At 43.4% G+C, this 71805-nt stretch overlaps 5 protein-coding genes across 5 annotated transcripts in view; 3 read left to right on the top strand and 2 right to left on the bottom strand.

Annotated features, from left to right (window-relative positions):
* Positions 1 to 4277, top strand: part of LOC310786032 (serine/threonine-protein kinase NIM1) — a gene marked incomplete at both ends in the record, with an annotated part of 4884 nt that extends 607 nt beyond the window's left edge. Inside the window, 3 exons of the mRNA XM_083647217.1 lie at positions 1467 to 1820; positions 3032 to 3300; positions 3522 to 4277. Of these exons, the coding sequence (XP_083503343.1) occupies positions 1467 to 1820; positions 3032 to 3300; positions 3522 to 4277 (1379 nt within the window). The remainder of the gene's footprint in view (positions 1 to 1466; positions 1821 to 3031; positions 3301 to 3521) is intronic.
* Positions 4278 to 16233: 11956 nt separating this feature from the next.
* On the bottom strand, positions 16234 to 19188 carry ccl25b (chemokine (C-C motif) ligand 25b). Its single transcript, XM_083647040.1, has 4 exons — positions 19033 to 19188; positions 17413 to 17530; positions 16999 to 17113; positions 16234 to 16761 (listed from the first exon to the last, which is right to left on the bottom strand). The coding sequence occupies exons 1-3, from the start codon at positions 19094 to 19096 to the stop codon at positions 16999 to 17001; spliced, it is 297 nt and encodes a 98-aa protein (XP_083503166.1). The 5' UTR covers positions 19097 to 19188; the 3' UTR covers positions 16234 to 16761.
* Positions 19189 to 25553: 6365 nt separating this feature from the next.
* On the top strand, positions 25554 to 42530 carry LOC310786704 (glutamate--cysteine ligase regulatory subunit-like). The gene is made up of 7 exons (XM_083647978.1): positions 25554 to 25834; positions 34497 to 34559; positions 35894 to 35981; positions 36484 to 36540; positions 36735 to 36937; positions 38935 to 39049; positions 39495 to 42530. Exons 1-7 carry the CDS (start codon positions 25697 to 25699, stop codon positions 39662 to 39664), a joined length of 834 nt encoding a protein of 277 aa, XP_083504104.1. The 5' UTR covers positions 25554 to 25696; the 3' UTR covers positions 39665 to 42530.
* Positions 42531 to 44609: 2079 nt separating this feature from the next.
* dnttip2 (deoxynucleotidyltransferase, terminal, interacting protein 2) lies at positions 44610 to 53984 on the top strand (the record flags this gene model as incomplete). The annotated part of the gene is made up of 7 exons (XM_083647560.1): positions 44610 to 44684; positions 46836 to 49528; positions 50276 to 50414; positions 50643 to 50738; positions 51595 to 51759; positions 51899 to 52008; positions 52772 to 53984. 7 exons carry the CDS (start codon positions 44610 to 44612, stop codon positions 52866 to 52868), a joined length of 3375 nt encoding a protein of 1124 aa, XP_083503686.1. The 3' UTR covers positions 52869 to 53984.
* Positions 53985 to 62880: 8896 nt separating this feature from the next.
* Positions 62881 to 71805, bottom strand: part of LOC310786033 (spermatogenesis-associated protein 6-like) — a gene marked incomplete at its 3' end in the record, with an annotated part of 15952 nt that continues 7027 nt past the window's right edge. The window contains exons 7-11 of the mRNA XM_083647218.1: positions 71597 to 71805; positions 69687 to 69804; positions 68909 to 68949; positions 67183 to 67328; positions 62881 to 63019 (exon numbers count right to left, since the gene is read on the bottom strand). The exon at positions 71597 to 71805 is cut by the window's right edge and continues 265 nt beyond it. Of these exons, the coding sequence (XP_083503344.1) occupies positions 62881 to 63019; positions 67183 to 67328; positions 68909 to 68949; positions 69687 to 69804; positions 71597 to 71805 (653 nt within the window). The remainder of the gene's footprint in view (positions 63020 to 67182; positions 67329 to 68908; positions 68950 to 69686; positions 69805 to 71596) is intronic.

Raw genomic sequence — 71805 nt, forward strand, 5'->3', positions numbered from 1 at the left:
ATGATATTAGTAGCTACATTCTGTTAATAGGATTGCCAGAGGCAGGTGAGCTCTGAAGCTCCATCACATGTTTGATCACAGTCATGTCACAGTCAGCTAGCTAGTAACCTGAAGAAGAGACATGAAGGAGCCACAGTTACCAGGTAAATCTGAAATCTATCTGTTTCAAAACTGGCATTGATTGGGCAATAACTGTTATTCAGGAGTCTTTGACACAGATTGACAATTAATGGCACAATTTGTTCTTTATTCTTTTATTTCTGCCTAGTTATGGGGGAGTAGGCTAGATTGTCACTTTGTGCTGTTTTGTAGTAGACTAGAGTGTGTAGAAAATATTGTTAATATTTCCATATAGCCTACAATGTGATGTTCTGTTTAGTCAGTAAAATGCTGTGTGGCTCATTGTGATTTTTCTTGTGCATCAGATGGAAAGATAATTTATATATTAAAAAAGAGGAAGCAGTCAGGCAGAGAGGTTTTAAATGCCACAGACATGTAATTTGAGTTAATTATTATATCAAATGTGATGTAAGCATCTAAGCCCACTGTATTACTTCCAAGTTCTATCAATTGTTGAATTTATTGAATTGACACCTGACAGTCTTAAAAAAAAAAAAAAAAAGGAGGCTGCAATTATATTTGTGTACCGCATCTTTAACACTATAGGTTATTCCAGTCAGCTCAGCATATCCTCCTCCACTCAGTACAGATTGAAAATAGCCTTGTGCATTCAGAACTAGCCCACTAATACTGTGTCTATAAGCAGTGCAGTAATCCTAGCTGACACCTGGGTGACACTGCTGGCAGAAGATCTGCAACTTTCATTAGTCTGCACAGGTCTATCATGGGCTAAATTGACTGTTAAACTCTGTGACGCATGATAAAATGCAGGTTAACGTTAGGTCCACGTTAGGTCTGTAGACTCTACAGTAAAGGAAGCCATATGGAGATTAATGGAGGGCAAGCTGCATTACCACTGTCCCATAGAGGGAACAGTCACTCTAGCTAGTCTGCACATTTAGCTCTAGCCTAGTTCATCATGAGTAGGCTACTGTTGCAGTAAGTCAACAATCCAATGCTAAACACATAACGATAACACAAAGGTTTCTGGCTGACATGAAAGTGATGTCAACAGTGCATATTAGGGCAGTGGTTCTCAAAGTAGGGTGTGTGGACCCCCAGAGGTCCTTGAAGGGGTTCCAGGGGGTCCCCAGCAAAAAGGGTCATCATTTATTTTCACTAGAATTCCAACTACAACAATGACAGAATGTATGACTATCTTGGATTTCATACATTGTCTGTAATAAAACATTTAAAAGTGTGATGACCCTCCCACTCTCCTGGCCCTGTCTTGCATATACTATATGAACAGGAAACAGCACTTTTACCCTGATGTCTGAGTGAATTTTCTATATTGTGCAATCTGCTTTTGAAATCTTGAATTGTTTCGTGCACTTTTTCTTAAGCCATCAAGACAAGACTATGGTTAAAGCACAGAGAGAGCAAAAAGCCCAAAGCTGAGGCTCCTCTGGTGGACAAGACAGTCAAACATCTGCCTCCTGTTGGTGGCCAGGCCGTCCCACAGCTGAGCGAGTCAGAGAGGATGAGACAGTCGCCCAGCCGGGCCATCCCACAGCTGAGCGAGGCAGAGAGGATGAGACAAACGCCGTTCCAGAGGGTGGTCTACGACATGGCCCATAACCAGCGGGTGGTCAGTGAGCTGATGCTGGGCCGGAGGATGGGCTTCTATGAGCTGCGGGGGGAGATTGGGGAGGGCAACTTCTCTCACGTCAGGCTGGGCATCCACGCCTTGACGAAAGGTGAGGACCAGGGATGATGGGTGTGTTGTGGCAGCAGCAGGGTTGGGGCCGTAACAGTTCATGAATTGACTTTCGAATGAATAGATTCCAATTCAGTTCCTGGAGTTGGAATTGGAATTGGAATGTCACCCAGCTCTAAGAAAACGCTACGAATTGGAATTGATTCGGAATGACTTTGAATTCAATTAAGTTCCCCTTGTAAGAGAGGTCATCTTGAGTTGCTGATATGAACATTAGGAATGAAATAAAAGACAGTTAAACAAATCAAATTCACGTAATCACACATATCTAATCTATGTATTACAATGATTACTATGCATCAAATACCACATGAAAGGTTCTTCTAACATTTTATGATATTGAGTATTCATATAGCCTAACACTATGTAATCTCATCATAGCATAGCCTGAATTAAACTTCCTGAAATTCCAATTCAATTCCAATTCGGTTTCGGTCATTGCCCCCTAATTCCAATTCCTCAGTTGAATTGGAATTGATGAGTTCATTCATGAATTGACCCTCCTGGTGTTTATATTGGTTTTGTTTTCATTCATTCTCTCACCCATTCATTCATTTTTCCTATCTTTCTTTAAACGTTTCCATGTGAAACTGATTCACCCTGTGTGGTTCACCCTGTCTGTGTCTCTCTGTCTAATCTATTGAGACATACTGACCACTCCTGGCTGCCCAGAGTTGAGTCTTTCCTGCTAAGCTTGGTTGAGGTGAATAATAACAGTCATTGGACATGATGTGATCGCCCTGGATCCTCCACACCCTCTGCTGAGAATCCATGCCATCTTTTGCACGATCTCCTCTTTAATTTCTGTTGAGTGTTGTTGCCTTTAGGGGAATGGCACATGGCAGAGAGAGCATTTTGTGTGTGTGTGTGTGTGTGTGTGTGTGTGTGTGTGTGTGTGTGTGTGTGTGTGTGTGTGTGTGTGTGTGTGTGTGTGTGTGTGCGTGCGTGCGTCTGCGTGCGTGTGCGTGTGCGTGTGTGTGTGTGTGCATGTGCACTGTATGTGCATTCATGTTTGCAAGGGGAATATCCTTAGCTACATTTTTGTCATACCTTAAATAATGCTCCAATTAGATTAGACCAGTTGCCATGTGTAATTGCTTCCTGCCTTCCCCTCGTTATTTGACCTTTAACCCTTTCCAGAGCCCCTCCATCCTCCTGACATCTGACCCCCCCCTCCCTCTCCTGTTTCAGAGAGAGTAGCTGTCAAAGTCATGGACAAGCAGCGTCTGGACAAGAAGGGCCGCTCCCTGTACTCATCAGAGATCAGCTGCATGGAGAAGCTGTGCCACCCCAACGTGGTACGGCTGTATGAGGTGATGGAGACCTCCAAGAAGCTGTATCTGGTGATGGAGTATGGCAGCGGGGGAGACCTGTTCTCTCGTATCACCACCAGGGGGAAGCTGAGCGACCTGGAAGGCAAGCTGATCTTTGCACAGGTCGTCTCTGCTGTTAAACACATGGTGAGATCCCATCGACTATGAGTACTGTGCCACATGGATATCCTCATTTCCACCAATAAAAGGCTTATGCAGGGCTGATTGTGGGTTCATGTTATTGACTTGACCTTGTCATCAAGCAGTTATGAATATGTGCACTGTGCAGGCTCTAACAGTTCTTTCCTCAAACAATCCTTAACTTTGTTACCTAGTAAATAATGATAAATAATTTTGTGCTATTTCAGCATGAGACTAACATCATCCACCGAGACCTAAAGGCAGAGAACATCTTCTACACCACCAGCCACTGCATCAAGGTGGGTGACTTCGGCTTCGGCAGAGAGAGCGGCCCCACTGAGGTCCTCACCAACTTCTGCGGCTCGCCGCCGTACGCTGCGCCGGAGCTCTTCGCGGAAAAGGGCTACATCGGGCGCTACTCGGACATCTGGGCGCTGGGCGTCCTGCTGCACTTCATGGTGACGCGCACCTTGCCTTTTCACGCCGAGAACCTGGGGCGGCTGAAGCGCTGCATCCTGCAAGGGGCCTACAGTGTCCCCGCCTACGTGCCCCAGCAGTGCCAGGAGGTCATTAAGGGCATGCTGCGCCCCGTGCCTGCTGACCGCTCCTCGCTCAACCAGATCATGACCGCCGGCTGGCTGAAGGGGCTGGAGTACCCGCGCCCGCACCCCGCGTTGCCCCTCGCCCCGGCCCACCTCGCCCAGGCCTCCCAGGCTCTGTGTGTGGAGGAGCGAGAAGTGAAGAGTTTGCTGTCGGACCTGGGTATCACGTCGGCCCATTTGCAGAACAACCCTTGCGCAGACTGTAGGAGCCCACTGACGGGCGTGTACCGCATCCTCCTGCACCGGGTCCAAAAGAGGCGGTCGGTGGAGGCGGTCGGTTACTCGGCGGTTCTCCCTGACGAGTACGGCGCCCCGAAGAACTGGACTACAGCGGCAGCTATGGACAAGCACGACCCCTCTGCTGTCTGCACTATACTATAGAGCAGTGGTTCCCAACCTTTTTTGTATTATGTACCCCTTGAGCTGTTTTGCCATGCTGTTAGTACCCCCTCACTCATGCATGTACTTTGTAACGCAAGGAAACTGTGGCTGTGGTGGATCTGTGGCTGCACGAGTAGCCTAAATCCATACAAAATATATCTGTCGCTGAACGGCCATTGTTTGGGCGTGGCCTCTTTTTCCTTTTGTCAGTGAGCTTCCCTAAACCTGAATCTGGAGTGACAACAACTGGACGTTTGAGCCATTTATCTGTGGTCGATGCTACTGTAGCTAGTTGATTTGCGCAGTTTGACATGTGTGAACGTGACCTCTTCACAGAGGAGCCTAGTGTAAGTTGACACCTGCCAGAAATAAATTGTAATCCCCAATCTTTCCAAGTACCCCCTACAAGCTGCTCAAGTACCCCTACAAGCTGCTCAAGTACCCCTAGGGGTACACGTGCCCCTGGTTGGGAAACACTGCTATAGAGTACCGCAGGGATGACCAATTTTTGTAGGCTTAACCAGAAATCGCCGCCGTTTTGGTTTGTCATTGGAAAAGTCTATGGGGTTTTAGAATGGGGATTTCACTTGAATGCATCAAATAAGGTCTGTGGTTGAAATGCACGTTGAAAATGCTGCATAGCGCCATCCAGTGGTGAAAAGAAAGAGTTCACAGTGTGTTGGACAATGTGGATCTGGCAGGTCGGGAGGTTGATGTCAGAGTTGGAGGCGTTCCCTCCTCTTCCCGTTGTGTCCTACTCTGTCACAGCTTACACACTATACTAGGCCGGGCACATCTCTCTTCTTAACTAATTAGCTGTGGCTTTCTGTGCTGATTACATCACCAGCTATCCTCAGTATAGGCTACACTGGGCTTAGTGACGCAAAACATGAATTAATCATGATATGGCTATATATGAGCATCTTCCAATCCGTCTTAGTCATAAGATAATGCTGCAGTCACCCGAGCTAGCTGGCCACCGGTAATCCTGGTAAGAGAGACGAGAGACTGCTGGATCACAAAGAGGTGAAACAGGAGACAATGGAAAAATGTCACCTGGGAGTTAAGGAATTAGACATAACTAAATTAGGACCATAGCCTGATGGTTTGATCAATGATCGCTTGATCTAGTGATTTCTGGATTAAAGGAACACGCCAACATTTTTGGGAGATTTGCCTATTCTGTCTTCTTCCCGATAAGACGAGAAGAGAAGAATTCTAGTAGAAAAATAGAGGGTGTTAGTTAGCTTAGCACAATGAATGGTAGTCAATGGTGTAGCCTACCCCCATTAACATTCTGAGCAAAAACATTAAAAAGGGGAAAAAGGGTGAAAAAACATAAAATGCTTCCATACTGCTCACCTGGCGTAATCCAAGTCTCCACAAGCCATGAGATGCCAAGTTGACTTGAAAAGATAAATGTACACCCTGTTTTTAGCTGAAATGTGCACTGCAGGTCACATGCAGTAACTGCACCACCTGCAGGCCACAGTAACAGCACCACCTGCCACCACGCATTCTTTGAATTAAAATAGACAGCTGCAATCTGTTCCACACATGAAGATGAATGGATGAATGTAGGGAATGGCGAACAGACAGACCATGAGCTGCTCATATACGTTCACATTCACCAGCTGCTGCAAGCTAAAGAGCAATGAACATATAGGACCATGCAGCTCTGTTAATATACAGTCCATGGTTAAAACCCTGTATGCCTATGCCTTAATTTAAAGCTCCCCTAAAGTCATGTTTCAAATATGTGTAAAATACTCTACTTTGAATAATAATTTGTGTCTGATGGTTTTTCCCACACACACAAAAACGTTAAATTATCTTGTTAAAATCCTTAAAATGACTTCTCCTCCTACCCCTCATTTAAAAATCCAAAGCAACCAATTAAGGTTATCTAGAACATAACCAATCACAGCATACAACACAGGCTTTCAACACATTTTTACTTGTAACAAAGTGACGAGAAGGGTTCCTGACCGATCTGCAGTATATGATGGGTTGTGAGTGAGAATGTGATGGGGCTGCTGAAACTGCTGAATACTGGACAGTGATTGGCTCCAGGATTCGTGATGTCACGATTCGAATCTTGCTTGTTGAAAACGGCCTTTTCGGTGAGCTCAGGGAAATGTCCACTTTCAGCAGACGATTGTGGAAAGTCTTCTAGTGTCAAACTCTGCACAGACATCATTCTGCACAGTGAAGCTCAGACATCCAACCATAGGAACAAGAAGAAAAACAGATTTTTGACTTTAGGGGGTCTTTAATATCAATGTTAATTAAAAAAAGGGTAACACTTCATAATACTGTAACACAAAAAATGGGTAGTTACTGAGGAACGAGTAAGGAACGAGTAGTTCTTGGCTCAAACACTTAGTAAAAAAAACACTTTTTTTGGTAGGGTTTACATATCGCACTTCCGGTGGGCGTGGCCTAACCAAAGTAGGCTAGAACTGTAGCCACGCCCCCAAGGAGTTCGAATGTGAAAAAATAGGCTCCGCCCCCTTTCCCTGGCTTCCGGCGGGGGTGGGTGGAGCCAAAAAAGGTAACTCCGCCCCTGAAGGTCGTAGAGCCTCGGGGGCGTGGTTTTAGTGGGGTACCTCGATCTCCTAAGTGGGGTAGGGTACTTTACTAAAGTGGGAGGAGCTACACTTTTTTAATTTGCATACTTGAATAAATTCGTCTTCACTAGTAAAGTAAGCAGGAAGTAATGGTATATTCTTTAGGAACAACTCAGGAAGATGTACTGCTTCACTTGAGGGGGCACAAACATGGGAACTAATGGTAAAGTAAGCAGGAAGTAATGGTGTATTCCTTAGTAACTACTCAGTAAGATGTACTGCTTCACTTGAGGGGGCACAAACATGGGAACTAATGGTAAAGTAAGCAGGAAGTAATGGTGTATCCCTTAGTAACTACTCAGTAAGATGTACTGCTTCACTTGAGGGGGCACAAACATGGGAACTAATGGTAAAGTAAGCAGGAAGTAATGGTGTATCCCTTAGTAACAACTCAGGAAGATGTACTGCTTTACTTGAGGGGGCACAAACATGTTAAGTAATGGTAAAGTAAGCAGGAAGTAATGGTGTATTCCTTAGTAACTACTCAGTAAGATGTACTGCTTCACTTGAGGGGGCACAAACATGGGAACTAATGGTAAAGTAAGCAGGAAGTAATGATGCACTAACATGGTAAGTAATGGTAAGGTAATCATGAAGTAACGATGAGTACTCATGAACAACTGGTAAGTATTTGGTGGAGTCATGCTCACGAACATGGTAACTAATAGTCAGTTCTTAAGGAACTACCTGTTCATGAACTAGTGAAATATTAAAAAAAAAAATTTTAGGGAAGTAATCATTACTTACTGGTTCGTTAACATGGTAACTAATGGTCAGTTCTTTAGTAACTACCATGGGAACTAATGGTCAGTTCTTAAGTAACTACCATTAAGGATCTTTAAGGAACTACCCATTAACTATTAATGAACTAGTGAATGAAAACATATAAAAAAAAAAAAAATTAGGGAAGTAATCATTACTTACTGGTTCGTTAACATGGTAACTAATGGTCAGTTCTTAAGTAACTACCATTAAGGAACTACCTATCAACTACTCATTAACTAATCATTAACTATTCATGAACTAATGGTTCGTTCCTTACTCGTTCCTCAGTAACTACCCATTTTTTGTGTTACAGTATTATGAAGTGTTACCAAAAAAAGTAACACTACCTGTCAATACTATGTGTATTTTATGAGTGTAATGTCTGATTGTCACAATTATGTCTTATCTGAAGCATTGTTTTAAATTTTGTTAATTTAAATTAAAGTAATGGGTAAGGCCAAATAATTCAAAACAAAATGTTTTCAAACTAGCTTTTGAACTACTTTCTCTCAAAACATCTAATTGGGTCTTCTTGCTTCCAGCAGGAGGCAGGGCATGACAGGATATTATCGTTTCATTCTGCTCCAATCAACAGCCAGCATTTAACAGGCTACAAGGGATTTTCCACTGAGTGCTGAATTAATTTAAGATGTGTTGCTTCACTAAGTGGATTAACAATCACCCCTGGGAAGATAAGGAAAACATATATTTTAAATTATTTTCCCATCACTAGCACACCAAATACCAACCTCTAACCATGTGTTTTCATTTTGATGTTTACTATGTCCCTTTATGGTAAAAACTTGCTTTAATTAAACAATATTATATCTTTCAACATTTTATGTGAACAGACAATCATTTCAAGACCTTACAGATAACCATGGTTTTTTTCCTTGGATTGACAATTTCCTGTGTCCTGTTTTGTTCCAGTTAATCTTTGAGAGCCTGGGGGGATTTGGGGGTCTCTGCATGCTCTTCACAGTTGAAGTGAAACATGACACCCCATGTTTGGAAAGATTTTGGGGGGTATCTACATTATCTGGTCACAAACCAGTCAAGCTTTTACGCAGATGGGTTTTCTCTTGGTCCTTTGACTGTTGAACCCCTGAACCAAACAGTTTTGCAACAAGTCACCCCAGGCTAAAGGCATTTTTCACATAATCTGGAGGTTTACAGTTAGGCTACATGTATAAACCTCAGATGTTATGATTATGAAACACGTCATGAGTTCTTTTGAGGCCATTGCACTTTGTGATTGATTTCACGAGCGTGGGTTAGTTAGACTATAAAAACAGTGGTTCTGTCTATAATGCTCCTTAAATCTCGCTCGACAACAATGAATTCCCCTCAAGGACCAAACGGTCTCTGTGATCCCAGATGTCACTCCACACCAATAAGTTAACTACTTTACTTTACTTTGCCTTTTGGCGCCACTTTCCGCCAGTTCCTGCACGCACCTGCTGCATTTTTGATCTGTGAATGGCATTTTAATGAGATGTAGATTTTGCAATACTGTGCCGAACCCCCAGCCGTGCCTGCTCCCTGTTCGAACAAGACTGTGCATTATAGTGTGTGGGCTGCGGGCAGGAACAGCGAGAGGGAGAAGAAACCCTTATCTCACAGCTGCCATTTGTGTCAAAGTGAATGGAGATTGGAAGGGAAAGAGCTTGATGTGTAGGAGGCCAGAGTGAATATTTAACCTTGAGGCCATCCTTCTGTCATCTTCTGCTGTCCCACAGTGATGGATCACCGCCAGGCAGCCAATCAGAACTTTGTTTATGGAAGAAAAAAGAAGCATGCCTTCAGCGAATACCACAATGCAGAGAGAAAGTTAAGAGAAACTTAAAGGGATAGTTCACATTTTTTTTAAGTCTAGCCCTATTTGCTACTTATCAATGATGATGTTGATCAGTAGAGTTCTTTCTCAGCACAATCCACTCTGTTCCTCATAGTAGCTCTGGAAAGTTGGGCACCAACGAATGCAAGGTCAATGGGGTCACACTCCTGTGTACAAGCTGGTGTGTGTGTGTGTGTGTGTGTGTGTGTGTGGTGTGTGGGTGTGTGTGTGTGTGTGTGCGTGCGTGCGTGCGTGCGTGTGTGCGTGTGTGTGTGTGTGTGTGTGTGTGTGTGTGTGTGTGTGTGTGTGTGTGCACTGTGTGTGGATGACATTTTATTCAGCCTCGGTCAGCTTATACCTACAGGACCGTGTGACCCCGTTGACCTTGCATTTGTTTTTGCCCAACTTTACAGAGAGGAACAGCATGGATTGTGCTGAGGAAGCACTCTACCAATCAAGATAATCGTTGGTAAGCAGCAAATTGGACTAGTCTTTAAAAAATTATCCCTATAAAAATCCTTAAATCTATACAACTGGAGTTGGTCCCCAGGCGCCGCACGGTGGCTGCCCACTGCCCCTAGTTCTAGGAAGGTTCCTAGTAGAGGATGGGTCAAATGAAATGAAGATGATGAATTTCCCCACGGGGATAAATAAAGGATAACTTAACTTAAGTTAAACCCTTAACTTAACTACACGATTACACGGTTGATTTCTGCTTGACTTGAAGGTTTTACATCGTTTTAATATCTGCAGGACATTTGATTTGGACTTGAGCAAGAATGCATAACATCACAAACCTTTAAGCCCATTGTGTAGGGGGGGGTGGGCCATTCAGCTTTATGGCAGCATCCCCCTATCCACCTTATTTCTAGCTGCCATGATGCCTGATGGGCGCTTCTTCCGCTTCCAGTGTAATAGACTGTTTTACAGTCTATGGTTTTAACTTGACAAAAAAAATGTCTATGAGGATTTTACAGCAGAGCCATTCTGCTCTACAGCCGTGTCGTTCGGGTGCTGGGATAACGTAATGCATTGTGGGTATAGTCGGCTACTGTGGCTAATGCTAGCGGCGAGCGTAATAGTTACTTTACATGGCAGTAAAATTAACGCCACTGAATGACCAAATTGATTTAACTTTTAACCATTTCAAGTAACACTGTTTCCATACGGACCCCCAGTGTTGGTTAGTTGTTTATAACGTGACTATATTTATAACTTTTATAACGTACTACAGTTTCCGGTTTATAATTCGGGTCTGCAGCCGAGTATAACAAAGGAAATGGCAAGCTGCAACAATAAGTCACGTTAAACCGGACCTTGTACCCACAATTGTTTTTTACAGTGGGGCATTCAAAAATAAGGTGGATAGCCACTCCCCCTAGCTACCCCTCCAATCCCGACTCTCTACCACCTTCCTATCCCTAGCTCTTCCCTCGTCCCCCCCCTTCCTTGTCCCTCCCATGTCCCCTGAGCCACTCCACCTATATACTCAGTACCCACCCCTCTCCCATGTCCCCTGAGCCACTCCACCTATATACTCAGTACCCACCCCTCTCCCATGTCCCCTGAGCCACTCCACCTACATACTCAGTACCCACCCCTCTCCCATGTCCCCTGAGCCACTCCACCTATATACTCAGTACCCACCCCTCTCCCATGTCCCCTGAGCCACTCCACCTATATACTCAGTACCCACCCCTCTCCCATGTCCCCTGAGCCACTCCACCTATATACTCAGTACCCACCCCTCTCCCATGTCCCCTGAGCCACTCCCCCTATATACTCAGTACCCACCCCTCTCCCATGTCCCCTGAGCCACTCCCCCTATATACTCAGTACCCACCCCTCTCCCATGTCCCCTGAGCCACTCCACCTATATACTCAGTACCCACCCCTCTCCCATGTCCCCTGAGCCACTCCACCTATATACTCAGTACCCACCCCTCTCCCATGTCCCCTGAGCCACTCCACCTATATACTCAGTACCCACCCCTCTCCCATGTCCCCTGAGCCACTCCACCTATATACTCAGTACCCACCCCTCTCCCATGTCCCCTGAGCCACTCCACCTATATACTCAGTACCCACCCCTCCAATCCCAAATCTCTGCCACCCTCCTATCCCTATCTACAGCCCCTATTCCCTAGCCTCACTAAACATCCATGAGTGACTGATTGACTGACTGACTGAGTGAGTGAGTGACTGATGGCTTCTTCACCACCTTGGACAGCGCCGTTTGTTGTGTGGGGTGTGAAAATGGACTGCTGTGTGTGTGTGTGTGTGTGTGTGTGTGTGTGTGTGTGTGTGTGTGTGTGTGTGTGTGTGTGTGTGTGTGTGTGTGTGTGTGTGTGTGAGTATGAGTGAGTGAGTGAAAGTATTGCACCACGTAATGAGCAGTGAAGTCTCTCTCGCACGCACTCTCTCTCTAGTAACCGAAACTTAAAAAAAGTAACCGACACTCATATTTGATGGTTTTCGTTTCGTTCTGTTTCGTTTAGCTTGCGCTGCCTGTCATTGAGGTAAATCACGCTAGTAGGGCGGGGGTTGTGCAGGTACGGATGCCTAGCTGGCCATTTTTGAGTTGTGCTTTTCAAATACAGAGTAATGTTAAAATACAGAAAGTTAACTCTTTATTTTAATGGTAATTTGCACCCGCGAGCCCCCCGCCAATTTCCCACCCTGGACCCCGGCGGGGCCTGCTGGCCCAGCACCATGGGAAAAAGGCAGTTATTGCAACAGATCTTGCTGTTTTAAAAACTAAACTAATTCTCAAACATTGCTTCACATTCCCATGACAGTAAAACTTTCATAGAGATCATGGCCTTTCTTCATCATTGCCTCCCAATAGCTCCCCTATTATCACGAAGAGGTGAGATGTCTGGGCCAAAAAACAAGTTGATATGTGTCTTTAAGTGCGTTTGGCAGAGCGAGAGAAGTCTTCAGCTCTGGATGAATGACAAATCTACAGTACGTGGTGTTCCGGTCATAAAATATGCCTTTGTCGAGATGGATGAGATTAACGATTAACCACATTGCTTTATAGACAATTTCCTTTTCAAATAAACGAGATTAGATAGAGATAGCTGTTTTAAGGAGAAAACCCAAATTGCAACCAGAAGATGATTGTCTTTTTTTTAAATCGAGAAGGTACAGCGAAGAGCAACCAAATTGATTCCAGGGCTGGATGAGAAATCATACGAAGAGAGGTTAAGATACTTACAATTACCAACTCTAGTATACAGGAGACATAGAGGCGACATGATCGAGGTATACAAACTTGTTCATAAAATATATGATTTCACAGCCGAGCCTATTATCCATTTTTGGAAAAATAAATATGTGTTAAGAGGGAATTCCCTGAAGCTATTTCCAACAAACTGTCGCTCTGAAAGGAGGAAAAACTTTTTTACAGTTCGTGCTGTAAGAGAATGGAATGAACTTCCAGACGAGGTGGTGCAGGCCCCTTCAGTTAACACGTTCAAAAATAGATTAGATAAACATTGGTTAACAAAGGATTTCTTGTATAACTATAGGGCAGGCTGTTGATTCTATTATGAGACCACGTATTTGGCTCTGGTACTTGTTTTAATGTATGTTATATGTTGTTGTGTTGTATTGTTTTTTAAATGTATATTACAACGTGACTTCTTTTTATTTTTGTACTGAGTGTGAGTCTGGTGTAGAGGACTATAGTCCTGTACCAGAAATTTTCAATAAACTTCAATAAACTTCAATAAACTTTTTTTACACAGTCACTGTGAATAGTTCAGGTGAAGTGATACCAAATGTAATAAAAACACTTGATGGATAGCAACACACTGTCTTATGGTCTGTCAATGACTGTAATCTGGGACTTGTTTTGGTTCTGCACTTTATTGTACAGTAGGTCTTGGCTCATTTTGGTTTAAGCTTTGTTCTCCAAAAGACTTAACATGTTTTCATTCCGGCCGTGTAAGATATCACCCACAGGCACACCGAGGGGTGAAGCAAAGGTCAAGTTACACCTTGGGAGGCACAAGTTAGGTTTAGGCATTGGGGAGGGGTTCTCTTGGGGTTAGGCACAGGAGGATGGATAGGGGTTAGGGCCGAGGAGACCCTAAGCCTAACCCATAACCATGGAGGAGATATTTTCACCTTGGAAGACCAGCTCCAGCCTCCAATCCCGAAGTGTAACTTGGCCTTTGCCTGACCCCGACCAGGTGCGTCCGTATTCGTTCCATAATACGCCCGAGTTGCGACGGTTTAATTAATGGGGCGTCCCTGGTCATATCATATTTAATTAACGGGGCGTCACTGGTCATATCATACTTAATTAACCTGGGCATATCACCTGGGCAATCATATTAACGGGGCGTCCCTGGGCATATCATATTAATGGGGCGTCCCTGGTCATATCATATTAACGGGGCGTCCCTGGTCATATCATATTAACGGGGCGTCCCTGGGCATATCCTATTAACGGGGCGTCCCTGGTCATGTCATATTAACGGAGCATCCCTGGTCATATCATATTAACGGGGGAACCCTGGTCATATCATATTAACGGGGCGTCCCTGGGCATATCATATTAACGGGGGAACCCTGGTCATATCATATTAACGGAGCATCCCTGGGCATATCATATTAACGGAGCATCCCTGGTCATATCATATTAACGGAGCATCCCTGGTCATATCATATTAACGGAGCATCCCTGGTCATATCATATTAACAGGGGAACCCTGGTCATATCATATTAACGGGGGAACCCTGGTCATATCATATTAATGGGGTGTCCCTGGGCATATCATATTAACGGGGGAACCCTGGTCATATCATATTAACGGAGCATCCCTGGGCATATCATATTAACGGGGGAACCCTGGTCATGTCATATTAACAGGGGAACCCTGGTCATATCATATTAACGGGGGAACCCTGGTCATGTCATATTAACAGGGGAACCCTGGTCATATCATATTAACAGGGGAACCCTGGTCATATCATATTAACGGGGCGTCCCTGGGCATATCATATTAACGGGGCGTCCCTGGTCATATCATATTAACGGGGCAGAGAGCAGGGAAAGGGAGGAGGTGAGGAGGGAACGGGGAATGTGGGGGAGGAGAGAGCAGGGAAAGGGAGGAGGTGAGGACGGAGCAGGGGAAGGGGGGTGAGAGTGAGAAGACAAAGGCGGTAGAAGACTTCCCTGTTCCTCAGACCATCAAGGAGCTTCAAAGGTTCCTTGCGATGGCAGAATGGTAACATCGCTTTGTGCCTGCGGATTCTCCCAGCTGACTGAACCACTCAATGCCCTTAAATGGAAAGGAGCCAAGTTCATTTGGACTTCCCCATGTCAGGCAGCCTTTGAAGACCTGAAACACCATCTGATCTCTTCACCAATCCTTGACCATCCTGACTTCAACCTCCCATTCATCGTCTACACACCGATGCCAGTGATGTTGGTTTGGGCGCGTCTTGGCTCAACAGACTGGGCTGGGTAGAGTACAGAGCAGGTCCTTGCCTCCTTGCTCATGGACCGGAGTAAGAGTGGACTTGTGTAAGGTGTTTTGAATTAAAGCGGCCACCACACTTTTACCCAAAGCGTCCTGCAACACATTTTTATGCAGGACCAGTCTTGCTGTATTTTGTCTTGTTTTCAGTAAAGCATAAACAGTGGAGGGTGAAGCTGCAAGCCCCTGTGGGGAGTGTTCAGGAGAAAGCCAACTCGGTCTTTTTTTTCTTTTTTGTTGTTGCTTTTTTTTGGGGGCTTTTTTTGGCTTTGTTTTTCTGGCTGGAGTGGTCGGAAATGTCTTGTTGTGAACATACAATTGTCAAAGAGAATGCAATCGGAGCCAGATCTAGCGTGTTTCTGATTGTGATTAATTCTCGTTCAACAAACCCCACGTGTATCAGCTTTCATGTAGGAGCGAGAGCAACTGTCTGGAGGATGAGTCACTCTTCGATGGAGACGTGTGATAAATGTGGCTGAATAAGACAGAGAGAAGTGGAGGAAAAGCCTGCAGGGCTTCAGTTAACAGCTAACACACCTGTCATACAATGCTTTGTGCTGTATGGCGTGAAAAAGACTGACAGTGATTTACTGTAGCTATATGACAGCTGCCAACAGCAGCACTTTGTGTGATCTTTATCATATTACCTGTTTAGTCGTCAATCAAACAGTGCAGTTAAATAATAGGCTAACAACGTATTACTAGGTATTATTAGGTCAGGGGTGCCCAAACTCTGTTTAGGATGAGAGCTACTTATAAAAAATAAAACTAGTCACAAGCTACTTCTTTTGCCCTTGTCCCCCCCCAAGTAGGATATTTAGCACATTTTAACAGTATTATATTATTTATTTAACATGATTTAATAATGTTAGAATGTTAATTAGTGTAGCTATTGAGTTAGCTATACATGAGTGGGATTTAGTTCATGCATAAAAAAAACATTTTGGATTTATTTGGTGAGCTATCGGCCCAAGATCTACCAGTAGATCCTGGGCATCCCAGGTGTAGGTTATTTACTGTGTTTGTTTGGAATGTGTAGTGGAGTGTAATTGCCATTACACGCTGAAGAAGGGCTTTTGCTTGAAACGTCCACTGTGTGTGGCAAGTGGTCCTTAAACTTGGAGTGCTCTCCTTTTCGTTATTTGAATTGCTGGAGTGTAAACCATTTTGGAGCTTGATGCTTGTTGACAATTCCCTTCCGCATGATAATTATGCAACTCAGAATGTTTGTTCATAGTGCTCTTTTTTTTTTATTGGATATTGAAAGATATATATAAGGTACATTTAGAAGTGATGATACAAAAATATGAAGATCTGTCATAAAAAAAAAATCTCAGCTTTTCTCCAAAGTCTCCATCTTGCCACTCTTCCAAGATAAAAAAACAAATGCAATTCACATTGCGCACACACCCACCAACCATGCAAATACACGCACGCATGCATGCATGCACACACACACACACACACACACACACACACACACACACACACACACACACACACACACACACACACACTCACACAGATTGCAAAGCTACCGAACAGAGGCTCATTCCTAGCAGACTACATCTCACTCAGCAGTGAATATTATCATGGCTCACATATTGCAAGGTAAATTATATACCTGTATAGGCATATTGCTATACTGCTTGTAAAACACAGGCCTAAAAAGATGATTTAGGGCAGGGTATGCATGGCTTATGTCTCCACTGTGACACAGTGCTGTCCTGCTCTTCTCTGCTTTTTCTCCTTTCAGCGCTCTGTGAAGACAAAACGTTTATGAGCATTGGCATGAAGCATAATGATGTGTTATGAACAAGCATCCAAGTCCAATAAGGCATTGATTAAAGTGTGTGTGTGTGTGTGTGGGGGGGGGGGGGGGGGCTTGTGGGGGGTGGGGTGTGTGTGTGTGTGTGTGTGTGTGTGTGTGTGTGTGTGTGTGTGTGTGTGTGTGTGTGTGTGTGTGTGTGTGTGTGTGTGTGTATGTAACTTTGTACCTAGTTGGCCATTCGCCTATCCACCTCGCTCATCAGGGTCTGCACCCACTTTTGGTATGGATCAGCACAGATAGTCCGTTGTTTTTCCTGACCGGGCCTCATCTTCATCAGAAACCTACCCAAATCAATATGATCATTTATTGTAATGGACACACTTCATCATCAATATGAACAGCATGTGATTCTGAACAGTTAACACTGATAATTGATAACACATAAAAAAAAAATGCTAAACCAACGTTTGGATCAATTCTGAAGAACATTTCACTCCTCAGTAAACAGCTAATTTAGTTTTCCACTGGAGTAAACAGTAAAACAGTGCCAGATGAAACAATTGTAGTGGTTGTTTGGAAGAAACAGGGCCAAAAGTGAGTTAAAATGTGAAAGGTTAAGGACATCATGTTTGGCACTCACGCAACGGCTCTGATGTTGCAATCCCCATCTGTTTCCTGCATCCTGTAACTCTCCACGTTCTTCTTCACGTTCTTTTTCAGCCCCCTTACATGGCCCAGGCAGCAGTTGCCATACGAGCCTGCGGAAAGAGAGTTTGCTTATGAAGGAAAGCCAACATTTATGTCCCTCTTGGGGACAAATAAATCAACTTGCACGCTGTGTTTAGACAAGCTAGTGCAGTTCCAAGTGAGTCCTGCAAAGGGAGCACTATCCTGTCCCTGATATATTACTACTTCTTTGTACTTTATTGGACACTCGGGTCAATAGTAAGACAAAAAATAATAGATCTATCTGTCATACAGTAATATCTCACGTTATAAATTACAGACCATCAAAAACAGAAAGAGGCAACCGAGTGCCTGTAAGTTGCAGTGATCACCCAAAATGTGAAAATCAGCTGCCAAGGAGCTGGCACACATGCAGGCAGCAACCAGCACCCTTTATTTCACAGACTTTACGTATAACTATATCAGTTAGTCTTACCCACATCGATGTGTCAATAAAGTCTGAGTATAATAAGAGACAAAACATAAACAGTCGATTTTATCCCATGTGCAAACAGCATCTCCACAACAGCGTCACCCCACTGATCATAATTTCTCAAAGATGTTTGTATGTGATGTATATTGCCAGTGAGAAAACATCTGTGTATAATGACTTCAATCATCTGTGCAAAATGACTTAAATCAAATGACTTAAAAATGACTTGATCAAATGTATCTTTTCCATTTTCCAAGAACAGAAGAAGAAGATGATCATACAGCTAAGAAGATGATCAACAGCTATGTTTTGATGCAAAAGAGAAAAAAACAAGCCTGGACAGATTGATTACACATTGGTATGAAGCCCTGTGGTCAATTATGAGCAGAGTGGTTTTAGTGTCAACATCAAAGCTGTGATTTATTCTGCCATTCTATGCTCTTCTTCTGAAAAGACCCAAGATATGTGACCTCATATTGTAAAAATGTGTCAAAATATGCTATGATGAGATACAACCAAAGCCAAAATCATACTTTTTGTTGTTTCTGCAAAACCACACACACACACACACACACACACACACACACACACACACACACACACACACACACACACACACACACACACACACACACACACACACACACACACACACACACACACACACACACACACACACACACAAACAAAACATACTGCAAATTCACTCAATTCACTTATTTTATTATTATTGTTGTAGTAGTAGTAGTAGTAGTAGGTAAAACCTTATTTATGTAGCACTTTTCAGAGAAGTCAGAGTGCTTTGCATGATTCAAACCAAACAATATAAATGACACAAATAAAGGAATAAAACAAAGAATTCAAGTGATGCAAATACTAGCAGCTAAAAGGTACTTCCGAGCAGATTAGAGCAGCGGCAGTAAGCACAACAAATGCAAGGTTAAAATCAATAAGGAGACGCAAAGAGGCAGAATAGATGTAGAACGACAGGTTCATGAAATCAAGGCTTAAAGCAGTGCAAACAAACCTTTACCTATAGCCTATATTACAATATAACAGCTGTTGTGTGCAGCAGCTGTAGGTGTGATCTGTTCTCCTTACCTTGAGCCAGACTCAGGTACATGCAGGCGAGGAGCAGAAAGAAAAACAGGAGTTGGAACTTCATGGCTGCTGCTGCTGTTCTTGCTGCTGCTGCTGCTGCTGCTGCTGTGTAGTCGACTGCACAGAAAGAAATTAAACAGATAGATAACAGCACAGCACAAAACAGAAAATTGGACCGCCCCCTCTGTCTTGTTAATGTTTGACTGATGATACCATCCCATCAGAACCACCCCACCTCCCCCGATCTGTGCTCTCATGAAAGAAAAAAAGGTCTATTTGACATGTTTTAGATTTTAAGCCCTGTCTGGCTTCCAGCTGTGTGCAGCTGTTTCATCTCAGTGAAACATGATGAGGTGTTGACTTTAGCAATGGACCAAGAGTGTTTTTGGTAAATGATAGCTGAAATCCCTCTCAGCAAACTATATGATATCGGATTTCCCTGGAAATGTTGTTGGAACACTTAGCAAATGTTTACAAAATCAAGGTCACAGACACACAAAGCAAATAAACGGATGGTATTATGAACATGCAGAGAAGCTTATCTATACTAGTAGGCCTACTCACATTCAATATTTCACAAGACGTCATGGAAGTAAAACCTTCTGTTCTGTGTGTATTCTAGCGTGCAGTGTGCTGTGCAGTGGTTCTGAACTGGTCTAGCCTCACGACCCACATTTCCCCTTAAGTCGTCATTAAGTCGCGACCCACTCACCCACATTTCTGAGTTTGTTTGGTACCAATGGGTGCCTTAGCCTTCTAGTTTCAGAGGCATATCTGTGCCTGCTACAGCCTCTGAAACACAGCAATGTTGGCCATGAACGCCGGCATCCTCAAGTCAAGTTTATTTGTATAGCCCTAACTCACAAGCATGTCAATGAGAATATGTCCAGCTAAGTCTAGCTGACACAACAATAACAATTAAAGTAGTCATAATAACAGCATGATTGAACAAATATAGAGAGACAGAAAGAAATGGAGAAAGGGGGGAGGGAATGTGGGGGAGGAGAGAGCAAGGAAATGGAGGAGGTGAAGCAATCTATGATATCTGATTTCCCTGAAAATGTTTGCAAAATCAAGGTCCCAAACACACAAAGAAATTAAACTGATGGCATTATGAACATGCAGAGAAGCTTATTGTCATGGCAAATTTAATCTTTTCATATGTTTTATATAAATTTTATACTTATTCTACATTTAGATTCATACTTTTATATTGTATTACTTATCAGTAATACATTCTATACTTATTCTATGTTTTATACTAATTTCTAACATATTAATAACTTTTGATGCTTATTCTCATATTCAGTGTGTTGTATGAACGATTCCTTATTATGAACTCTTAATTGTGGTCGGCCTGGCCTAACCAGCTGATGGTTTTAACTTGACAACAAAAAAAACATTCTAAATTTAACCCTAGCTCACTTCCTGTTGCAGTGTATGCTATGGACAGGAGGGGGGGGGGGGGGGAGAAGCAGAGCAGGACTGTCAATTCTGTGAAAACCGTCTATAAGCTACAATGAAAACAGCCAAGGGACTGAAGGCCATTATCCTCACATGTTGCTTTGGTACCAACAGGAAATCTGCTCCCTATGTATCTTGATATTGTTCAATTCAATACATTCATTGAGATCTTATTAGAATCACGTGCTCAGCCAGATGACATGTTGTATGGGTCTGTGTTCCCATTGACTCATTAGCTGTTTTCACACATAGAGACAGGGAAATTACCTGTAAATCAAGACTGGCTATTTCCCGGAATTTCCCTTCACACCTGAGGGATCACATGTGGAAAAACAGCAGCGAAAGTACCTGTATTTGAGGGGGGTCGGGGGGGGGGGGGGGGGGGGGGGCACTGCAGAGCGGGTGGGGAGTGACGTGTGCACTTGGATGGGGAATCGTCCTTATTTTGGGGGTCGGCAAAACTCCGATGGTGAAATAAGGGAAATTGGCACGCCCACACATGAAGCAGACATACCGCTCTTATGACAAGCTCCGAATTGATGAAATGTCTGCGATGACGGGGGCGCGCTTATACCGGAAAACAACTTTCACACATGAAGGCATTACACCGCTTTCTGGTCATTTCCCGGTATAAAGCGCATGTGTGAAAACGGCTATTGTGTAAGCCACTACTGTATTACAATGATCAAACCAGACTTAATTGTCAAAGAAGACATAATTGGTGAACCCTTGACCCAGCTGAACTTCCCCTGGCCCGGTGTCGGGTGTACTGTATGCCCTGTATTTGATCATTGTATACTCTTATTGAGATCATGCGACTGCTGACTCTGGAATATTGTTGTGCTGTCGATTAATTAATTGCATTATCTCTTGTGTATAGCTGTATTGTATGATTTATTATAAGACATGGCCTGAGGCTCCAGTCTCTCGCTTCTTCCCTCACACACAGACGCAGTCTGAGTGAGACTGAAACTGACCAATACAATCTTTTGTATTCTGTTTGATAATAAAAAACCAGCAAAGACATTTTTGCCTTTATTGACTTTTATTCAGTTCAGTGAATATTCCTATTTTTCCGTGACACTTATCTATACTAGTGCTCACATTCAATATTTCACAAGACGTCATAGTAAAAAACTGGTGGTTTTTTAAACTGGTGATCCTCGCAGCTAGCATGAATGTTTGGTACCAATGGATGCCTTGGGCCTTGTAGTTTCATAGGATACATGTACCCTATCTGGCTTTAACAATGTGTCTGCTCCAGCCTCTGAAAGACAGCAATGTTGCTGCTACAGCCTCTGAAAGACAGCAATGTTGCTGCTCCAGCCTCTGAAAGACAGCAATGTTGCTGCTCCAGCCTCTGAAAGACAGCAATGTTGCTGCTCCAGCCTCTGAAAGACAGCAATGTTGCTGCTACAGCCTCTGAAAGACAGCAATGTTGGTCATGAACGCCGGCATCCTCAAGGAGTAGATTAACTTATTTTTCATGATCCGTGACCCACTCAAAACGGCCCCACGACCCACTTTTGGGTCCCGATCCACCAGTTGAGAACCACTGCTCTAGTGCACATGTCCTTTCCCACACTCCTCCTTTGACATGCAAGTTAGTAATACAATTGCCGGGAAGCTCTGCAAGTTAATCTGTACCTCCCCAAAAAGCCTGTGTTTTTCTTGGCTCAGTCCAAGCCAGTGATGATGATAACTGACAAGCTATGATTTCTTACTATGAGTGAGTGCAGCAGATACAAGCGATACTTGAAACCAAAGGTGTTAAAGCTGTGCAGATGTCTGAAACAGTGGCAGGCTCAGGTTGTTTGAAGGGCAGGGGCCAAAAAATTTAAAGGGCACAAGGCATGATGGGACCCCCACCAGCGCGCAAAAAGCTCTGAAGCATGTATGATAGTGTTCTTCATCCTTGATTAAGATTAAGATTAAGATTATTTTATTAGGCGATCAAACACGCCTAACAAGCGCAAACCTTTAAAACCATGGCGCCGCTCCCCTATGGCCCCTTTTCCCTTGCCTGCACCCCTTCCTTGACCCCCCCCCCCCCCCCCCCCCCCCCCCCACACACACACACACACACACACACACACACACACCATCCATATCCCCCAAGCCTAGTGGTTCCCAACCTTGGGGGTTGCGAGTCCCACTTGGAATTCAGATGGAGTTCCCTGAAATGTCCCTTTTTTTTTTTACACCACACACTATTTAAAACTACCCAGGAGGATTAGAGCCAGTGGTGAAAAATGTATGTGAGCACTGAGTTTAAATCAGGATTCTGAGAATAAAATCTGAATTCTGAGATGAATGTCATAATTCTGAAATTAAATCAGAATTCTCAGATTAAAGTCAGAATTCTGAAGAAAAAAAGTCAGCTTTCTGATTTTAATGTCATGAATTCTGATTAAAAAAGTCAGAATTCTAAGATTAAAGTCAGATTTCTGACTTTAAATGTCAGAATTTTGAGGGGGAAAAGTCAGAATTCTGAGATTAATGTCAGCATACTGTTACATGTGACATCACTGATGATGCCACTGATGATATTGCCGATGTATCAAGATTTGAATGTTGGGGTCCCTAGATTTTTGTGATGTCAAAGTGGGGTCACAAGCCAAAAAAGGATGGGAACCCTTAGCTTGCCCTAACCACTCCACCTATACCTACCCCTCAAATACCAACTCTCTACCACCTTCCTATCGCATATGGCCCTTTTCCCACTAAGCGGTAAACATACAGGGAACTATGAACCGTTAAAATGTTTATATCACAAAAACCTCCAAAGTAAAACACAGTAACTACAAATTACTTTACGACTTGAATGTAGTCTATTTATTATCGAGCAAAAAATGTATCATGCCAAAGAAAAGCATTAGGTAATAATAGCCCACTGTAAGCGATTATAAGCTATGCCACAAGGTCACTATAAACGCACTGCTGAGTAGGCTATCACAAAGGGATGCCAAATGAAATGGTGAATAAAAAGAATATAGTCTATCACCACTATTATCACCTTCAAAATAATAAAAATCTATCAACTCCAAAATCCCAAACTGGAAACAGTTAGACATACTGTAGTTTAAAGGCTTTGTTTTACTCTATATATTAAAATAATTCCCTTAGGGAAGGATTTTTACACTTCTGCTGCTTGATTTCGAAATTAAGTTAGCACAGAATTAATAGGCCCTATATCTCTTTTAGTTAGCTAGCTCCTTAGCTATAGGCATCTAGGCTAAAAAAAAAAAATGTGATACAGCTATCTATAAAAGCACTTAGTGTACATACATTACTATGCATCATTGGTAAAACAAAAAATGTACAATTTCAAAGAAAGCTTAATACCTACCTCGCACACTGTAGGAGGGTTAAAGCTGAGCTCAGACTGTCTGAGCTGCCCAGACATCCTATTTCTGTAAACCCCTCTGACATGTAACATTTTAGAGGGGCTGTGGCTAATGGTAATGAGTAAATGATCATAGGCTACACTTAAATAAAACATAATCTAACCTAAGGGTATGATTGAAAAACCGGGAGAGTGCAGATGAGATTACATCAATGCTATCTAGACTCTAGAGATTAGCCTAATTTATCAGCCTCTTCCAAAAACGCAGAAAAGATTTGTTGGCGGCCATACAATGTGTTTTGTATGTACAGTAAGCAGGGTTTGAGGGGTATAGCCTAAATTCAAAATCGTATCAAAGCATTTGGCTGCACGCACCCCTAGACTGTGATCATAGCACCCACTTTGGGAAAGCCATGCCCTGGAGGGCACATTGTAGGGGAGACAGTGTACGGCATGAGTTTTTCATCAGAAAGACATTTGTATAGGGAACCTCAAGTTCATCCCATTGTAACAGTGTTCATTTTGGCAGCTCTTTTAGATTTAGTCTTAGTCTTTGGATGAAAACACTAATTAGTTTTACTCACATTTGAGTCATTTCTATCCTTGATAGTAGTCTAGTTTTAGTTGATGACAACACAAAACATTTTAGTCCAGTTTTAGTTGACGGCATCAGTGATGTCATAAGATGATTTTGGTCAATAATGCACTGATGACATCACTGATGATGTCACAATGTCTATATGACATCATCAGTGATGTTATCAGTGACATCATTATTGACCAAATTCTTCTTATGACATCACTGATGATATCATAGGCCTGGTGATCCAACGACATGCAGCATGCGCACATTCACACACTAATTTCACTCACTCACTGAAATTGTTTTTTATAGTTTATATAGCTTTATAATACATACAATCATTGGTATGGGAGATTTAATCATCAATGGAGGGAAAAAAATATTTTTGATAATCATCCCACAACCCCCCAAAATAATCTCGCGACCCCCTGGGGGGTCCCGACCCCCAGGTTGAGAACCACTGCCCTGGTGCATTACACTTCTCTCTGCACCTGAAACCATAGCAGTCCATTGTCCATATTGTGTCTTGTGTCTTATTGGCACTGAAAGTCCCGTTGTCCGGGTACCATCTGTATCAGTGTGCAATGTGAAGTCAAAGTGTTACCCATCTGTTTCTGCAACAACTGTAACCAAGACCAATCTTGTTTATTTATTGTACTGTCTGTGATTCTGTTTATGATCACCTAGTTTGGTGATCACTCACTTCCTGAATCAGTCTGGATAATATAAGAAAAGACAAGAAAACAAGAAGAGAAAATATTTAATAGTTTTGATGTATTTACTATTATTCTAAAATGTAGAAAAAGTAAAATTAAAGAAAAAAAAGGGTGAACTGTTCCCTTGCCTGGCTCCACGGGCACACGACATGAGAAAATAAAACATACTACACCCCCATCTAGTGGTGGGAACCAGACTTTACCTTCCCTGCCATAAACCCCTTCCAAGCTTCCGCGGCTTCCACTCCATGCTTCCACTCGCCAGGTTTCACGCGCTACTCACTTCCAGGTGGGCGGGGTTTAGCAGAGGCTTGCGTCCATAACAGCTAAGCAGCCTTTTCCAGTCCAGCAAGTCAATAAACACTGGGTGCAAGTCATTCTGACTACTCAATTTTTTAGCAGTTGCCTGGCTGCAGGGCTGCAGGGAGGGTTTTGGTTGTTGGCTAAGACACTTCATACCGCTGCGAGACGGGGTAAAGTGCAGGTCTTGCTGTCGCGCTCGTTGGATGATCCAGTTTAGCAACTTGTTAGCTAACTACCCGGTCAGAAAACCACATGGAGTCCCAAAACACCAGCGGTAACGTCAATGCAAAGACGCTGTTAAACCATGCGAAGACTCTGAAGCTCCACACAGGAAATTTGGTAAACCGAAGTCGTCTAAAAAAGAAGTGTCCGTCCTCTCCCAGCGAAGAGGTAACGTTTATGACTAACCAGTCAAAGTAAACTAGCCCGTGTGTCTGTCTGACTGTCAATTACCAGAGCAACGGTATGTTGTAGGGTATAGCACTGTAGCCTGTATTACTAGCATAGCTTAAAGTTTAGGTGACGCTAGCTAGGTTACTAACTAGGTAGTTAAATATTAATACGTGATTATTGATCATAAATCTTGCAGAAATAAAATTACCTAATCAGCCCACCAGATGGAGAGGATAGACGGGGGTTAAATCCGTTAATATTTCAATGAGGCAATATTTCAGATTGCACCTGTCGAGGTTCATAACTTTACGCCTTAACGTTACAGGATTGAGTCAGTTTAGGCTGAAGTGGATTGTGGATGTGTGGACCATTTAGTGTAACGTTAACCTAATGATGTACCCAGGGGCGGAGCGACCCTATCAGCCCAGAGGGGGCGAAGCTCTTAGGGGGGCCCCATCAAAAAAAAAAAAAAAAATTTTTTTTTTTTTTTTTTGAAGGCCAGGCCAGGCCGCAGGGCCAGTTCCAGAACAAGATGACTAGGGGTGCATCCTAGATAGGAAGGGGTGCAGAAGCCCGGCCGAAGGCCGGGCCCACTCGGGTGGCCGGCCAAAGGCCGGCCGGCCGAAAAATTTGACATGTTATTTTACTAAAAATAATGCATTTGACCATCATTTCAAGTAGAATGATACCACCCAAGCAAGAATATTTCAAGTGTTTCAAGTGCTTTACTGAAATATTTGGACCATATAATGATAATACAATTATCTCAACCTTAAAAGGTTACATATAGGTGCCAAAAAGCCATAAAATCACATCAAAGAACAAAGAAAAACAACAACTATAATTCAAGTTTAAACAGTAAGTGTGCAGCTGTAGCATTTATACATTTTTTTACTTTTCAACTGAGCATGCAGACAAATAAGGGTGCAATGCATGCTTTTGCACCCCCGTAGAACCGGGCCTGCCAGGCCGCAAAGAAAAATGTGCCTTTTTTGCATGTTTGAATCGGTTTTAGCCATATTTAGTGGAATATCTCATTTTAAACACACCAATGTTATTGTCTATTGATTGAATTCCTCTCAGACTCACACCACTGACTTTATTAAATAAAGTCATTTTAAGTCACAACTGTAAAATAGCTGATAGCCCCTATATCCGAAAACACAATTTGTCACTCACTGAGCCAAGTAATATTATGTCCAAGAAAGACTACAGTGAAGCCACTTTACAGACAAGCTTGTTCTGAAGAAGAAAAATAAAAACACAGGTTGCCAGCCAGGTGGCCTGGCCTGCAAAAAAAAAAAAAAAAAAAAAATTTTTTTTTTTTTTTTTTTTTTTTTTGATGGGCCCCCCTGACGAGTGGGCCCGTGGCGGCCGCACCCTCTGCCCCGGCGTACGCTCCGCTACTGGATGTACCGGTATGTACGTTTCAACTATGGCGGGTAATATAAGTTTATCTTCTAGCTTAAGCTAAGGTGAATGGTTTACAGAAGATACCATAACCAGGTCAGGTGTGGAATAGGGTTGTTGGCTGGTTACACTTGGAGGTAACGCTTCAGTTTCCCATGAATGTCCATTGTTGTTTGGTTACTTGATAACTTTTACACAGCTGGCATGTGACCAGACTGACCACAACGCCTGGAGCTGCTCTGCTGACAGGGAATGGGAGAGTGACTTAGAGATAACTGAAAAATGTCCCTTGTACCCTGCTGGTCCACCCAGCTGGTGCGAAGCAATAATCGCGTAAGTGTAATTTGGAAAATCCTGGAGCGAAAAGTGTAAGATTAAGCACAGGTTGTTTTTATGGTTTATTATGGTAATTCACGTTGAAAAAAATAGAAAAACATCGTCCTGGCACCCAGAAACTCAAATACTCCTTAAACGTCTGCTGGGGTCCACCGGCACGCCCATTGACTCCCATTAAAACCGCCTTTTTGAGACCTCCAGGAAATTTTTACAAAATTAATGTATTTAATTTTTTTCAGCGGGCATCCTGTACCAAATACCTTGAAATTTGACCTTAATATCTAACCTTGGGGTTGATTGAACATTTGGTTGAGTTACAAGGCTTCAACATCCATTGCATAGTTTTCCCATTGACTTCAATGTTAATTTTGCAAAAAAACAAACAAAAAAAATCGACTCCCAGCCACTTTCCCCAAAAATAATTATTTTTCTGATCTTACACCTCTCAGTTCGACTCAAGACATCAAATTTGTAGTTTCTATTGTGTTTGCCCCCCCCCCCCTATTTTCTCAGTGTAGGCATAGCAACCACTTGCATGGAGATTTACATGAATTATACACTACAGTCATCGTCATGGAAACATGGTCACATGACCTTGAAACCCGGATTTTCCGGTGCAAACTACTGATTTGAAGCCTTTAGACCGAGATTGGTGGAGGAATCAAGCTATTTCATGTTTTTTGTGAAAATTTGCTGGGAGTCCAAAATTGGCAGTTTTGTGTTTTTTATGGTTAACTTTACCTGTTTTGAAAGTACATCGTATCTCAGCAACCGTTGGTCCTAGAGACTCGCGGCGGCCATGGCTGGAATCAGCGTCGAAAAGTGAGTATAAGTATTGAGTATAGTCGTGCGTGGTGTGGCGATCAGGCCTTCCGTTTCCCGAAGACGATGCTTCTGCTCTGCACCGAGGCATGGCCAGCCTGATGCCGGGGCAGACAGGCCTCTCAGGCGGGCTGTCAATCAGTGTAGGTCGGTGCGTGTAACTTCCTCATTGGTCCGCGGACGCAGGTCAGACCCGTGTGAGTGTTGACCCGGATGTCAAAACTCGATCATGGCGTTCACTCAACAGTTGCTGGGAGTTACATTTACTCCTCAAAGTAGCCTATAATTTCACAATAAAAACAACACGACCGTTTTGAAAACGTTTGGTGACGGTTGGTTCTAACGGTTGTGTTTCAGCAAGTAAAACAACTTGGTTGGGAGTTTATTGTTATGGTTATGCTTATGGTTTGGATATATAAAAAAACTAAATGTGATCCCCCCTTTCCATAAATGCAAAGTTGATTTTTTTTAGCAAGATAAATATTATTCAATGTAAAAATGGCAATTGTTTTTATTACTAATATTACTTTTTACCTATATTACCTTATTTTGTTATAGAAATAAAACACACATACAAGTTCACTTTGAGAAACAGAATAATGTATTTCAGAATAATGTATTTTCAGAACAAGTTTCAGAACAAGTTTCAGAACAAGTGCAGAACAGTGCATTTCAGTATCAGCATCAATAAAGTTATCACAAACAAAATTAGCCTAGCCTACAGCATAAACAAAAAAATAAAAAATAAAAATATTTGAATAATAAAAATAAAGCAGCAACAAAATTAGGCTACATAGACTACACCACTGGTATGCCAGTGGTGTAGCCTATGTAGCCTAATTTTGCAAAGCAACTCTGGCTGCACTGTGGGCATATCAACAAAAAAAAAACACAACAAAATTAGGCTGGCATACACTCACTGCACAGCACAACTCGAGTGTTGCTGCACTCTGCGCATAAGCTTCTCTTGCAGCTGGCACAGGTGCAGGTACTGCGGCCTTTTTTGCAGATACGACACTTCTGCCTCGATTTTGTGGGCTTGGTGGGAGGAGGCTGGAGGGTTGGACCCGGCCGGGGGGGTGGAGCCAATGCTGCTGCTGCTTCACCTGCTTGGCGTGCAGCACACTCTCTCGCCATGGTGACGAGGGCGGCGGCCCCTGCTCCTCTTGGTAGGCGCTCCCGGTGGGCCATGTAGGGAATGGTCAGCGCCTTGCCCAGCTCCTCAATGAAGAGCCGGCGTCTGTATTTGGCTCGGGCGTGCCAGATTGGGTCTACCTCCTGCCAGAGGACCCAGGCATTGTAGGCGGATGTGTCAATAATGTGGTGGAAGACAGCCACTGGCCAGCGGCTGGTCTTTCTGCGGCAGGTGTACGTTCCAATACACTGGATATGAGAGAGAGAGAGAGACAGGGGAGCATCATTAGACCAAATTATATTATGACATCATTATTGACCAACATCAGAGGCACTGAATAATTTCCCTAAGAAGAAAACTGCTACAAACCTTGTCGAGGTTATCCACCGCCCCTTTGGACTTGTTATAATCTAGAATCATCTTCGGCCTCTGCTTCTGGTCCCCTGGATGAAAGGCTGCGTTGCGGTGTTTGGTGGACAGCAACAGCACATTTTTGCCTTTTTTAGGGACGTAGCTGGCCAGGGTGCACCGTTCCTTGAACCCAAACAGGGTGGAGTGTTTGGCCCGGCCCACGGTGGTGCGGAGGACAGGGGGTACCTCCGTCCGGGACTTCCTCATCGTCCCGAGCAGGGTCATTTTTCTGCTTAGCAGCTGCTCTCCAAGCCCGTAGCTGCAAGGGTAAGTAATAATTTACAGCGTCAAAAATAAAATAAGATAGGCTAATAGCCTATAAAATTCCGTCAAAAATAACATGCAATAAAATAAATGCATACCTCGTAAAAAAGTTGTCTGTTGTGACAGTGCCCTGCAGCCCTTCGGTCAGCTGGAGCACTACCCTGGCGCCCTGGTTCCTTTCGGGTTTCTCCCCGGTCTTCCCCGTGTAAATCTAGGTTCGGAATACAGAGTGTTAGGCTACAATCACATGCATAAAAAAATGATAATTTGCAACGTAATAATAATAATTATAATAATAATTCAATTGTAGTAGTATTATTATTATTACCATTATTATGATATAATTATAATGATTACAGAATAATTCTAATAATAATAAAATTATGATTATTATTATAAAACCATATCCTACCTCGACGTTCCAGGCGTAGGAGGTGCGCACGTCTGCGCAGCACCAGACTTTTAGGCCGTATCGGCATGGCTTCGATGGAATATACTGCCTGAAAAGGCAGCGGCCTCGGAAAGGGACCATCATCTCGTCGACGCAGACGCTGCTCCCCGGGTTGAAATTGAGCGCCAGGCGGCGGTGCCAGGCCTCCCAGAGTGCTCGGATGGGAGCCAAGCGGTCCGGCTTGCCTCCGCGGGAACGAGACGTCCGGGTCAGCTTGTCATCGAACCTGAGGAAAATGGTAAATATGTAAATAAAAATAATATTCAATAATTCAGAAAAATATATAGACTATAAAATATAAAATAAAGTATTGAAAAAGAAAAGTGAAAAAACAAACCTTATTTGAGATGTGAGTGCCTCGAACCTTTCACGGGACATGGTGGCCCGGAAAATGTTGCGTCCCGTCCCCTCGAACCACAGGCTTCTTGTGCATTCATGAGCGCTGCGGTAGACCCCAGCTAGGAGTAGCAGACCGATGAAGGCTTCTATCTCAGCCGCATCGGTCCGCTTCCAGCTGGGGCCTACCGCACGCTCGGCCCGCAGATTGGTGTTGTGGGCTATGCCCTGGACCATTTCAGCTGTGATGAAGAGCCGGAATGTTCCCTCTGGGTCGTCCGCCCTTGCGGCCCCGTAGCGGGTGATGCCCCGGGTTGTTGCAGCGGGGTAGCTGCGGTCGGTGGTCCCGCTGCTGTCCCGGGACCAGGGCCCGGCCTGGGACATCCAGCACGGCGGGCACGGCGGGCACGGCTGGGCTCTCTCCGGCTCCGGTTGTTCTTGCTCCATCATCTCCTCCGTCTCATCCTGGGATGGCTCGCCTTGGCGAGGGGCCCATGTCGGGTCATCTTGTTCACCCTCACCTGAGCTTGATGAGCCAGAACGGGGGGGATCCCCTTCCCCATCACTCTCGTCCTCCTCCGAGACACCGGTGTCTTCCTCCGAGCTGTATACTTCATCCTCCAACCCATCCTCAGCTTCGGGGGGCAGCTGCACAAGAGCCAGGGCTTCTTCCACGGTGTATTCTGCATGGCTTGCCATCTCGGTCAGTGTCAGGGTGAAAGGAACGGCACCCAGCCACGACATACATATATAAACTATTTATATTTATAAACAACATCAGAAACGGCGCCAATCTCACGCAGATTTTATTGGTTATTGGGCCCTGACGACAGTGTTACCCTATCCTGGGCCCGTGCGACAGTGTCCACCCTATCAGGAAGGCACTTCAGCACTGGGACCTGTCCCATGTTGTTTATCAACATCACCATCGAACACGGGCCACTGAGACCCCGTCTCTATGGGCCCTGACGACGGTGTCACCTATCACGAACGCCCCGACGCTGTTGCTGGGCCCTGACCACAGTGGCACCCTATCACAAACCGTTTCAGTCCTGGGAACTGTCCGATGTTATTTTCCCCAAAAACGACATCAATAACGGGCCACCGCGAAGCCATTTCTATGGGCAATGACGACAGTGCACCTATCACGAACAGCTCCGACGCTGTTGCTGGGTAGTTGCTGGGCCCTGACCACAGTGTCAACCAATCAGGAACGGCTTCAGAGCTGGGAACTTTCCCATGTTTTTATTCATGGTGGAGCTCATGTGTGGGTGTGTATTGGGATCAGAACTGGAGTTTAGGAGATCAGAATGAAAATGTGCAATTCTCAAAAGATGAAAGATGGAAGAAAAATAATTCTTCCGCGAAAAATGTGTCAAATCCAATGCTATGATAATCCCACCGGTGTAGATCCAGGTGGCATTCATGGGAAAGGAAAAAAATCATATTTTGTTTTCTACTGTAACTTTTATTGTACAGTAAGTACAGTAAACTGGCATTCGAGGGGTTAAAATTCAGAGTAAGCACTAAATGTTGATATGAGGTATGAGGGATGAACTTACCAATGGATAAGAATCAATAAAAAATAAAAATAAAATTAATTAAGACTATCAAAAATAAGAATTAATATCAAGGTCCATGTACATGGACCAGCAGACGTTTAAGGGTAACACAGTTAAAAAAATGCAAATTTGCAATTCTCAAAAGATGAAATATGGAAGAAAATAATTCCTCCGCGAAAAATGTCTCAAATCCACAGCTATGATAATCCCACCGGTGTAGATCCAGGTGGCATTCATGGGAAGGGAAAAAAATCATATTTTGTGTTTTCTACTATAAATTTGATTGTACATTAAGTACAGTAAACTGGCATTCGAGGGGTTAAAATTCAGAGTAAGCACTAAATGTTGATATGAGGTATGAGGGATGAACTTACCAATGGATAAGAATCAATAAAAAATAAAAATAAAATTAATTAAGACTATCAAAAATAAGAATTAATATCAAGGTCCATGTACATGGACCAGCAGACGTTTAAGGGTTAGCGGGTTAGCAGGGTACAAGGGTTTTAAGCCCATGGCACACACAAATCAAACATTCTCCAACAGCTGCTACAGTAACAAGGACAAACAAGAATTGAACATGTTGAATCTGACCAAGCATCTCCAAACAATTCTAAACAAGACAAGGACAGACAGCCAAGGCACACCAAACAAACATCTGTTTGTCCGTGTTTGTTGGAGAATATTTGATTGGTGGGCTATTGGCATTGCTTGTGAAATATTGCAGCAAGAAGGATTTACCAGTACACTATAGAAAGTGTGACATGTGCAGTCCATTAAGAACTTTTATTTCATTTAACTGTCATCATATATTAAAAATTGATGGACTGCAGCAGACAAGACTGCCTCTAGTGTGTGTGTGTGTGTGTGTGTGTGTGTGTGTGTGTGTGTGTGTGTGTGTGTGTGTGTGTGTGTGTGTGTGTGTGTGTGTGTGTGTGTGTGTGTGTGGTTGGATATGGCAAAGTGTGGCATTACACTACGAGTTGATGATTCAGTCCGAATATCAGGCTAGCATTACACAGCAAGAGACAAACAGAAGATTGTATAAAAACTTTGAACATTTTGTCAGCAGACAGTGTGCTATTTAGCAATTTGCTTAAATTGTGAGTAATGTGGCTAGGGGCTAAGCATCTTGTACCTCAGAACTACAGTATTTAGTCCAAATCTTTATATTTATTATAAAGTTAGCAGTCTATTTGGGGCGGTCTAGCATCTCTTCGTTTGGCACCACACTGAACCCCCTTGTGGCAGAATTCTGGATAAGCTGCAGGAATGAGGAGGACCTGTGAGTGAGGCAGGAGTAAAACCAATTGCAGTAATCTAAGTGGGTAAACAAATGCTTGAATGACCCTCTCTTAATCACTTGAGATAACACTAGTTTGATTTCTGAAACAATTCTCAGCTGCAGAAAACACACCTGCACAGTTCACAAGCCTGTTTGCCCAAGGTTGAATTTGAAGCAAAGACCTGAGGCTAAGTGCACCAGCTAACTACATATCATACTTTGAGAACTTAACCAAAAAGAACACTTTTGGATGAAAGATTTGTTTGGATGAGATAGAAAAATATATATCACGCTAGAGCATTCACGAGTCCAATGTTCCCTATAAGCTGTGTGCATTTGGTGGCCTAATATCTCATAATTGTCCTCCACCATAATTGTCCTATGAATCGTCTCCCTCCATTTTTTAGTATGCCGCTAGGGGGTGGCATTGATAATGCATGGGACTGCCCCAAGGGTGGAACTACATCACTTTGGGGGACATGTTTACTAGTTGCGTGTTTATCACAACAAAATGTTATCAATAGTAATATCTTGTCATCATCAGTCATTGCACCATTTATCCCCACAATGATGGTCGGGATTAGGGAATTTGTCATACTTTTGATTTGTTGGTTTCCAATCATGTTTTTCTGTCTGATATATTTCAGCTTCAAGACTGCATTCGAGCCACGCTGACTGACTGGTTTTCCACAATACAACCACCTTCCGAGGTGATGAGGCATCACAATTTTCTGATTGTTCCCAAAGTAGTGCTGATGCATGATTCATAATATGTGTCTGTGCATAGTAGTACACCCTAACCAATCTCTCCTACCTTGTGTCCAGTTGTTGGGCTGGGTCTTTAGATCCAGTGCAATGATTTCAACTCAAGTCAGGCGCATCACCTAAACCGAATCAAATCAATGTTGGTCTTTAAGCTTTTTGGGTGTTCAACAACCAGAAAGCTGTAAAGACATAGCTTTATATTTAAAAAAATGACCACATGGAGGACGTCACCGCCCAGCGACACACCACCTACAGTAAGCCATTCAAAAAGCCAGGGATAACCCTATCTAAAGTTATGCACGTATTATAAGCAATACAGAAACATGGGCGATAGCATTTGCATACAGCCACGTAGTATGTGGATGAGTGGGACGATAACCTTCTACTACTCCATCAGGCAGTAGCATTCCAGTGCCTGCAAAAACAATAACGGTCATCAAAGGATGCCCGCACAGCCTTACTCAAAGGGAGCTGTCATAGTGAATGTTCATGCAGTGTTGGCTGCCAAAGGCACCACTCCAAATGTGTGTCTGCCTGCTGGGTGGGGGTGAGTGATGTTATTAATTAAATAACCATTTCAATGTAATATGCTTTCCAGGAGGTGCTGGTAGTCCGCTTTTGCCAAACTAGCACAGGATGAGAATAGTAGAATACAGGTTAGACATGCAAACAAGCATACATTCAGCAGCACCTAGCAAACAGTCCCACTGAACACATCCGTACTTGGTTGCTTTGAACACATGCCTACTTGACTCTGGCCATGGTTGTTTTGCAGTTGTCAGCTAATCTTCTTCTTCTAGCACCACGCCACTGCATTCAAACTGGGATGGGGAAGGTTTGGGAGAGAGGGGATGACGTTATCTTGAACACACACAAATACAATGGATAATGTTAACATCACATCCTGTGTTTATGACTCCGAGGCTTATTGGAAACATCCCTTGTGAAATCTCCAGATTGTGATGAGTCATGCCTTCTGGGTTCCCTTCATGGTGTATTTGTCACATCTCGACAGAAGTAGGAATACTGGCTAAACAGTAGAGCTCCAGACGTCAGCAGAAGTCAAATTCCATGTCATGTGCTGATATGGAAAATTGAAGTTCCATTCATTTGCATTTCATATTCAATAAGAGATATAATTACATACACATTTATAATTTTGAGTTATGTAATTATAGCTTTATTGAATATGTAATGACTTAAATTCTATAACCTGTGCTATGCTAGGCATGATAGAAGTTGTCCTGTTTATGAACAGAGTGCTTGTCTCATCATGTAGGAGCTCCCAGATACACTGGACTGCTCCATACCTCAGGCAGCAACAGATGCCATCACACCTGAAGAGAGGGAGGAGCTGAAGGTTTCTGGTTAGTATTAGGTGTATTACTTTTTATTTATTATTAGGTCTATTTTTTTTTTTATTTTTTTTTTACAATCAGCCTGCATGTTTGTATTTCTGTGGTCTCTGTTTGTTGGGTTAATGTTGTCTTATATCATCTACCTGTATCTTCTGTACATGTATTTAGGGCTTCTCTCAGTTTAAAATTAATATAATACTTAATTCAATACATTGTACACATTTCCTCCTGGACAACTGTTCAGGCTCACTAAACTTTTCTTGTTTTACCCCCTGGGGTTTTCACTGCTGGGTCCCATGATGAAAAGTGTGTGCATATGGTGTGGGGGGGGGGGGTGGCTTTGGATTTGTCTTTGTTAGTTTTTACATCCTTCCTTGATGGAACTTTGAGAAATGAAGTTGGAAACCCTCATTACTGTTATTTCGACACAAAATGGCCCCCGTGAAAAAGGGTCTATTAACCCAAGGGAGACCCATAGCATGATTTGTTTATGCTTTCCTTGTTTTTGCAGTCAAGCTGTTCCTGTGCGAGTCAGATCAGTCTTCTATCCGAGATGCAGTGGAGATGGGTGAGCTTTTAATCTCTTAAGTCTAAAACTAAATTTTAATGGCTGTCTCTAAAGGCACTGCACAGCTCACGTGAAACTTTTTTCTCTGAACTTCATAAATGGCCTGTGCAATGTAGTGTGTTTTTGTAAGAGCTCTAAGCAAGAGTGAAACGTACTCAGGACATTTCCATCCTTTGTTTATCTCGCACCTCCAGCCTGCCAGACATTAGCAGTGTCCCAGCTAGACTCTGTAATCATAGCACCACGTGAGCCTCTGGAGGGCAACAGCCAAACTCTGTCCCACCTTCAGCCAGCCTGGGAGCAGTTGGAGGCTCTGGTCAGGAGCCAGCGGATTGCAGCCATTGGCACCTCTGACCTGGACAAAGATCTACTGGAGCAGCTCTACAACTGGGCTCAGGTGAGTGTAACTCTCGTGTGCACGCCTCTATTTGTGTCAACTTTCAGTTCCACGAGATGTTGACACGTTAATAGGTTTGACAGGCAGATAAGCATAGTTATATTTTCCCAGGATAAAATGTGGCCATTGGCTGCAACTAACGATTATTTTCGTTATTTATTGTTGATTATTTTTTCAATTAATCGATTACCGTAAATTCCGGACTATAAGCCGCGGCTTTTTTCCCGTTTTTTGGCCTTTTTTGCCCCCTGCGGCTTATATAACGGTGCGGCTTATCTATGGATTTTTTCCAAAAAAAAAAAAAAATCTCTCTTTTTTAGCACTCTTTCTAACTATAAATCCACTTCTGTTTTAATTTCCTCTCTTGCCCTCTTTTAACAACATAACATAACATAACATAACACAACACAGGTAAGCAGAAAGAAAAAGACGAAGCAAATCACCGCCATGAATGAGGAAATGACTCACCTGCTGGAGGCTGGAGATACACGGCTTGGGCTAAACTTTTACTCCGTGAAACACTATCGATTAAGTCCGACATCGCTCAGAGGTTTGAGCAGCTTGAAAACAAGTTTGAAAACGTGCAGAAGTCCATCCACTCACTCACTAAAGAAAATAAGCGAACAGAGTTTCTAATGCGGAAAAGCGCATCAGCGCACTGGAGGACAAAAACAACACAGTGAGTCCGAAAGTGGATAAAATGCAAAAACAAATCGAACCCCTGCACACGCAGGTTGATGACTTAATCAGCAGGAGTAAAAGAAATAACATTCGCCTGATCAATGTAAAAGAGGGAGCTGAGATTGGTGACATGGACGCTTTCGTGGCAAAATCCTGTGTTACATCCTGGACCTGAAGGAAGGCGAGAAACCACCAGAGGTGGACAGGGCACACCGGGCGCCTCGGCCACGTCCAGACCCCGGCCTGCCACCGAGGGCCATCTTCATCTGCCTACTCCGCTGGCCCGACCGTCAACTCATCCTCCAGGCTGCGGGGAAGAAGCCCCTCACCTGGGAGGGTACGCGCTTTTTCGTCCGGCAGGACCTCTCCGCGTTGGTGCAACAGAAACGCGCAACATACAACAGCATCATCGAAAAGGTTAAAGTCAATGGATATCGCTTTGGCGTACTGTACCCAGCGAGACTCGTCATAACCATTGATGGACAGCGGCGGAACAAGAGCTCAAAGTGAAACTGCCGAATATCTTTTGAGTTGGACTGGTCAATAGTACTGTGAGTAACTAAAATAAAAAAATAAAAAACGGAATTCTCTCTTCTTTAGCACTCTTTCTAACTATAAATCCACTTCTGTTTTAATTTCCTCTCTTGCCCTCTTTTCACCACACCGCGGACACTGTGTGCACTGTAAAAAAAACAAAAAATACCACAATGTGTGATTTTGTCTGGGGATTAGTGACCTGACTTTTGTTTTGTTGAAATGTTAATAAATGGGAGCTTCCCCAAACAGCCATCTCTTTCCCGACAATCCCCTCTGTGCACGAAGCCTTACATATGGTAATTAAACATCAAAACACCCGCGGCTTATAGACCGGTGCGGCTTATATAAGAAAAAAATAGTCACCTTTGAAGGTGCGGCTTATAGACCGGTGCGCCTTATAGTCCGGAATTTACGGTAGTTGTTTGGTGGTCTCTATAACATGTCAGAAAACTGTGAAAAATGTCGTTCAGTGTTTCCCAAAGCCAAAGATGACGTCCTTAAATCTCTTGTTTTCTCCACAACCCAAAGATATTCAGTTTACTGTCACAGAGAAGTAAAGAAACAAGAAAAGATTCACATTTTAGAAGCTGGAATCAGAGAATTTTCACTTTTTTTCTTTAAAAAAAATGTAAACTCAAAATGATTCTCAAAATAGTTGATTAATTTTCTGTCAATTGATTAACTGATTAACGGTTGCAGCTCTACGTTGTACCTCTGACCATTTTGTATGTTGAAGCAAATAAAGCCAGTTGTTCACCACCTCCCCTCCCTTGGCCCAGGTGAAGCCCAGCAGTAACCAGGTGAACCTGGCCTCGTGCTGCGTGATGCCTCCTGATCTCACAGCCTTCGCCAAAGAGTCTGACATCCAGCTGCTCACACACAGCGATCCCAAAGGTCCAAATCCATTTCAGTCTTTCTGTCATACTCTCTTGTTTACAAGTGCTTTGCATACTGTGTAAGCCAGGGGTGCCCAATAGGTAGATCTACCGCTAGATCTCGGGCTGGTCAGTGAGTAGCTCGCCAAAGAAATACAAAATTTATAAAAAAAAAAAAAAATTATGCATAAACTAAATACCACTATAGCTAACTCAGTATCTACAGACTAGTATTTGATAACATGATACATGATAACATTATTAAATAATGTTAAATAAATAATATAATACTGTTAAAATTGGCTAAATATGTACTTTGGGGGGACAAGTTTGGGCACTGTGTGTGTGTGTGTGTGTGTGTGTGCGCGCACAATATGACTTCACCTTGTATCTGTTTGCTGTTTTGGGGAATGCTTCTTCATGAGTTGTAAGCTAATCCTGGCCTCTCATGTTACTGTCTACAGAGCTGATGTCTGCGGCCACGTTCCAGGAGGCCGTCCAGGAGAGCACACAGGACGTGCAGGTTGCCGACTGGAGGCTGGAGTGGGTCCTGCGCTACTCCATCATTGTCAAGAGCAGGGGCATCATCAAGGCAAAGGGCTACCTTGTCAATGCCAGGAAAACTAGTCCCTAGCACAGCCCCGCTACAATGGAAAACACAGGGATGAAGCCATTTTCCTCCTTTTCATACATAAATACACACACAACATGCAAAGTAATACAAACTTTGTCTAATGGATGCCACTAATCAACATAGGTCGTAGAAACCATTGTTTTGTAAATTGAATCGCTACGGGATGAAGTTGTGTCTTGATCATCTATGATTTCTCAACTTTCCTCTTCAATCCTATGAGATTGAAGATAAGAAATTCACACACAAGGTCAAGCCCAGTAGCAGTGCAGTAGACTGCAGAGAGAAACAGGCAGAACGGGGTAGGAAAATCCAGCCTGACCTCCAACTGGATATGACCCATGACGGCGTTTGTGCAAGCAGCCGAATACGACCTGACATCACGTTTCAAGCGGTCGTGTGAATAACAGCCCAGTCTCAAGAGTTTGGTGAAAATATAACCAGTCAATTTAAAACATAACTTTGCATGTCAAGAAAGTAACAGTTTGTCGTCAAACTGAAACGTAGGGGTTAGTTTCGTATAAAATCTACATAGCTTGTGGAAGCGCGTGGCATGTCGCCGGTCTTCAGCTTTGCCGGTAGAGAAAGTTACATCACATAATGCCTACCCCACACTACAGGATAATTTGCAAGATTATGGCCAAGATTCCCCCCTCCCGATTTTCTCGGGGGTGCTCCCGATTTGAAGCGCGTCGGGCAGATAATCTTCCCAAATGATCCTGTAGTGTGTGGGGTTCCAAGATTCACAATCGGGAAGACTGCCTCTTCCCGATTGTGAATCGGCCATATCTAACATGTTAGATATTTACAACCCGACAGGCGATTGCATCTTGAGCAGAGAGCCAGTAGTAGCTGCGTTTCCATTAGTTTTTCGCAAAATAAACTGGTCCGCGTCCACCCGCAGCCCCGCACAGAAACAAAGAACGAGGAAATTGTCATCGAGGTGAAATACCCGTGCATCTTTGAACGGGACGGAAAACTATTGCTAATGCTATACTGCAAAGCATGTAGCCTACAACAAGCGCTTAGGTCTCATAGCTTCCCGCATCGGCGAGTGTCCGCACGGAAAAGTGACGCCTACATTCCACTAGGTCCGTGTTCGGTCCGTCTGCGCTGCGGTACGGCATCGGAGCCGATACGTTTCCACTGAGTCAAAATTAATCAGCAGACGCGCCCCTCCACAAGGCACCTACAGACGGTTTTCGCCTGGCCGTGCACAGTAGGCCTACACCCCGAATGGACGCGGCTGTCCGCGCAAATATTAGTTAAACAAATCCTTTCAGTGCAAATGCATTATAAAAACAAAAAATAAGATTTGTTTAGAAAACGAAATGACACAAATGTATTATTATTATTATTATTATTATTATTATTATTATCATTATCATTATTACTACTACTACACCCCGTGCGCACACTGAATAGGCATTTTAAAAGTTAACGTCGAGCCCTGCTTCCAAGGTGAATCTTCTGCATAATCTTCTAGTGTGTGGGGTTGCGTTTGAACAGACGCGATTGTGTGTGTGTCCCAAGATTGAAATGTTAAAAAATCGGCTCTCTCTGTCCTGTAGTGTGTGGGCTCTCAAGATTTTTATAATCTTCAAGGATTTGAAAATCCTGTAGTGTGGGGTAGGCATTAGGCGACAGTGCATGTAGTCCTTCTGATTTATAACTTCTAGTGCAACAGTTTGGCAACAAACTGTGACTTTCTTGACATGCAAGTTACGTTTTAAATTGACAAAATTAGTGTTGGCACCCCGTGGCACAATTCAAACGAAAAAGTAACCTTATTCTCCGTCCACCGCCATTCATATTTTTCGCAGCGCTGGTACAGGGAGAAAGGAGGAAGTGACGTTTCACTTTGGCTCTCTATTACGACCTCATGGAGCATATGAGTTGGAGGACATTTTTGGAAAATTTCACCCCGTGTGCCGAGTTTCTCTGATGTGGCTCTCATCATGACCGATACATTCATAGTCCAACCACTCATCACCACAGTGGAGGCTTTGTTTTAATGCTGGAGATCTAGGTAGCTGAACCTTTATCCAGTGTGGTTTCTTAACCATGTCCTGATGTGAAGTGCCTCTCTTCCTCTTCTCCTCCTTATATCTTCCATATCTGCCTCATTTAAACTCAGTGTTAGTCAAGCTTTATGGGATCTGAATGAAAATATTGTATGAATTGATATCACAAGGAAAAGGTAGATTCATCACTTTTAGATTTTAGTAAACTACCGTAGTCAGAATTAGTCCAAACTTTTTGAAAGGGGGAAACAAAACCTAGTATGAACATTTTCCAGCATACAGTATTAGATATAAAGTTCTTTTTGAGAAAGGTCTGATTTTATTCTTGCTATTTAGATCTAATACCTACTGTATATTAATACCGTTTGCATTCCTCAATGGAGAGAAAATTTGAATCCAACTACAGATGAGATGTTTATTTTATTATCTGTTTTAAGTACTCAAGTGGTTACAAAAGCAATATGTATGTGAATTTGTCATCTTACCATGCTTTTTTCAGTACCTGCCCTGTGCAGCCGTCAGCTAATGAAATGTGTCCCTCCCCCATGCTCATGAGATTAACTTGAGGGAAGCAGTACTTAGTAGCAATATTTTGAGATTGATATTCATAGCTGACTGATATCTCTTATTTGCATGTTATAGCACTGGAAAGTCAAGTAAGTGTAAAAACGTGTTAACACTGAGGAAGTGCTTGAATACCATTTCTTATTTATGATTCATGGCTTTTATCTCCAGACAGGGTCCAGTAGATCTTAGGAAGACACGTTTTCACTTGTACTGTAAACATAATATATTTAATGTTGGCATTATCTGTATATCATTAATTGGCTTTATTAAAATTATGAAACATTTACACTGTCAGTTCTGTTGAGTAACGTGTAAAAATATATTTAAAAGTATAATATAAACATGGCCTTCTTGTGTAAAGAGTAGTTTGATAGTGTGTTCGTTAACATAGCGTAAAAGGTGTAAAAGGATGATCTTCCTTAATGGCTTTTGTCTTGGCACTGCTCTAATTTGAGGTGTTCTACCCAAAACTTTGAGGCAACTACATGGCCCATATTTGCCCCAATTAAGTCCAATTAAAATCTACAAAGTGGTGAATTGATTCAGTGAGTAATCAAATTACAAACAAGGAATTTGATTTAGCAAGTATGCAGTGCAGGCCAGGGTTACATCAATAGTGGAAGAAAAAGTAATACAGAAAAACAATCAAATTATAAAGTGAAAATATAAAGTCCTTTCTTTGGGGGGGGGGGGGCTTTCTGGTCTCGTTGAAGAGGCAAACTCCCTGTGAAGAGGTTCTGGGACGAGAAAACGAATAAAAAAAAATGTTGCTGTGTCCGTTCTCGGCTTCCGTAGTAATTATGTGATCAACGAACAATACCATTATTGTAACTTCAACTCGTTTACACAAATGCCACGCTGAATGTGCTCCACTCCACGGGGACACCTCGCCATTCCGAAGTGTCGGCATTCCGATCATTGACTTCTATGCTTTCGGAGAGGCGGCCCTTTTTTATCTCCAAAAAATGTTTCGCCGAGAGGTTAGGTTAGGCTTAGGCGTGGGGGGTGGGAGAGGTTAGGTTTAGGGTTAGGGTCTGGGGGAGGGTTCTTTCGCAATGGCGAGGTTAGGGTTAGAATTTTGTCGGAATGCCGGTATTTCGGAGTGCCGACATTTCGGAATGCCGAGGTGTCCCCCCACTCCACACTGTAATCTGTGCCTTTGCCTGTGCGTGTATCGTATGGTCGAGTCTAGTCGCTGCGGAAGTAGGGCGAACAGCAAGAGCTCATGCAAGAGCTCCGTTGTGCTTGCTGCAGCTGCTGGCAACTCATGCTGGCAACAATAAGACTTCCTGTCCCGTGAGCTAGCAACAATAAGACTTCCGGTTACCTTCAAAGTAAATGACGACCGAAACCCACCGTGGTTCAGCCAAAACCACGCCCTGTGCCCGCCTACGCAGCAGTCAAGCGCCGGGATTGGCCAGGAGCAAGTCTTTTGTCTTCTTTTGACAGCTGGAATCTCCCACACATTGCTCCCACACCACAAACACTGCATGACGCAGCCCAGCGATTTCATTAACCAACTGAAATTGCTCTTGATAGCGGACATTGACGCTATTAACGCTAATGAAAACGTAATACAAACTTTTAACACATTTCCCACACCACAAACACTGCGCCCAGCCCAGCGATTTTATTAACCAAATTGCTCTTGATAGCGGACATTGAAAATAAATTACTGTAATATATTAACACCAATCAAAACATAACACAAGCTTTTAACACACAATCGATTTTTAAACATACCCCTTGAAACAAGGTTAACTCAGGCTTAACAATTGTTAAGCGGCTTAAACTCAGGAACTCACATGGTCAGACAGGAAGGCTACAACCAAAAAAGTTCCGGCTGAAAACATGCATGCAACTTCAGTTCCTACTAGAATGGTTCCTAATCAGACATCAACATTGCGCTACTCCGCGGGGTTCCGCATTTCTGGGTGGCAAGTGAAGTCATGCTGAGCCCTCGTATAGGCATATAATAATAAATTTAAACATGCAACTGTTGGGATGCTGAATATAAACACTGGCTGTTAAACTGTTGGTACTGCAGGCTGGATGAAGTTGGAAGCTGCATAAAACATTTTAAAACCATCTAAAAAAAGTAAATAAAGTTAACTGTTGCTTCTCGTCTCGACATGGATTCCAAGCTGTGGAACAGGGAAGAGGATTCGTGAGCATGGGCGCCTGGCCAATCCCGGCGCTTGACTGCTGCGTAGGCGGGCACAGGGCGTGGTTTTGGCTTAACTGCGGTGGGTTTCGTAATAACGCGTAAAAAGATTATTTTACTTTGAAAAACGGCCCCGGAAATGCTTAATTTTACTCGTCTTATTGTTGCTGACTGAACAAGTAGTAGCAGCAAGATGGTGGCCACCAGGAGAGGAGTGCGTGTTCACTCCCCGACTAAAACAAATTCCGAACAATCCTCTGCTGAGCAAGTAAGTATGAGAATGAGACGTTTCCCATGTGGTCTAGATGTACACAGCTCATATATAAACTAAGTAACGTAAGTTAGCGGCGAGCAGAGCCTGACGCGTGTCTGTTCAGCTGCTCTCACGTGGCAGAGTGTCCACTCAGACTGACATGGTCGCACTTATAGTTTGTAAACATAATTTTGTGTTTAGATAACGAATGGAAAAGTAAATGGCTGGACAAAATGCTGAATAGGTGGATGGCCTGTTATCAAGACTGCATAAGATTACAATTTCGTTGAATAATCACTTGGCTAATTAATTCCTGAGTAACGATTACGTTAACGTTATAGGTGGAACTATAGGGGGTTGTATCAAGGGCTGCACACAGGGAATTCAAATACATTTTATTTTGTTTCTAACCCCATCACTTAAATCTGAAACTGTTTCTATGTGCTATATTGCTGCTTTGTCTGAGCTCTAAAATGTAAGCCCTGTTAAGGGTTTCGCTGCACAGGTTAAGAGGAAAGAGGAGTGGCAGCCATCCATCCTTATCCTTATATTATAAAAGGGAGCATGTGGGCAATGTTTCTCTGTTATCTGTTTCAATTGTTGTCATAAATCACTGATAATGTCATAAGTGATGTCATCAGTGATGTCACTTGAGCAATTGAGGCAACTGATGATGTCATAGGGAGTCAGTGATGTCATCAATTATGTCATACCATCACTGATGATGTCATCAGTGATCATACATAGGCATTGTTGTGACATCACTGATTGACACACACACACACACACACACACACACAAACACACAAGAGAGACAGAGAGAGAGGGAGACATTGCGTGCGCGCCAATAGGGCGAGGCCACGCAATGTATAGCCACTTATTAACATGCAGTGGAATCCTATTATAACCAGCTCCTAGCCGGTTGGCCTGCATGTTAAACTGCAATTAGCCGGCCTACGCGCACTCCCGCGAGTCCGAATCATATTCATCTCGGTCCCCGGTGTAGCATCCGCATTAGCGCAAAATCGGCTGCTGTTTAACTCTGGCTGCTCATGATCCTGATCATGTAGGCTAGCTGTTATGTGGGCAGGTGGTGACACTAATGAATCGTTCGGGCAATCGCTTATATCAACGAATTAAACAAGCAAACTCACGGTTTCCTCAAGTGCTGCAAAAACGGCTTGAATTGTTTGGTAGAGGGATCCCAACGCGCTTCAGCTATGCAGGCAGGCAGGTCCGGTATTACTGCTGCGCTGCTTGCTTGCTCCCATGTCAGAAAAAGCCTAACTTTTGTGGAGAGAAATACATTGAAAACTAGTCAGATATGACTTGAATGGCACTTGTAAAATAAATCACCCACAGTGATTGACGACGGTCCGACCACTATTTTGACTGGGCGGCTTTATGTAACAAAGGCGGAAGCGCACATTTTTGGCACATTGCCACCCCTCGTGGTCGGAATGGACTCCGTTAAAACGGCATGTTTTTGAATGCAGTTTGGTTAAAGATTCGCTAAAGCTGTTTCAATTTAGCACAGCGCCGACGACGACTCACACAACACGACAACTATTTGCCTTGTAGGGAATAACGTGCATGCTCCCGCACCCCCCCCCCCGCCCACTGGCAGAGAGAATACTGACCATTTCCAGCTGTTTCTAAACAAAGACCCCTCATGTTTAAAAAGGTAAAACCGGAAAATATCCTGCTCTGGTTAGCCAGACATGATCCAGACTTCATGTTTAAAAGCCACTGATGTGAGCTACAGGGCGAGCTGCGATAGCGACTAGGAATCGAGCGCAAAACAGCAAATCTTTTAAAACACTTTTTTTCTTGCAGGATCGGCACCCACGCAGTGTGATGCCAGACGATGCTACCCGAGATCTAGCCCGATAATGTCCCGCTGTTCTCCGTTCCTCTGCGATCCACTCTAAATCAGCATCACACGGCGTTCCATAAGGAAATTGGGGGGGTTGAGCTGTTACAACGCTCTCCTACCCGTGTCCGACTAAAGATATAATAATCTCCCTACGGAATGCCGTGTTGCGCTGATTTAGAGTGGATCGCAGAGGAACGGAGAACAGCGGAACATTATGGGGCTACCTGAGATCCAGCTCGCTGTATAGCTGATGTCACCTTATTATTGACTTTGTCTTATCTGCCACACAGGCCACTCCATCCACTGGTCGCAGAACCAGGAGCACTGCTAAACAAGCAGACAGTACTACCCAGCATGCCCAGGAAGAGGAGACCAGCAGCCAGCCTGATGATTGCGAGGGTGGATCCCCAGTATCGCCCCAGAGCCAGACATGCTCCATGAAAAGATGCAGCAGAGCGTCCAGGCTCCACAGTCCAGAGCAGCCTTCCTCCCCCGTGGGCTCCACCCATGAAGCTGACGTGTCAGACCTGGAGTCCTGCTGCTCCGCCGTGTCCGACATCGAACTTTCGACCCCACGCACCCGGGTGAAGAGGAGACCGCGCCGTTCAGCAAATCAAGAGGAAGAGGCATCTGAGGTGGAATCGTGTTCTTCAGCGGTGTCTGCATCGAAAGGGGGCCAGAGTGCTCGCCGGAGCACGAGGAAGAAGGCACTTCCGGAAAGTTCGCATCCAGCCGAGGTTGAGTCCTGCGGCTCTGCGGTGTCGGACTCCAACAGAGTCACCAGGAGTCAGAGAAAAAGCGCTCGCACCAGGTCATCAGGCAAGCGGCAAACTGAAGACTCTGAGCTCTCCGATGCCGACAGCTGCACATCCAGTGTCGCGGGCGCTGATGTTTCCGCGTCCACCACCGACAGAGATACTAGATCGAGTGGGCGAACCCGAGCCATCCCTATGCACCTGGACGAGGTCTCAGAAGGCTCTCAGTCGCCAGACCCAGTTGTTCGACGTACCAGGGCCACAAGAGGGAAGGCGGCAGCTTCTGTAGTTGTTCACGAGCCCCAGTCCTGTGAATCTGATGGGTTTGAGTCTGGGCCCAGCATGACACCGCGGAGGACGAGCACTCGTAGCCGGGGAAAGGCCAGGTCCACAGGTCCCACATCTGTGAACTCTGACTCGGACCTGACCGATGTGCATTCTCCACTGGGCAGCCCCTGCTCTGTGCGGGGCAGAGGGACACCTTGCAGCAGCCGCACAGGCTCTGGGACCAGCAGTCGGGCTGCTCCATCCACCAGGCTCTCACCCAAGGCTCTTGGTGTTCGTCTAGAGAGAACTAGAGCCCTGGACGGAGCTTCTGAGGTCGCTGTGTCGGAGGCAGCAGAGGAGGAGGAGGAGGAGGGTGAATTAAACGGCTCTAGGTTAGAAAGTACAGTGATTGCTGACCCAGAATGCACCCTGGCGGAGGAAGATATGACCCTAACCTTAGAGGAAGATGAGGAAGCTGTGACTGCATCAAATGACGTTCCACCAGAGGAAGCCGGAGTGATAGAAGTTGGACGCCGCGGCAGCGTGACCCTATCTGTGACTGCTGATGTGGAAATGGATGAATCTGCTAGTGCATTACCGTCTACCACCACTGCCCAGGAGTCGACAGACACAAAAGAGAATGGAAAGGGAGTGATTGTCATCACTGCAGAAATTGAGGTGATGGATACTCCAGCAGATTCCCAGGTCTCTCTCAGTCAGTCGGTAGCTGTTTCAGATAGTCCTTGTCCCACCAAAGAAGCCCAAGCTGTCGGTGAGCCCGCAGTAACAGCCAGCGACCAGCAGAGGGAGCCATCTGCTGATAACGAGGATGGAGACAGCTCAGATGTGGAATTGGTGCAGGAGGAAACATCATCACAGCCATTGGATCTTTCCTCTTGCCGATCAGTTTCAGTAACAATATGTAGAACATGTAGAAGGGCCGTTACTCCTGAAGTCACAGAGGAGAGTGAAGAGAAGGACAACGCCATGGAAATAAGTGATGTGGACGCCCAACCATCACAAACAGAGAGACTGGAGGATAAGCCTGTGGAGGGAGATGGTACTGTGGAAACACTGCCAGGTGGAGAGGAAGAGGAGGAGACAGATAGACCGGAGGATAAGCCTGTGGATGGAGATGGTACTGTGGAAACACTGCCAGGTGGAGAGGAAGAGGAGGAGACGGAGAGACTGGAGGATAAGCCTGTGGATGTGGATGGTACTGTGGAAACACTGCCAGGTGGAGAGGAAGAGGAGGAGACAGAGAGACTGGAGGATAAGCCTGTGGATGGAGATGGTACTGTGGAAACACTGCCAGGTGGAGAGGAAGAGGAGGAGACAGAGAGACTGGAGGATAAGCCTGTGGATGGAGATGGTACTGTGGAAACACTGCCAGGTGGGGAGGAGGGGGATGAGGAGGAGGAGATGGAGGTTAGTGCATTAAATGAAGATGCTCAGACAGTGGTTGGCTCAACTGAGGTGCCTCTCGCCCCCGCAGAGCCCAACGAGGTTGAGTCCATTCAGGTAACGTCTAGCAAGGAGCAGAAGGTAAATGTGGAGTCTTGTTCTGAACAGGAACCGGAAAACTCTGTCATTGTCAGCCAGAAGACGACAACGATCAGTCTGCTGGAGAGCAGCGAGGATGAGGTAGAAGAGGAGGAGGAGGAGGAGAGGGAAGGTTCTGAAGAGGAGGAAGATTTGGAGCCCATGGAAGAGGAGAGAGCAGGACCTTCCAAGAAGCCCGAGGCAGCCGCTTCGTCTGTCGATGGACTGTTCATGATTGACACGCGGCCCGGGCAGGAGGCTGACGGACAGTACCAGGCGGGTCCAAGTGAGAAAGGGGCGGGCACAAAGGGGGAGGAGGCCAAGCAGGAGGAGCAAGACGAGGAAGAGTTTGTGGACGAAGAGGCAGATGACGATGATGAAGATGCACAAATCCTCTTCTCCAGTAAAAATCCTCACTTGTAAGTGTATGCGAGGCAAAAGCTTCAGATTGGCACGCTAGATTAGACATGCACCCATGCACATGAATGTAAACGGTGAATGAATCAGGAGTGACTCAGGAATGAGTCGTCAACCCAGAAATGCAGCAGCATGGGTTCCCTCAGCAACATCATCTTCACAAATGAAAACCACTTGATTTTTGAAGCGTTTTCTGGCCATCACATTTATGCTTCAAAAGTCATAAAAGCGGTGTTCATTTGAGATGAATATATTGCTGAATACAAAGATCTAAGTCTCATAAACGTTTGTTAACCACACACCTTATTTCAGGCATCTAACCTAAAACCCATTGACTTTGAGACGAGGGAACGCAGGGCAATGCTAACTTCCGGGTTGGCCCACAAAACGATGTCATCTCTGCGGCTCTCTGTAGGCCCAGATTATGCAAATCTGTAGATGAAATAAGTTGAGTGAAGGCCGGTCTCTGAACGCAGTAGGGATTCTTCTCCCACTGAGCTCCCATTGTGGCAGCCTTCCTTAATTCAGAGGAATGTCAACATTGATTTTTCTTTTCTTTTCCTCCGGGATAATAAATCTGTATTACTTGAATATTGAATTGCCGAGCACGTAAAGACAGCACGGCCACACTCTATTTCACGCACATCTTTATCAATACATTTTCTATTCCCATCGTATGGAACGTGGAAGTGAGAGATGAGACACCACTGCGTCTCCTGAGGAATTTTCTCTGTGCCAATTTGTTTCAGGAAAGAGTTGTCCAGCCGTATTGACCCGGGCCTCAGAGTGAAGGAGCTCGGGGGTTTATACATCAATTTTGATGGCAGCAAATCAAAACCTGTCGCCAGTTCGCTGAAAAAACTGAGGGAACAGAAGCTCCAAGATGAGGTAAATAACTTTGATTGATTTTTCTTCCCCTTTTTTGAAGGTGATTTGTGATGCAGAATAAGCAATGAATTTTAGAGTTATGCAAGGATGGGTAAATTCAATAACGCTCGAGATGGTGTCATTCATGCGTTTTCTTTTTTTCCTCAAATCCTTTTTGACTTTGGCTCTTATCTCTGAGGAGCGGGAGTAGTTGTGTGTGTGTGTTGACGTGTGTCTGCCTGCCCACAGGTGATGAAGAAGAGTGTGATCAGTCCAGACTTTGAAAAGAAGGAGGCAGTGCCTCCATACAGTGAAGCCAAGCGAGCGTTAAAACTGAAACACCAAGTAAGTTGGGTGCTTAGCTCAGGGTTCCCCCACACATTCTCATGGATTACCATTTCAAAACTTTTCCATGGTGCACTATAGAATTTCCATGTAATGTGAGACGCTGAATCAATACTCTAAATTAATACTACACTGACTGGACAAATCTGACACACTGCATCACATTACATCGAAGCTATTGAAATAAAACATGAATCTTCTGTTAAAAAATATGAATATAAAATACAAGAATACAAGAACACTAAAATCCAATGCCACATTGTTGTAAAATACAAGAACACTAAAATCCAATGCCACATTGTAGGAGCCAATTGCCATTGTAGGAGCCTCTCTCTATAAGTAAGGACCAACCCCTTTATTCTGGTCAGGTGTTCCGCCCAGAAGAGCATACAGTTTTTGACCCTCACACACCCACGGTAGGCAGCTTGTTGCTGCCGTACCAAAGTTACCTGTTTTTTTGTTACTGGAAATGCTATGGAAACAAGGAGGATTAACAAGAAAATAAATGGAACGAGTATCAAAGCATGAAGTTTGTCTCGGACTTTGATTCATCAAACAAGGTAACGTGTGAGTCAATCAGGTTTAACCCTGGTGCAGCACCTCAGTGGCTTAAAGCATTGGCTTAGCTTCTACACACATTACCACGTTATGTCATCAGCTACACAAAATAAATTGCTATTAGGTTACATTACATGGAAGGTTATCCACAGATAGTACCAAAAATATGACTGTTAGTCATACATGCACTCGCTGCAAAAATCTGCTTCTTAGTTCTGTTTAGTTCTATTCTGTGCTTGTGAGGCTCTGCGACATGCTTCTACAATGCTTTCTGATGAATCATCCATGTCTTCCTCAGGCTGAGAAGAAGAAAACGACAGGAGACGGCTGGTTTAACATGAAGGCTCCTGAGCTGACTCCTGAGCTGAGAGGAGACCTCAAAGTCCTGAAAATGAGAGGCGCCATGGATTCCAAGAGGTTCTACAAGAAGAATGACAGAGATGGATTTCCTAAGTACTTTCAGGTCAGTAACTATTAAAATGTAAATTTTCTCTCTGTCAAAATAGAACAGTTCCTTGCACATATTCTGAGGGTTAAACGATCAACACCATACTATATAACATATTGCAGTAACATTTGTTTTTGGTGTGTGTGTGTTACAGGTTGGTACAGTGGTGGACAACCCAGCCGACTTCTATCATTCCCGTATTCCCAAGAAGGAGAGGAAGAGAACCATGGTTGAGGAGCTGGTGGCTGACGCCAATTTCAGGCAGTATGTTACCTGCCTCCTCTAGAGTCACATATACACCAACACACTGTATTTTTATTATATATATAAATATATAAGTATTCCCTCCAACATGATTACTCACTAACTGTAGTATTGAAAGTTGATGAATCAATTTAGGGAAAATTAAGGCCCTTAAAAAGTCTTAATTGCCATTTGACGAGGTAACATTTTGTAGCTGTTGTGCTAATAGTGTTAAATGGGCACATCATACTGTCTCATATCGACCGCAGAGCCCTGAATTGAATTGATATCTTATTGTGGCAGACTTTGTGATATCAGCAAATATTGTATCGTTTTCCAAATAATCTATAATATTGTATCCTGATGAAACTTGTGAGCTCTACCCCTGTGACAAAGGTGACGTTGAGGTCTTAAAATATATAGAAAATGTCTTAAGGTCTTAAAATGTATTGAATTTAACTTCAGGATTCCTGCATATACCCTGTATAGTAAAGGGAAGACCGGTGTATTATGCAGGTTCACTATATTCAAGTTTTTCTTTTAATGATCAAAAGAAAAGGCTTTTGCAAAACCTTAAAGCAGCGGTTCCCAAACTTTTCCAACTCGGGGGCCCACTGAAAATCTCTATGATTTGGCTGCCCACTTGCAATAACTCTGTGGACCACCAGAGGGCCGCGGCCCACATGTTGTGAATCGTTGCCTTCAACTTTAAGGCTTAGAGGAAGCACACATTTTGATTGAATAACACATGCTGTTTGTTTCTTTCTATCCCTTCTCTTACCAGCAACAACAAAAAGAAATACCAGCAGATCATGACAGACAGAGCAGCACAGGGAGCTGGCAAGAGGAACAAGAAAAAGAATAAATTCCATAAGAAGTAATGACGACGAGACCTGGCGTGATGAAAACTGGTTTGGAGAGCGTTTTCAGAGATACTTCAACAAAGGTTGAGCTGCAGTTGACGGGAGCATGAATCCTGTTTTGGGACTCATCAGCTCATACAAGAACTTTCAGATCCTGAGATGGACTTTATGTTGAGACAGTTTGATGATTGATGAAGATAAGTTTAAAACAGATTAGAGGAAGTAAAGCTGATTCAGTAAACATGAAAATGAATTGAAAATGTGTATTGCTTTGTACATTTATCAGTAAATATGGTGTACATGGTTAGATTTGCTCTTTTAATCAAATGGTATTTTGCAAATGTTTTGCAACGTCACCGATTGAAAGATCTTTTTAGACTAGCACCAATTATGTGGGTCTTAAAAATAAATTCCCTGCTTACCAACGTGAGGGTCATGTATGTTCAATCCCCCATGTTACCTCCGGCTTGGTCGAGCATCCATACAGGCCGTGTCTGTGGGTGGGAAACCGGTGGGTTATGAGCCCTGGTTGCTGCGCTGGTGCCTCCTGTGGTCAGGTTGCCTGGGAGGAGAACTGCGGGGTAATAGCGTGATCCTCCCACGCACTATGCCCTGCCGGTAAAACTCCTTGCTGTCAGGTGAAAAGAATCGACGAAGCATGTGCTAGTCTACAACTCTCCCCTGATCGTGGAGCAATGACCGAGACAACAGGGGGAATTGGCCAAGTACAATTGGGGAGAAAAATCCGAGGGGGGGTGGATAGATATATATATATATAAAAATTAGTAGATAAATCCTAAATTTATTTTTATTCAGAAACTGAAACATTGCTTGTGCTTCAAATTATTTTGGAGAAATAGGCTTGACTGAGTGAGCTTGAACACAGGATGAGTGGGAATAATGTAATCATAATCAATGTGTCATTTACAGTAAATTTTTGGCTAACAAGAGACCAGTGTAAATGTACTTGTGTAAGTATAAATGTAGTGTGCACACAAATGAACAGGTTGAAATGGCACAGGTCAGTCAATACATGGCAGATTAAAGCTACATGTGAGGAGCAAATATTTGTGCTGTTAATTCTATTTCCTCTGTTCTCAGTAAATCAATCCATTGAGAACTGAATGGTGAACTGTACCCTATTCAGCAGAGTTTAAATAAAATATCGCAATGTATTGCTGTTGCTGTTCAATATCCTAAAACACTCATTGGTCAATGGTAAAAAATTAAGAGGAAATTGTGAAAGCCGATTTAGTACCTGGAAAGATCTCGTCCAGGTGGCATATCAAAGACTGCAGGATACTGTGCATCCTGGTGGCTCACCTGGTAGCACATACGACGGAGGCTCGGGTCCAAATCCGACCCGAGGTTCTTCGCCGCATGTCATCCCCTCTCTCTATCCTCACCTTTCCTGTCTGCCTACTGTCCTATCTAAAAAACGAATTGGGAAGAGATCCAATCAGAAGAGAAGAAGTTAAACATCTGTGTCTGTATTGCACATTCAAACCTTAAAACAATTCCAGAATAACATTAATATATCTTTACAATAAGTTTGGAAATTCTAATTAATAGTTACGGTTTTCTTTGACTAAGATGAGATGAAAATACTTAGACACTTAGTTGATGAAAACTTGACTAAATAAAATCAGGATGAGGTTGACTAAATATGATAAGAGCTTAAGAGAAAGTGGATTATAGCTCACTCAGATAAACATGTGAATGTTGTGTAATATACAAAGGTTGTTGGTTCAATCCCAGCCTCAGGCAATTTCTTAAAAAGTACTCACATTATAAGCTGCAGCATTGATCCTTCTTTATCATCACCAGTAGTTTGAACACTGATAGAAATAAGCTGATGAAGGAGACTAGTCAGTCCCTGACTCTAGCTCAACTCACTGGTACTTAGTCAGTCCCTGACTCTAGCTCAACTCACTGGTACAAATCTCACCTGTCTCACTCTTTATGCTCCGTGTTATTGACAGTGTGAATACAGTGTGTAGAAAACAATAGCTCAGTCGGCTGAGCAGCTGTAGACAGCAATCCAACTCTCTGAGCTAGTGGGTCATAGTGATTAAGACTAGAAGATTAAAGTATAGTCTTTATGCATCTTAAAATATGTTTTGAAGGGACCTTTTAAGTTGAATAGTATTTGAATTATATTAATATGACGTGAGTTTCTATTCGCCTTGCACAGAAAACCTTTTACTTTTATACTTGAGCACCTTTCAGAGCCTGTACTTTTTTCCTTTTACTTGAGTAATTAAGTTGAATCAGTACTTCTGCTTTACCAGTCTTTTTTTTTTTACACGAAAATCTGTACTTCTACTTAATCAGAGCAACAATGTGATTAAATTTGGAATGACAAGAAAAAATTACACGTCTGTGCAATAGGCTAAGTAGGCCTAAATAACTCAGATATAGGGTTTGCAATTGTAACGTTCCATATAATGAATGCTTGTTGATTTAATGATTGTTTTGCACCTGCTGCTCACGTTTGAGATACTTCTGGCTCGCCTGGAAAGAAGGTGGGAGCAGCCGAGTACAGTCAGCCAATCAGAGGCAGAGAGGGGCGGGTCATGCCTTCGCCTAGCCTTCCCATCATGGGAAAAAAAATATCGCTTGAGGTCATGGGTTCGACCCTCAGTCACCCTCAGGATGTCCACATATCTTTGGGTAGCAAAAAGATTAGTATTTAAATAAGAGTGGCAATAGGTATACAGCAACAACCAATTTTTCTATACTGCAAAGCACGGTTCCCATGCACAGCAGGTTTTGACCCCTGGTCTACCAGAACACACTGCACTGACCATACAGACAAACCCACAGACCTGCCTGTCTGTTTTTGGAGGATTTGGCTGTTTGTGATTTAGGATATGTTTTTGTGAGATTTGTGATGATTTTGGTCAGTAATGATGTCAATGATGATGTCATAAGGTCCATGACATCATCAGTGATGTCACTCGAGCAATTGTGATGTCGTCAGTGATGCGAAGTTGAGCAATTGTGTGCTGCACATGCCAATAAAGTAGGCGAGGCCACGTAGACGCAGCAGCTTAGCTGCGGGTGAGGCCGCGCTCGGGGCTGGAACCCTAGTCTAAACCAATCTCAATAAGACTGCATGATTCTGTTTCTAAATTCAAAGCTACTGCAATCATTTGGACCTTGATTTATCTTACATTGTTTCATGTAGGCGGCTAATGGTAACAGAATCCATGGGCATTTTTCCATGTGTTTGCATACCATCAAGGTCCAATTTGTAAGATTCCTCCATAATAACAACACAAAGCCACAAACCTTTGGTACAACTGCTCAAAGATTGTTTAAATAATCTGACTGCATCCATCTTTAAGTCAGCGGGCCAGACTTTATAGAATAACACTGTGTTTATCTCTATGGGATTTAGATTGCATAGAGATAAGCACCTATCTCTATGGGATTTAGATTGCATAGAGATGGATGGTTACACAATGTAACCCAGGTTTCTTGAGGAAGACTTCTCTCTCTCAGATTACTTTATCCAGTGCTGCAGTGCAGCTGTTGTGGATTACCACTTTAAGACACTTAATTAGCACCACCTGGGTGTGATTGTTCAGGTGTGGCTGGTTTGACTGAGGCTAAGGGCTCTTAGACACTTAACAAAAACCTTTTTTTAGTGGCAAATAAATAAGAAGTTACCCTGTTCCAGTAGTCAAACCACCTGGCCTAATGGACAAGGTGTCTGATTTTGGATCAGAAAACTGAGGCTTTGAGTCTCTTTGTGGTAAACTTTCTAGTTCAGCAATTCCAGAAGTTTCTTTTAGAGCAGCAGGCATGATAACTGTGATTGCTAGTGGTTGTAAGTTTCTAAACACATGTAATCTGTCAACATGCATTTGAACAAATTTTACACGGCATCGATAAACAGATGGGAAAAGTACACACATTCTTTTAGAATGTACAGGTAGTTACTAGGCTAGAACCCACAACCTCAAAAGTGACAGAGGCCTCAATACTGCAGGGCAGGATGCCATCTGTGTGCGCCACCAGGTCAGACTGCTTAAGAAAGGTTTTCTCAGGACTTTTCACTCTTTCCTCTGGCTGCCGCGATTCAAAACTGACTGAGGCTCGAAGGACGTCCTGATATCACCGTGATGGTATAGTTCCAGGAACATCATTTTTTACTAGTATAACCCATCCAAGTTGTTGTACTTGCCTAAACCTAATGTTTTATAAAAATGTGTTTGGTTTGACAGGGAATCAAACCCCAGTCCACAGATTGGAAGACAAGCACCTTAGCCATTAAGCCACAAGACCACTGACACCCTGAACTACACTATTTTCACACCCTAACCCCTAATCTTAACCTTTTTTTTTTTACTTGCTGCTCGTTTTCAGGAAGAAGCAGTTGCAGTGACCAATCAAGTGAGTTCAGGCTGTGGCTTTCTTACAGAAAGGCTTCAGGACTAACTTGTGCCATGTGCCACGTTTTCAGGAAGAAGCAGGTGTGGCGACCAATCAAGTGAGTTCAGGGCGTGGTCATCCTGGCCCATATTAGGAAAAAATGATGGTCCAGGAACAATAACAACACAGCGATATTAGGACGTGCGAGGCTCAAACCCACGACCTCAAACATGACTGAGGCCTCAGTACTACCAGGCAGCAAGCCAACTCTCTGTGACACCAGGCCAGACTTCTTAAGACAGGTTTTCTCAGGGCTTTTTCCACCGCTGGCTGTCACATGTTAAAGTAACTGTTCTTCAAGAAACTATACTGCAAAGGAGAGCTCCCATGCACAGCAGGTTTTGACCCCTGGTCTACCAGAACACAGACGACTGCACTGACCATACAGACAAACCCACAGACCTACCTGTCTGTTGTTGGAGAATTGTTTTTGATTGGCTGTTGAATGAAGTAATCTTACATAAAATTGACAAAGTAGCATCTGTCTGTCTGTCTGTCTGTCTGTCTGCGATTTTGGTCACGTTTTTGGTCCCACATTGTGAGATTTGTGATGATTTTGGTCAGTAATGATGTCACTGATTATGTGACAATGTCTATGACATCATCAGTGATTGGCACTCGAACAATTGTGATGTCACTGATGATGTCATAATGTCCATGACATCATCAGTGATGTCACTCGAGCAATTGTGATGTCATCAGTGAGTGATGTCATCAGTGTTGTGAAGTTGGGCAAATTGTGTGCTGCACATGCCAATAGAGCAGGCGAGGCCACGCAGCAGCTGAGCTGCGGGTGAGGCCGCGCTCGGGGCTGGAACCCTAATCTAAAACAATCTCAATAAGACTGCATGATTCTCAGTTTCTATTGATTTTTTTTGTTTGTTTTGTTTTTTTGTTTATTTGGACGGGACAGTGCAAAATTAATGAACACAGAAACCACAGAACAGATAGTAAAACCTGGAACATAGTAAAAGTGTAAAAATTGCCGGATTTAGCACGAGGCTAATTTCCATCCGTTGTCCCCATAAAACATAAAACACAAAAAACATAGAGCGTAAAACGTAGAACATAATAAAAACATACATAGAACATAGGTAGCAGCAGTACACTCTAAAACTACTCTAAATTCAAAGCTACTGCAATCATTTGGACCTTGATTTATCTTACATTGTTTCATGTAGGCGAATGTTAACAGAATCCATGGGCATTTTTCCATGTGTTTGCATACCATCAAGGTCCAATTTGTAAGGTGAACATGTTGGTTTGTAAATTTAGTTTTTCTTCTGTGGCTATGAAGCTTTTTAAAGCTTAAAGCATGAGACTGCTGCTCCAAGAAGCTGAAGCGCAAGTCAAATGTTTGTAGATGTCAATGTACCCACCTGCTGTGCTCTCTTATGTATTTTTATTATGCTATGGACCCCCTTGATTTGTGTCTTAAATAAAGTCTGAATTGAATAATAATAATCATCTTTATAGCACCTTTCATAAACAACATGCAGCTCAAAGTGCTTTAGAAGGCAGATTAGACAGATAAAAAGACAAATTCATATAAAATAATATTTAAATTGCATTAAAAGAATGAAATCAAGTAAAATAGAAATACTTTTTAACACCGCCGCCACACACACACACCAAAGGAAACAGAACCAAGCAGTGTTACTCCTTATTGAGTAGTCACTCTCACTCACACTGGTGACACCGTCAGCCAGTATAAGTGAATAGTAAACAGGTTGTCCCCCACAAGTGATGCAGTAGTTCCTGTCTTGGGCAATATAATAGATCCATGGTCTTGGGTCAGTACCATTCATTGTCAATGTGGCCCCGTAGTGGCACAGGTCAACATTACAGTGTGTCGAACAAACTAACGAATGGACAGAGACTGATCCATATTCCCCCTTTTGGTGGGGAACAAAGGAGAATTTTGGTATTTTTTACCCTGGACTGTTTAGTAGTACTTCTTAGGGTCTTAAGGGGTTTTTGTAGGTCTGTAAATGTTACTGTATAATACATGCACTTTTTTGCAAATCTAGACAGGTTAGTAAACAGCATATATTTCAAATACTATCTGCTTTATTGTCTGGGCTCCTTATCAGGGTGTCCCATTTCACATATCTCCATTATGCCTCATATGATTCTACTTGTATTTGAACAGATTTGTGAATATTTGTAAACAATATAATCTTTGTTTGAGCCATTATTTCCTACAACACTATAAATGTTTTACATAAATCTGTGACAAGGTTTAGTTGTTCAATATAACTCATTACTGACTGCAATATATTCTATTAGCAATGGTAAAATACATAAATGATTCACTATAGCTGTTCATGAACAGTTTTCATTATAAGGAGCTGAAAACCTCTGTACAAAGGTGCTTTTTTAAGATTTTATTTTTTGGGGTATTTTGCCTTTACAGCGACAGTAGGCAGGAGAGAGAGAGAGAGGACGACATGCGCAAAGGACCTCGGGTCGGATTTGAACCCGCCTCGGCCGCGTGAAGCACCGAGCCTTCGTCATACGCGTGCCATCAGGTGAGTCACCAGGACGCACAAAGGTGCTTGTTCTTCATGTGTGGGTACACACATACATTGACAAACACACTCTAAATACAATTTGGATTGATTTCAGTGTAACCCTGATGTGAATGATGGACTAAATTCAGGTTAAGGCTAAATTCCTCTCAGTCTCTCTGCTCTTTCATTCAGGATTAGAGTATTTTTTTCTCCCTCCCTGTCTTTGGAATCTCTCTGCTTAGTCTCTTGTAGCTGCTACCTCCTGACAGTGTCTCTCTGCTTAGTCTCTTGTAGCTGCTACCTCCTGACAGTGGCTCTCTGCTTAGTCTCTTGTAGCTGCTGCCTCCTGACAGTGGCTCTCTGCTTAGTCTCTTGTAGCTGCTACCTCCTGACAGGGGCTCTCTGCTTAGTCTCTTGTAGCTGCTGGCTCCTGACAGTGGCTCTCTGCTTAGTCTCTTGTAGCTGCTACCTCCTGACAGTGGCTCTCTGCTTAGTCTCTTGTAGCTGCTACCTCCTGACAGTGGCTCTCTGCTTAGTCTCTTGTAGCTGCTGGCTCCTGACAGTGGCTCTCTGCTTAGTCTCTTGTAGCTGCTGGCTCCTGACAGTGTCTCTCTGCTTAGTCTCTTGTAGCTGCTACCTCCTGACAGTGGCTCTCTGCTTAGTCTCTTGCAGCTGCTACCTCCTGACAGTGGCTCTCTGCTTAGTCTCTTGTAGCTGCTGGCTCCTGACAGTGGCTCTCTGCTTAGTCTCTTGTAGCTGCTACCTCCTGACAGTGGCTCTCTGCTTAGTCTCTTGTAGCTGCTGGCTCCTAACAGTGGCTCTCTGCTACGTCCTCGTCTGTCTTTGTGCTGCAGAGATGAGCCCTTAACAGCTGCAGCTTACATCCAGCGTGTCTCCTTCCCACACGCACACTCAGACACACGCGTGCACTCAGTGTCCTTTCTTTATTCTCCAACCCATTTCACACAGCTTTAGAGTAATTAGACACGTCTCCCCTTTGCGTTCACCATCAGGGCGTTTCAAAACAGCCCAGCTGATGGGTGGGAGGGAGGTGGTGCTGCTACGCTTTTGAACGTAACCCCTGCCAATTCCCTGCCTTTTCACTGTGTAACGGAGACAGACGCAGCCCAGCAGGGAGGCTACATGCAGCCCAGCAGGTAGTCTACATGCAGCCCAGCAGGTAGGCTACATGCAGCCCAGCAGGTAGGCTACATGCAGCCCAGCAGGTAGGCTACATCAGGGCTATTCAACTAAATTGTTCAGGGGGCCACATTGTCAGAAACCTAAGGGGCCGGGGCCGGACCCCGAGCCATTATATGTACACTTGACACAACCCGCCACCACATTTTCGCAGCCGTGCTGGAACTATTATTAAATAGGGGGTGCTGTAAGGAATGGAATCTCGACGCTGCCCTAGCGGGAAGCATAGAAGAAAATTTGATGTTTTTTGGACTTTTATCCATATTTAGAAGAATATTTAATTTTAAATCAACATTAGGATTATACTGTTGTGATGTCATTATTCAGTGTCTTCTCCTTTTCTCACTCACTTTCATGTAACCACCCTCCCTTTAGTCGTTTTACACTACAACAGACAGCAACACACAGGCATAAACACTGAACTTATTATTATTATGGAAAATCAGATTATGATGAAAATTAGGGGTGTCACGATACACTCAGTTCACGATACGATACGTATCACGATACTGGGTTCACGATAACGATACGATACGATACGATTTTAACAATATTTTTTTTAACTTGAATAATGACAATATATGACTGGAAAAGTAGTATTTTATTTGAAATGCACAAATACAAAACATGCTGTTGTGGGAAATTGTTATTACAATAACAACTAGAAAAAACATGAGATTGGAGATAAGGCTTATCTTGAAATAGAATGAGTTACACCGTCACTTAGATTTACTTTGAACTAAAAGGTTTCTCAGCAGTATAAATTCTCATTATGCATCTTCAGTTTTTCTTCAAACTCAAACAACAAGACTTTTCTTAGTCTATTTTTTATGCATCTTCAGTTTTTCCTGTCAAGTAAACAGTTTTGCCAGAAACTCAATTGAATGGTTTCTCTCCTGTATAACTTCTCATGTGTCTCTTCAGAGACTTGTTCAACTGAACTACTTTCCACACATTGAACTTCAACAAACAAAGACGTTTCTTTGTCTACTTTTGAAAAAAAAAAAAAAAAAAAATGTTTTTTTTTTTTTTTTTTTTTTTTCTCACGATATGAGATTTCATCTCAACGATACATATCGTGACGTTTTACTATCGCGAAATTTCGTGGGACGATATATTGTGACACCCCTAATGAAAATCAAACACTGTAATGTAACAAACAAGGAAAAATGAAATAAAAAAGCTTCTCCCGGGCCAGTCATAGATCTTTGTCCCCCACCCAAAAAATAAATAAAAATAAAAATAATTATATCAAACTCTGGCCCGCGGGCCGCCAGTTGAATAGGCCTGGGCTACATGAACCCAGCAGGTAGGTTACATGCAGCCCAGCAGGTAGGCTACATGCAGCCCAGCAGGTAGGCTACATGTAACCCAGCAGGTAGGTTACATGCAGCACAGCAGGTAGACTACATGCAGCCCAGCAGGTAGGCTACATGTAACCCAGCAGGTAGGTTACATGCAGCCCAGCAGGTATGCTACATGTAACCCAGCAGGTAGGCTACATGTAACCCAGCAGGTAGGTTACATGCAGCCCAGCAGGTATGCTACATGTAACCCAGCAGGTAGGCTACATGTAACCCAGCAGGTAGGTTACATGCAGCCCAGCAGGTATGCTACATGCAACTAAATGAGCATGAATGAGGGATGAATCAAAATACATGGGTGAGAGAAGAGAGGTGCTTCGACACACAGTGATACAATCTGGAGGTTAAGTTGGTATGTGTGTGTCCACTGCAGACAGAACATTATGGCAGGTAAAAAGCTAGTTTAGTGTGGAATGTTAAGTCTTATCCTTGAACTTGATCTATGCGTTATCAGAGTGACTGACTGGTTTAACCCCAGAAGCGCCCTTGCCTTGTAATTTGTTTTTTCTTTGGTCAGTTTCCAGTCCGAACAGGAGGGCAGAGGTCAAAGGTCACTTGGTGTTTCTGGTTGGTTCGGTGGGTCTGCAGAATCCTCTGGACTCTGCTGTGGATCTGCTCCCAGTGAGAGGGACTGGGCTGACTGGTCTGGAACCTGAGGAAACACACCATAAGGAGACAGCACATTACAACATCTGTACAAATAAAACGAAATAAATAAACGCCTTTATTTGTATAGCACATTTCATACACAATATGCAGTACAAACTACAAACAAGTAACGTATTCAAGATTCAAGAACTTTATTTGTCCCCAATGGGGCAAATGGTTGTGCAATAGAGGGAGAACACGTAAAACACAAATGCATAAATCATACACAGTAATAAAAACATACACATTAAATCAAAACATACACAGTAAAGTGTAAATATTGCATTAACAAGTACACAACGACACACAGTAATGACTACCTTTTCCTCACAGAGTTAAGGAGGGGGATGGCAGAGGGTATGAACGAGTGCTTATCTGTTCGTTTTGATTGGTGGAAGTATAACCAGATGGCAGAAACTGAAATGGCATTAAATGATCAAATAAAGTAACAAAAAAAGAGAAAAAAGATAAGAATATGCAAATAGACAAAGTTAATTGCATTTAAAAAAAACAATCAAATTAAACAGTTAAAATGAAGGCTAATTAAATGATAAGCTGAAAAGATGTGTTTTTAGCAGTCACTTGAAAACGCTTACAGATCCTTCTTTATCATCAGGCTGTTCAACAGTTTAGGAGCAGAGTTTAAAGAAAGGCTCCATGCCCAATCATCTTTTGAGTGGGCTTTTGTACATCTAACAAACCAGTGGAAGATCTGAGGGCTTTTGAAGTTATGGTTATTGTGGTAATCGGGACCACAATGGAAATAAGTTTGATGACTTTTTTGTGATATCCTGATGAATTATTTTCTACTGGATGCTTGTGGTGTACTGTATTTTTTGATTTATCAAATAAATTCATTCATTCAGAAGAGACTATAGACTCAAATAACATATCCAAAGTCCCAGACACCAGAATCAAGTGGGGTTAAGATCAAGTGAAAAGGATTTTGATAGGATAAGGTTAATCTTGCATTCATACAATTTCAGTAGACAGTCACTGCTCTTGTTTCAGTGATACTCAAAGGTGTTCTTTTTGTCCACTAGTCTGTGCTGCACCCTAAGGAAAGATTGGAGAGCCGGAGCAATGCTGAAAGTACATTGACTTGAAACTTTATATATACTGTCTTATATATTTTTTAACACAGCTTGGAACATAAATGACAAAAATGGTTTTGATTTTGGCTCCCTTATTCACCTAGAAGAGACAGTCTGGCTTGAGAGACTAACAGGAAGTGTAAACACAATCAGAACAGATTGTGTTTACACTTCCTGTGCCAGAGGTTATCCCTGCAGCCGGCTTCCAGTGAGTCACTAGCTTTGATCTCTGGTTTGAGCAGGTTAAACAGCCGGCGTTTTGAACAGGAAGTCGTAACACAAACGGGTCAAGTGGGCGGGGCTACATAAGGTGAATACGTGCAAACAAAAAAATTAAATAAATAAAAAAGTAATACAACCAACTATGCGTTCGAACCAGAGGCATAAACGTCCTTCATCAATACAATATAAAATGTATTTCGACTGCAAGATGGCCACGGGGCACTTGAGAAATAAACAAAAAAAATAAAATGGCAATGAAAGACAGACAATAAACAGTAATACATTCCACTATTGCCTCTCATCCACGTCTATTTGTTGGGAGTGGAGAGATGATGACTGACTGACTGATGCTTCTCATCTGTAATCAGATAAATTCACTTCCTATTTCAAAAAGTCATCAAGGACAAATCATCCAGAGACATGAATAGAGCGAGACTTCAGGGTGTGTAGGGGGGGGGGGGGCAAAAGTTGCCATTGGCATCTGTCTTTGGCGTTTCCCATCAAAGATTTGCGGCAAGACGTGACCCTCTCCCTGTTGGAGGGAATCTACAGAGGCACACTCTAATCTCCAGCCCTGCAACTCTTGTCGCGTTTTCAATCCAGGGAGAAGTATCATTCATTTCCTCCAATTTACTTTCCAGTTTAAAATGGTCTATTGATTTTAATGTTTACTTATGGACTGAGAAGGAGGGGAGGGGAAGGGGAGGGTTGAACAAACAAACAGAAAGGAACATCGGTCCCGTCGGCGTGTGCAACTCACAGCTGCCACGATCGATGGCAAGGTCTCTCAGAATGTATTAAAGCATGCGCCGGGTCAAACGCATCAGGGCTCAGGCTGAACACAAATCAATAGCATTTTCCTCTTTGTTTTCCCTCCTCTCTCCCTCCGTCCCAAGTCATAATGAACAAACATGACAAGACATCAGATCCCCTCATTTGAGAGGTGGAGGGGAATTCATCCTGCCCGTCGACTGTGATCAAAATTAAAGATTAGAGGCGTATGAGTACACGCATACACATGCACAAACACACAAACCAGCGCCGGTGTGTGTCTAACATCTTATGAGAAAGCCATATTTGTCAATAGTATAATTGGAAACTCATAGAGGGGTGCTTTTTTCCCTGCACCGATCCTTTTGAAGATCTTTTGAGCAAACACAAATTATTTACAGACAGATCAGGACAAATTCAAAGCAAATTCTACGACGAAAGAGTATTTTGTTTTCTCATGCTCAGGCCTGAGTGTAGAGAGAATCTGCTGGCTTTGTGGCCAGAGAAGCCAGCATGCAATGCTGATCCTCAGAGATCACCGATGAACATCTGGACTTGAGGAGACTGCAAGTTGAATCAAAATCTGCAAAGTTATTATTAACAAGCATTCTAGTAACTGTTGACCCTTATTATCCAACTTTCCAACCTCTCGTCCAATTTCTATAGGACAAGAGGAAACATCAAACAATGAAGATAAAAATAAAATAAAAAATCTAATTACAGCGTTTCTTCATCATTTATCCAGGTGCTTTTACCTCCCCTTTTTTTAATAGATTTTTTGGGCATTTTTGCCTGTATTAGACAGTTCAAAGTAGAGAGAGAGGAAAGCTTTGGAGAGAGAGGGCGATCAGATCTGACGTTCACACGTTTCCTATTGGCCACTGAGCGGCTCTATTGGCGCAGCTGGGGGTCAAGTGGTTGACTTAAGTGAAGTCGGAGGTGATTGGGTGTTAAGTGCGTTGCCTTGTTCAGGGTTAGGAGGTTGGGATGGAAGAGTCACTCATTCAGCTTTTCCCAGCCAGTTCCAGGAATCAAACTGGTTGCTTTTCTCTAACCTTTACGGTGTAAACATACTGGATCAGAAACCGGTGCTGCGCGTAAATTCAGCTCGAGCGGGAGGGAGCATGGCCATTCACACCAGAAGCGCTCGGCTTTGTTCCGTGCTGGTCACAACTTGTACCGACTTCCTGCCTGGCTGTACACAATGGCTCATGGCTTGCGCCCCGCGTGTAGTCAGGGAAGGTGAGGAACGCTGAGCGCTGGATGTGGGGTGGGTGGCTCATTAATACACTCTGCTGCAGCCACCAATTCGTCAAGCAACAGATCTTCCTCAGTCCCACTCATCACTAAACCGCATCTTGAGAGCACATGAGGCACTCGCCTCCGACTGACACCTTCAACTTCTCTTCGATAAGGATGGACACTGAGCCTGAGTTTTGTCCTACTCGTCTTGTAACTAGTTCACTCGGCTGCGATGGTGGTTTCGTAGCCTCACAGCTTTGTGGTGGTTTTGTAGCCTCAGCGCTTTGTTTAGGGTGTTAATGGCAAAGCTCCCCATCAGCAGGAGCCCTTCGTTCACCTCTCTCATTAGATTGGTGACCATCTGCCTTACTTTGTACCCCTCGTCACACAGCAGCTTGGCTGGCGAACTCATCTGAAATTCAGGTTAGACTTTATTATGTCGTCCAATTGGATTTATGACATTACTGATGTATAAAAAGTGGATAAAATCGCACCATACAAAAAACACATTTTGTGTGCGTCTCTTCTTCGCTTCTTTTTTTGTTTGTGAGGGTCGCCGCGGAATCCGCCCTATTATAAGATCAACCACAGCAATGGCTGCCTGGGCTGCTTTCACATCGACTTCCTGTTATTATTTTCTAATCTATTTATTCAATTATGGAATGTCTTTTTGGACAGCATTAATTTAGCAGGGGAAAAAGAAAGGTTCAGGTTCCCACATTTACTTGGACATCAACTTCAATGACTTTTAAATGTAAAACTTTACTCAAAAACTTAAGGGGACGGGGGAGACCTTAAGGTTGAAAGAAAAGGTTTGTGTACTGTACATGCACGTTACCGTTGCCTGAGGGAAGAGTTGCTGAGATTCAGAGGCCTTCTGGAGCTTGATGCAGCGAGGGCGGACTGAGCTGAGAGAGCACCTCTCACAGGTGCCCTGATCTGGGCTTCATGCCTGGACAACAGCTCTGGAGAACCTGACCCTGACTGGAAGAGGTCAGAGGCCAGCACAGTTAAGGTCAACAGGGGGTTGGGTCAGGTGCAGTGAAGGCAGTATCCAACAACATTAAAATACTTCTTAGCAGGTTAAGGCAATAATAATTTGACACTCTGGATAGACGCTTTGGATAAAAGCGTCTGCCAAATGACGTAATGTAATGTAATGTAATGTACATTCTTTAGAATGAGTATTTTTACTTTTGATGTGCAAGTACATTTTACTGCTAATACTTCTATACTTTTACTTATTATTTATGTATTTTTTCATTGAATTATGGTACGGTATTGCTATTTCTACACGAGTAAAATATGGAGTACTTTTCACTGTAACATGGGAATTTGCACAGAAGACAGCATTTGATTCAACCTCTTGGGAATAAGTACCATTGGTGGTGTTTGGTGGAGTCTTGTATCAGGACAATAAGATCAAGTTAAGTAAGTATATTTTAAATATAATATAATATAATATAATATAATATAATATAATATAATATAATTAAGCAATATAGCATGAGAGCCAGTGTGTTGTGCCAAATATATCCCCCTGATCAGCTGTTATCCCACGAGGCCGCAGGCCGAGTGGGATAACTGCTGAGCAGGGGGATATATTCCACAACACACGCAGCTCGAGTGCTATATTGCTTTTATAAAACGGTTTCCAAGTATGATAATATAATAATAATAATAATACTATAAGTCCGACTCCGACTGGCATGTCATTCTGATAGAGTCAGTTGAAACACTACTGTAAGGCGGGACCGCAAGAACATGCGGGTGATTTGATTGGATCGTTCTGGAGACTGAAGTTGACATTGGCCAATCCTGGCGCTTGCTGAGTAGCTGAGAGCTTTCTGGAAACCCCGACAGGCAGCGTTGCATTCTCAGCGCTTGCTGAGAAGCTGAATGCTTTCTGCAAAGCCCGACACCAACTAACGTTACGGGGTTAAATGCGGGGTTAAATGCGGGGTTAACAGCCTTTCTTTTGCAAAGAAGACATTAGCCCGCATCTATTCTTGTACAAAACATCATTTTCTGCGAAGTATTAGTAAAGTTATAAGCGAAGATCGATTCACAAGGATCTGACAGCTGGCATTTTTTTTTCTACATTGTCATTTGAGGTAAGCCTTATTATTACTCTCTTAGTAAGGGAGTTGCCATGGCAACCAATAACCCATGGCCATGGGTTATTGAACTCGGTTACTGGAATTATACAATGGCTGTGAACCAATCAGATTGCTTGATTTGAGAGAGCCGTTTTATAATATAATATAAAACCTGTAACTGTCAAATTCATCTGACAATCCAAGCAGACAAAAAGAAACACGAATAAGTGTTTGCAAATACCATTTGGCAGGCCTGGTTGAGAGCGTAAGTTTTAGAGTATGTAAATGCAATGTATTATAAAATAAGTATTTTCCAGAATAAAGAGCATCAGCATACACAGTGTAAACATTAAGTTATGCATGAAGTTATGGATGTGCTGTTGCATCCAAATCCTAGCCGGCTAGATTCTTTGGTTTGAGATACTGTAATTGATATAGAAAATAATATACAGTAATTGGACTCACTCTGGCTGTTCTTGGTCTGTAGCTCCCCAGGAGAGAGGAATCTAGGATGAAAAGAAGTGACAGGAACACTGGGAGGAGCTTGTGAACTGCCAAAACTTCTGCACTACTTCCTTTGAAATATGAAATATTGTTTCCTCCTCGAACATAAACAGATGTGAAAGAAACTGTATTTTGTTTCAGTATCTGTGTAGGCTGTACTCAGTAAAGGCAGCGGTATACAGTACTAACAATGAAGTCAAACTTGCCCTACATCAGGGGTTTTCAAAGTCTGAGACTGTGGGCCAAGACAAAGCCTGGAAAAAAGAGCCTCCCTTTTGCGAAAAGTCCTTTCTACGGCAGGTATACCACGGTATATCACAATTGGGTGAGCGAGGTATACCACGGGCTTAATTGAGTGAGTGAGGTATACCACAGGCTTAATTGAGTGAGTGAGGTATACCACGGGCTTAATTGAGTGAGTGAGGTATACCACGGGCTTAATTGAGTGAGTGAGGTATACCACGGGCTTAATTGAGTGAGCGAGGTATACCACGGGCTTAATTGAGTGAGCGAGGTATACCACAGACTTAATTGAGTGAGCGAGGTATACCACGGGCTTAATTGAGTGAGCGAGGTATACCACGGGCTTAATTGAGTGAGTGAGGTATACCATGGGCTTAATTGAGTGAGCGAGGTATACTACGGGCTTAATTGAGTGAGTGAGGTATACCACGGGCTTAATTGAGTGAGCGAGTGTGCATTGTGCATTGTGTGTGTGTATGCGAGTGATGAGACTTACCTGTGAGATCAGCTGTGAAGCTGGCAGAGCGACTGTGACACATGCTGCCGGATCTGGGAGAGGAGAACTGCTGAGAGGAAGGAGTTTCCATCGCAGAGACACTACTGCAACCAGAGACCTAACAACAAAGAAGAAAAATCCGCCGCTGAACAATGTCCATAACTCAACAGACTTTTAAGTTTGAATTATTTTGATGCAGTAAAACACCTGAACAGCGTGGTCATATACTGGTAGTTGGGCCTTCATCAGTGTGCAATGTGGAATCTTTCCAACAGTTCCATCAGTGCTACAAACCAAAATAGTTTTTCTAACTGCCTGGGCGAGTTACAGTTTCCTCCACTGAAACCCCAACAGTCACCCTTATCAATCGAACAATCGAACACAAAAATACTCAATCAAGAAAACAAATAGAGCTTTTGTTGGTCTTCTTAATTTGCTAAACGAAAGTAGGAACAGCTGACATATTCATCACATTCAGTCATGCTATCAGTCTGTGGCAAGATAATGGACAAGCTAATGAGAAAGCTCGGACACTCATCTCACCGATACGTTTCTGTTTGTCCTTCACCGCAGCCCTAATCACTCCAGCAAGAGGATCACAATAAGGCTGAAGTAAAAAAAAAAACAAGATAAAACTTTTACGGGAGGATAACCGCTAACGACCATCTCAAACACAACAAACTACTTGGCGATAGCTTCCCTCCACACAAACCAAGAGTTGAAGCACTCAAGCGTCCACCGATAATACATCGAGCGCGGGCCGAGCTACTTCATTAGGTATCTGTTTGTTAATTGCAGCTTGACTCTTAATTACCAGGGTTAATTGTAGCCGGGGGATTCCCCCAGGAAAAGCAGAGTGGAACAACACGCTCTGCTCTTTAACAAAACACCCACTGCTTTCTAGTAAACGCCATTCATGTGTATCACAAAAACAACAAACAACTGCATCCCTCATCGTCTCCTTTCATAACGGCTTCCTGCTGGATTCTGATATTCAAACCTCAGGATCACATTTTGATGTGAAGGAAAAATCACAGAGAAAAGCAGAGTGAAGCGGGAACGTGAGGCCATGTTTGTCTTCATCTAATTTATATTCCCCCAGGGCTCTGCGATCAGAAAAAAACACTCATTTTTATATGCAAATCTCTCACAGCTGCAATACGCCCATAATCAAAGTGTTAATAAACAAAAGTGTGTATCAGGGCTAAATGCTGGACTCGCTGCTACTAACGCGTATCAGAGCCCCACTATGAGGATGAGAAGCCATATTACAGTGTGAGGATGATAAGCCATATTACATTCACGAGTGATGTAGAGGGGAAAAAGTAGAGACATTGTTGTGACATTAAACACCATTAAAGCTTCCTGGGAAAATAGGAACAATAAAGTGACTGTATATTCACGCTTCTAGCATACAGACTACGACATGATAAATGGGAGGCGTGGTCAGTTTTGCAGTAACGGCATTGTCTTGAATGTAAAGGACCCACTTTCCTGAAAAATGGATGTTCTGAAGGGCTAAGTTGTAAAAATGTACCACGGATACACACACGCTCACCAGCTCTTTTAGATCGCATCCAAACCATGTATTTTTCATCATCTGTGACGCATCACAGCAATTTAGTATCTTTGTCAACGCCCTGCAAGTAAAAAGCTGGGAGTGAATAACTAATAGCATCAAAAGAGAGTTAGTTTGCTGTAGGGAAGCTGTGCTAGATGTCTATGGTGCGAATCATCAAGCAGCAACATAGCCTCCTGCCAGTGCCATGGGGCCCACAAGTAATGAATGAAATCGTTTCAGGAGGCCAGCAAATGTATGCAACCCATCTGTTGGACAGATGTATCGCTGACACAAGTCACAGCATCGCAGCACTACAAACTACAAAAAGCAGAAATGTGCTGTTACCAACCAAGAAGGGCGGCTGGCTCTCCGTCTCCTTCCTGAAGCGGTGAGGCCCCAGCTGGAGTTGGCCGAGCCTCAGTCTGGCGTCCTCGGAGAGCTGGCACATCCTGCGGTGGGTGTAAGGGGACAGGGCGCGTGTCCTGGAGGCGACTGTGGGCTGCTGGTAGCCAGAGTCTGCTGCAGCAGACCACCCGGGACCTGTCTGTTGTCTTCCCC

This window comes from Poromitra crassiceps, assembly GCF_964638095.1.
Source record: "Poromitra crassiceps genome assembly, chromosome: 12".
NCBI lineage: Eukaryota > Metazoa > Chordata > Actinopteri > Beryciformes > Melamphaidae > Poromitra > Poromitra crassiceps.

Bases quoted from the DNA above. Each gene is read 5' to 3' on its own strand.
- ccl25b (XM_083647040.1), bottom strand. From the start codon at position 19,096: ATGAAGTTCCAACTCCTGTTTTTCTTTCTGCTCCTCGCCTGCATGTAC. The intron at 17,531-19,032 runs GTAAGGAGAACA...CTCTTTCCGCAG, and splicing joins GTACCTGAGTCTGGCTCAAG to GCTCGTATGGCAACTGCTGC. The intron at 17,114-17,412 runs GTGAGTGCCAAA...TGATTTGGGTAG, and splicing joins TGCAACATCAGAGCCGTTGC to GTTTCTGATGAAGATGAGGC.
- LOC310786704 (XM_083647978.1), top strand. From the start codon at position 25,697: ATGGAGTCCCAAAACACCAGCGGTAACGTCAATGCAAAGACGCTGTTA. The intron at 25,835-34,496 runs GTAACGTTTATG...GATATATTTCAG, and splicing joins CGTCCTCTCCCAGCGAAGAG to CTTCAAGACTGCATTCGAGC. The intron at 36,541-36,734 runs GTGAGCTTTTAA...TCGCACCTCCAG, and splicing joins CCGAGATGCAGTGGAGATGG to CCTGCCAGACATTAGCAGTG.